Source organism: Phalangium opilio, unplaced genomic scaffold, assembly GCF_054372755.1.
Source record: "Phalangium opilio isolate 3A_F unplaced genomic scaffold, DU_Popi_V2 ptg000077l_1, whole genome shotgun sequence".
In the NCBI taxonomy this organism is placed as follows: Eukaryota; Metazoa; Arthropoda; class Arachnida; order Opiliones; family Phalangiidae; genus Phalangium; species Phalangium opilio.
This window is the reverse complement of record NW_028324185.1, coordinates 7957062-8029150: the sequence shown is the minus strand read 5'-3', so window position 1 is coordinate 8029150 and position 72089 is coordinate 7957062. Positions and strand designations below refer to the sequence as shown.

General features: G+C 36.6%; 2 protein-coding genes across 2 annotated transcripts; one reads left to right on the top strand and one right to left on the bottom strand.

Moving 5' to 3' along the window:
• Positions 1-48505: 48505 nt before the first annotated feature.
• LOC149657539 (uncharacterized) lies at positions 48506-49530 on the bottom strand. The gene is made up of 4 exons (XM_089844690.1): positions 49374-49530; positions 49114-49310; positions 48914-49069; positions 48506-48787 (listed from the first exon to the last, which is right to left on the bottom strand). Exons 1-4 carry the CDS (start codon positions 49528-49530, stop codon positions 48506-48508), a joined length of 792 nt encoding a protein of 263 aa, XP_089700816.1.
• Positions 49531-58659: 9129 nt separating this feature from the next.
• Positions 58660-60485, top strand: LOC149657538 (uncharacterized). The gene is made up of 4 exons (XM_089844689.1): positions 58660-59218; positions 59288-59726; positions 59784-60133; positions 60310-60485. Exons 1-4 carry the CDS (start codon positions 58660-58662, stop codon positions 60483-60485), a joined length of 1524 nt encoding a protein of 507 aa, XP_089700815.1.
• The last annotated feature ends 11604 nt before the right edge of the window (positions 60486-72089 follow it).

Genomic DNA, 72089 nt, shown 5'->3' with positions numbered 1-72089 from the left:
TCCTGGTCGTCCAGAAACGAAAATAAGGAGTAGTACCACAGCGAGGGTACATACACATCTTCTGTGCCCGTTCTAGACCTCTGTGAATCGAACACCCTTTTCTTTTCTTTCCGGTATGAACTTCGCAAAGAACTTAGTCTTTTGACAACAGTTTCTCGGTCAACATTTGCATCTACCTTTATTTATATTCAAGTATATTAGTGCTCAATGCTTCACACCAAATAAATAATGTGGCGCCAGACGCCCATTAAGCTGCTAACAAACCCTATTACCTCCTTTAACTTAGGCACCACTGTCCTATATGCACTATTTTTCTTATTTCGGTCCGAATAATCCTTGGATTTAATTTTCCAAAGGCATGGTAATGATTTGTACAGTTCTATGAACTTGGTTATGAATTGTTTCGAATAAGTACGTATATCCGACATCGGTAAGCAGTGTCGCTACCCTTGGCAAGAGTAAGTCCTCACTCCTCAGTCCTCAAGTTCCACACGGCAGACGACATTAAAAGCAGACGACTCTGGAGTATCACGTGGCGGATCATCCCTGATCGTCTGCTACAAATCCGTCATCTTGGAGCAATATTATAGGAGTTGTAGCTGTTGTCTAACCTTCGTTTCATAACCCATCCAGTATTACACCGGTAATATTATGCCATGCACCATCCTAGTGGCACATGGATAATTACTATGCTTATTTCCGGTACTGCTGTATCGAGGGGGTGCACCGTACAAACGTACACCATTAACCGTGCAGGCCGAGTTTGCACAAATAACTTGTTTGCTAGCGCGCCGTTTACTCAAGCCGCACTTAACGGTTTGCGCGAGCATCCGTCTTCCCGTTCATACGCTAGGCTTTTCCGATACAAACCGGTTTGCACAAGTAAGTGCGCGTTAAAGCACGAGCGTGTGACAGGGCCAAGAGAGTCTCGACACCGAAGTCCTTCGAAATTCATGCTTCTTCCCTATCTCTGTCAAGCTACCACTTTCCTAAACAATTTCCATTATAGGTTGAACGCGTCGACCCGAATCATTGCTCACTCGATAACGCGCTGCACGACACAAGCCTTATTGAGGTGGCTATGCCCAATCACAAGGATACAATCACAACACAGGCGCATTGTTTCATCATTTCTTTCTTTGTGTCTCTGTTTGTCGGAATGTCAGATACGGGCATTTTTGGCGTGAGTTTGAGTTCATCGATTAAAACCGTAAGTACATAAATAATATTTTCCTTCATTAAGGGAGGGTGTCGGATCTCATCATTAAGATAAACCCTGTAGAATTTGAAATTGAGTTAGGCCTAGATAAAAACATAGGAAAACTATGATGAGTTGCATGAATTTATTTTCATAGCAGGAGATACAGTATTTATTTCAAACGTTTTTGCAAAACTTCGAATTTAAAAACATAAATTTACATCATGCATGATGATTAGGCATACACTAATTGTATAAAAGGTTTAAAATCTAATAGAGGAAAATATAATAAATAATAACTCTGGAGCTGTAAGGCTGTTTTTTTTTATCCTAGCTCGACTCAATAAAGGAGCAAAAAATTATTCCTTATTTCACACCCTCCTAAACCTTGCCCTACCTTAGTTTTGGGGTTTTTAAGCAGAGTAATTTCCTATGGTATTTTAGGAATTTTAAATGATCAATTTCGTTTCGAAAAAATGTAACGTAGTTGATCAAAAACGTTTCGATTGTTTTTTACTTCTAACACGAAATGCGGTGTGAATGATGCTTCTTTCATTACCGTTTTATGTTTTCCACAACTTTTTGATCGCGGCTTAGCGTGGTTACGTATAAATAAGAAATAGATGGGGATAAAGGTTCACTACCTTTTAATATCATAAAACCTGGTGGGTGGTCCAATTAAAGAGAAATTAATTACATTGATAGCAATACAAACGGCACTGCCACGCGCCCCAAAGCCCTTTAGACACGTTTGAACGTGTTTACGTATAAATAAAAACAGCTCTGGAGAGAAAGGTTGGTGACAAGGCTAGAAAGAAATCATGTGTTATGGTATATGTAATTCTTTTTTGGTTAAAATGTCACTTAAAATGTGCGCTAATTAGAAAATATCTGAAACCGTCAAGCTATATTCGAGTATACTTTACTCGGAAATGTTAGGATCAGGATTTTATGATATTGTATAGTAATATTTGTTCATTTTAACTAATTACCAGCTACCAAGTTGTGTAAAAACTGCCGTATTTCTTCTTTTTTGATACTAAAATGTACTATTGTTCTAACCCAGTAACCTGATAACCAATACACAAAACAGGAGTACACCTGGAACCGCATCATAGGGTTAGTTGAACCTTTTTTCGATGTAAACCATATCTCACTTAAAACTAGTTCTTTAGTATAACATAAGCATACATGGAGAGACCTCAAAATCATACAACATTACGGGAAGGGTGGGTGTAGAAAGAGCCTACTGAACCCATAGAATTACCATTAAATCATACCATAAATGTACACACTATCCTAAAGATACACCTAATAATAACAATACAAAGCATACACCCTTACTATAGAACTTAGTCGCTGCTTAATTTTCAATAAACTACGTAAACCTAATCTAGTTCTTTAGTATGACATAAGCATACATGGAGAGACATCAAAATCATATACAGTATAACATTACAGGATGGTGTAGAAAGGGCCTACTGAACCTATAGAATTACCAATAAACCATATGCTAAATGTATACAATATCCTAAAGATACACCAAATAATAACATTATGGACACTGAATGTCGTCACCAACGATAAGTCACGCGATGTCATACCACTATACAAAAAAAATTCAATATTTCCGCCATCACGTGACACGTTACGTTATCAAGTCCTCCCAACCCCCCACACCACTCAGGCACGATACACACTTGACAAATCATAAAAATCAACCAGATCCCTCGCCACCAATGGGACATGACAATGGTTATGCATAACAATGTTTATAGCTATGTTTAAAATTATTTTAGGAATTAAGTTTCTTAAACCGACTTAACTATAATTGGCGTAAAGTACTGAAGATTTAAATAATTAATATCAATTATATTTATATTATTTCTTAAGATAAACTTCTTTCTTTGGAATGACACAAGTCAAAGTTTATATAGAACGAGTAATGAAGATTGCATCTGAATCGAAACACTACACGCATATCAAAGTTAATATAAAGCGAGGAGGATGAAAAGATCTCTTACAAAACGATAACATTTTCTTTTCGCAGAATATTAAATGGAAACACTTAAATATTTTTCGGCATTACGATTCTTTTAGTAGTTGTGTAGCTATAAAGCTCTGTATCATCTCAATATTTCAAGAACATCTTTTGATATTAACATTTAAAATTTGGTGTTTACTTTTTAATTCATCTTTACTACATTTATATATAGTTTACCGTAACTTTTAATTTCATTAAATAATAAGGATGTTAATACTTCATCTCTCCATAAGTGTTGAAACGATTGGGTCTATGAGATAAGATATCCGAGATTTTAACCAGAATTGACCTGTTTCGTGTCCTCTTATAGAAGGTCTTAACGGTTCAGAGTGAGCCGAAAGTTAAATACACATTTAAGTGATAGATATTAGGTCCACATTAGAATTATTGAGGATACGCAGGAAATTATTAAACGCTTTAAACTTTAAAAATGACCTTGGCAATATCTCGCCGATTAGAACTATGTATTTCCGGTTTGTCTCATTGGCTGGCGGACCTGTGTTAGGAAAGTAATTTCGTCTCGGCTCGGAGAGGTTTATTTTGATTTCCCAACTTGTTTACTGTATAGCATAATAATTCACCCCTATTTCTACATAGTTGGATCGTTGCGCGTGAAAGATCTGTGCTTTAAAATTGATAAATTCGTCTATTTATACAACAATTAAATGGTGAACACTTTTGCTTTGATTTGAAAACTGGGAACGCGGTACCCTAGGCTGTAACAACAGACACACACAGATACGGCCGAAACAGAACCCCTCCGTGACATTTAGTGATTAGTTATATTTGTAGAGCTAAATAAAAAGCGTTTTATTTATATACTAATTTTTAGAATACGATAAAAAACAATAATCAAGGAGATGGAAGAACAATCGTTACTGATTTTGATCGTTGGCACCCTTGACTATGATTCGACCCCACCTATTGTCAAACCCAGATTAATAACACGATATCATAGGTTTATAAAATATTGTTTCATTAGTATGACACAACTTATACTTGTAAATGCTAGAGACCCAGTGAGAGCTAGTTCGAGAACGACGCAAGGATTGAATACAATCGGCTTTGCAGTCTGCCTTCCTATTTAGTCTGTACTAAGCCTTTGACAGCGCCTCACCAGGCGTCGCTTTACCCTGAATCTATGACGTTTCAACTACGTCACTTCAAGACGAGCTCTCATTAACCACTGACAAAGTTATGGAAAATATATCATCTTACGATAATATTTATACCTGGAAATAATACTTAATGATATTTCTGTCCTAAAAAACAATGCGCATGTTGGGGTATTTGAAGATATCTTCGAAGGTGTTAATGTTGCGATCAATATACACCGTCAATTTTGTCGACAGGTTGGCATTGAAGACTTCTATCAAAATGAAACAGCCGACTTAGTAGGTGGCTAAATTAACCTTCTTGGCCGTTTCGTACGTGTTTCCCGATAGACTGGAGGATTAGGGAAACAATCAGGCACTTTGCGAGGAGTACATGAAACTATGTACAGTGATAAATAACAGAAAACAAGAAGCTATATCTAGTTTACTAGTGAGAAGGTATAAATTTGCCACATTTTTAGCTTTATCTCCAGTCCAAACAAAGGTCCGGAGTTATTCCCCGCCCTAGCATGTCATTTGTTCTTGAAATCTCACGTCAACGCGATGCAAATGACGAAAATTACGTATTTTCCGTCAAAGGAGAGGCGAACTAGCCCGACCTCCTATTTCGTCCCATCCGTTTATTTTGAAAGGGGGACTTTAGACTATGGCGCGCGAATATTAAGGCATTAAACCTTCTCACTAGTGAACTAGATATCGCTTCTTGCAGAAGAGAGTAGCCCCCTCAAATAAATATTATATATATATATAATATACCCTTATTTATCATTGTGTAAGGTTCCACTCTCTCTTCAAAAAGTGTATGATTTTGAATAAATTTGGTATTTGTTTTCTAGCCTACAAGTTGTCGGAGACTTCGACAAGGAAACGATGTACTCTCGGGCGGCCAGAGCTGTGCTAATTAGCTGACTACTAATTGAATTAGAATTAGCAATTAGGTAAATATTTATGAACTAATTAATTAGCCAATTAGCAATTAGACATAGAAACTAATTGAATTCTATTAGAAATTAGCCATTTATTTATCAAACTAATTAATTAGAATTACTAATTTCTAGTTAATTACTTGTCTAATTAGGAAAAAAAAGAAACCAAAAGTAAAAGTTTAAAAGTGCCCATGGATTTAGTGCTTTGGTAATGCAAAGTTTAATGTTTTAATGCCATTGAAAAACGGATACGGAAGCCGTGAATTATTCACTAAAAATGAGACAAGCCTCGAGCCTTCTGTCATGTTAAAATCCTATGAAAAACATTAACATGTACAAAAATGGGCCAGGCCTCGCTCGTGCCCTCTCCGCCGTAAAACGTTCTGAGATCCCATGTAGAGCCAAGTCTGCCTTTTGTTCTCATTCAATCGCCAATTGAACAATTTTGTTATAAATTAAGTCCTTTTTCTAATTAATAACCAATATTCTTTGACTCTATCATTATTATACATCTTTGTTCGTATCAAAAATATCGTGACTTTGCAAGCGCGTACATACGGTTATGCATAACTCACCTTTTAAACTTGTACATATCCCTCGACCATAAACGATTTAGTGAATATCCCTTCGATTATTTTAAAACCGGCAACGATTTAGTGAATATCCCCTCGACTTCCTTTTAATATTATTTACTTGCGATTGCACAGCATTTATCAAAATTACTCTATGTTTCACCAAAAAACCTTTGATTTAGCAAAATTTCACCAATTATTTTCTATTTAAATAAAAATTTATCACCTATTGAACCCGCCCCCCTCTTCGCAGAAAATAGTATAGCAATCTTTTACTATAACAAAGACTAAGTTAATTAAGTATTTCTAGGGAAACGTCAATCAATTCGAGCACGAGACCAAAGTATATGTTTACAATGCCGAATCATTTACATAGTTTCACACTAGAATTTCACTGCTATTTACACTGTTCTAGGGAAAACACATATTTTAACTAACACCTTTAGAAAAGACATACATCCCTATATACTAAAGCAGAATATAGGACCAGCGAAAAGTTCAAAGTACAACACAAAGTACTATTTAGCTAATGTCAGTGCATGAATCGTGGATTTCAAGCAATAGAAAGAAATATTGTACGCAACATTTTTCTAACATATAAAAATGCTTATTTGGGTTTCCTAAATTCCCCAAAGAATTGCATACAAAATTTGAAAAAGTACTGACTTCAGTTAATCCAACTCACTTTGTTTCTTTAGTTGCCTTAAAATGACGAAACGAGTCCTTTGAAAAACAGTTCACATGACTAAAAACGTTGCGATGATTTTCGCAATATTTATCAAAATGATTTGATGAAAAGCATATTTTCATTTATTTCAGAATCATTAATTTCAATACATAACTAGATGGTGTTGCAGACTTAAGGAATTTAATTCTCTATACCTCAAAACTAGCTTTACTCTTATAGTTGCAATTTATTTATTTATTTATTTAACAAGGCTCGAGGGATAGGGTCGTGAATCCGCCAGGGCTTGGGTACGACACCCCCCCCCTTCCATGGCACAATACGAGAGTATATACAGACGGGGAATATTACAAACAGAAACGTACAAATGAACTAACAAAAGAGAGAAATCTTACGAAATGGTTAAGTTTAAACATTCAATTACGTCATTAAAAATGTTCCTTAATAATACATTTGAATATCATGAAAAATACTGGTTTTTACACCAATAGTTACAAAATTTGACGCCTGCTTTGACTAAATTTAATATGATAACACTAGTATTAGGGTCGCTTGTTATTGAGATGTTCAGACTTTAGGGTGGTGCTTTCCTCGATTGTTGTCTGATGCTCATAGATTTTTTAGTTACATTGGAATTTGTCCTTTCTTTAATTTAACCACCCACCTGGTTTTATGAGGGTTAGGGGGAAGAGGTCGAACTTGATCCATAACAAAAGGATTTATCCCCATCCGTTTTTATTTTTACTATAAAGACGTGTCTTAATGGGTTTAGGGGCATGGCCGAACCATTTGTGTTGTTATGAATGGAATTTATTTTGTGATTTATTGCTTTGTTAGTTGGTGACTCTTCCTACCACGAAACATTTGATTCGAGGGGTTTGCCTTGAAGGCATTATCCTGACAAGTCTCTACATGTTTAAGATATTTTTGGTGCGCTAAACGAAACCAGGAAAATATATGAGTATTTTGCCAGAACTATAGACTAGGAGACTAATTTCGTTCTTTTTTTAAAGGAAATAACGCTCGTTTATCATCTTTAACGTAGCAAATAATGTAACAAAGCTATCCTAAATACTCCATTTTACCTTCAATCTGGCAGCTAAATCAAAAACTTTCAGTGCTTACAAGTAAACGCTGTATCAATCTAGGATTAATCAAAACATTTGTTAAAAAAACGAGTACATTTTTTAACCTTTTTATCGCAACCATACAATATATTGTGATTTTCCCCGCTCGATGAAGTCTCTTAAACCGATCTTAAATAGTTGGGGGTTCAACATTGTTAACAAGTTGGCGGGTGTATCTTATTATTTCTTGTCAGATATTTACGCCTATACAGAACTTTGACGAGATTAGGATTGATTTTGTAGAAAAATCATGCTCAAATCCTTGTTTGTTTCAGTCATTCTCACAAAATCTCTGATTTTTTAGTGAGGTTAACAGGTTTATTTAATTAGGGTTTACAAATAAACGTTAGAAGACGAAACGTTGTGTGCCGTTTTTATTACTGAATGATAAGAGAAATCCCTTGACTCTATCGACCCCATGATACGAGTTAACATTTTTAAAATTAAGTGCTTCAAAGCCTTAATCCCTCGTTAGACGGACAGTGACCTTTTTAGAATAACTAGCCTAATATTTGTACCAAACCATTATAATTTTATTTTGGAGCAATAGAATTCTTTGTCCATATAGGACCAAATTGCTCTGGGTTTAGCTTCCTTTATTTACAAACCTTTCACAATCAATTGTGTCCTTTTTTCAAGGTTCTACAGTCAATCGCTATATAAGTAAGTAGCGAAAATTATCATTGTACTGTGAAATTAACCCAAAATTAACCCAATCAATCTCAATTATTATACGCATTTACGCCTTTTGTTATGCGAGTTTTGTATACACATCGGTGCAGAAAGGATTTAATGTTCTAATCCGGCGAACGACGCCTAATGTTTACTATTCGACTTGTTTTGAGAATTTCATTCCGTTGATAAACCTTTTCATAACGAATACTAGCTCAGTTGGCACTGTCTCTTCTTCAAAAGTTTCGAAATTTGGCTTTAGTCGCGTAAGAAATTAAGACTTATGTTATATTTAAGTGTTTAGTTGCTACCGGGCTGATGAAATATTTTATTACCTATTCCGTAAACACGTTCAGGCAAGGGCTTTAGGAGGTGGTTGACCAGTGCTATTGCATTGTTATCATTGGAATTTATTTTGTGATTTATTTATTTTTTAATTGAGTAGGCGACAAATCGACATCTCTCCTACACAATCATACTGTGATTCATGACCGTAAGAAACTATCTGGTCATAGGTTAACTTAAGGTAGAACTTTTTTGAAAAGTGTACAATGGTTTTTATGACCTATTAGGGAAATTCGGAACCTTATTATTTAACAGACGTGAAGATAACAAAGGATATTGTCACAATTGAGAATCTCTAGAAACGCTTTACGCACCCTGTTTTTAATTGATTTATTACAAGTATTGGCCCTTATTTGCGGTGTTTGTAACAAAAATCTATTTATAGGCCACTCTTTTGTTGACAATTTTTTTGACATAAAGTAAATCCAACGTTATAAAATTGGTAAACTATTAACAGGCATGGGTCCGAAATGCATTGTGTGAAAACATCTGGTGACTGATGGGATCAGGTAATAAAGGCTATCGTTTAATTATTGAGGAATGTGGGCGTGTCTATTAAGAAATTTCGTTAGCTCAAGGTAGCATTTTTTGGAAAATATACAATGGTTTTTATGACCTGTTAGAAAAATTCGGAACGTTATTATTTATCAGACTTGAAGATAATAAAGGATATTTTCACAATTGAGAATCACTAGAAACTTTTTACACACCATGTTTTTTTATTTTATTACCCCAATAAAATTGTCTCTTATTTGCAGTGTTTATAACAAAATTCTTTATAGGCCGCTCTTTTGTTGATAATTTATTTGACATAAAGCAAATCCAAAGTTCTTTAGTTTGTAAACTATTAACTAGCGTGTGTCAGAAATGCATTGAGAGCAAAACATCTGGTGACTGGTAAGCAATGAATCAGGCTATTGTTAAAGTATTGAGAAATGAAGGCGTGTCTATTAAGAAATTTAGTATAAAAGCGGCTGAGGAAATGATCAAAATACACAGTCGATCTTCAAACACCGAAAGATAAACATGGATCCTGAAACTCTTAGTACAACTTTGAACGAACTGAATATAAATAGACCTTGGCCATTACGTTTAATATATGAGTTTTATTCCTACCTATGCGCCTATCTGCGAATAGATCCGTTGTACGGACCTCAGACTCTACCACAACTCGTATTACATGGTGGCTTAAACGCTATTCAAGCTTGCCTTGACTTACTCGAGTATATGAAAACAGTTGCTCGAACACCAGAGGACTGTAATACTTTAGAAGAATTGGAAAACCTAAGGGATCTAATGCCTAGTCCCTTAAGAACTCAATATGTTGATCGCCTGGCGAAACGACAAGAAGAAGTTGAACGGAGTATACACGAAGAAGCACTAATCACCGACTTCAACAACTCACAATATGACAAAGAGATAGCCGAGTGTTTAGACCGAACGGATCCAGGACCACCCGTAGAGGAGATACTATTGAACGATTCCTTACCTAGGGAGAACGGTTCTACAGAGGCGATTTCTGACGATGATATCGACGTACAATGGGGAGGAGGAGAAACGGACCAGCCCGCACCTATTGACAACGTACCCTTTTGCGAGATACTAGGACAAAGTGAGAAATTTTACAAACATTTTAACATGTATGGTCGAGAGGTAGTTCTTAGAGTTACTGCAGATCCCGTCGCTAGTATTTGTACCGTAACCAAATGCATCCTTAGCAAGTACAGACCTACAGACCATGTCCAAATTACTTTAAAGAGTGCGGCAAATATTTGTAGGTCCGAACTAGAATTATCCTTTAGACGATTAGATCAAGTCGACCCCAATATTCTTTTCGACCAGCTTAGTGTTACGTTATATGATGACGAAATGGAAGCATTTTTCCTAGGTCCTGTTAAAATGATTTTTAGCATTGTACGACTGCCGGAGGGCAATACCCTCGCTGCAGCCCGAGGCATTAAACCTTTCAATCTTTTCTGTAGAGATAGGCGAGGTATTGTACGTATAGTCAATTCTGATAACCTGTGTTTAGCCCGATCGCTTTGTGTGGCTATAAATCATAGAAATTATGCTAACCGAAGCTCTAAAGTTCCGTTACGAAGCTATATCTAGGGCAAGACCAGGAAATAAAGCGCAAAAAGAAGCTGCTTTAGAACTATGTTATAAGGCAGGAGTAAGGGCTAGTGAGTGTGGAACTGCCGAATCGTTTCAAAAGTTCAAAATTTATTTAAGTCAATATTCGATTTTCGTATATAAATTCGAAAATAGCGTCCCTGTTTTGATTTTCGGCGAAAATGATCCCGATGATACTAGGCCCCGCCTCTTTTTATTGAATGAAAATAACCATTATAATGTTATTACAAAATTAAGACCACTTTTCAATCACGACCTATTCTGCGAAAAATGCCTCGTACCCTATTGGCGAATACAGTCACATAAATGTAATGACTTTTGTTTTAGTTGCATGAGACCCACTATTTGCCAAGGCCCTCCTATAGCTTGTGGGTCTTGTTTACGGAAATTCTTAGGCGACGATTGCTATCAAAGTCACTTCGAAACTTCTAGCAATAAAAAGTCGCTATGTGAACGCCTTTTTCACTGTAAAGACTGTTTAAATATTATCGATTTTTCCCGAAGAACTGAGACGCATATGTGTGGGGAGATATTTTGTCAGATCTGTAAGAAATACCAACCGAGCAATCACTTATGTTATATCCAGGTTATCAAAGATAAACCCCTGAAAGTGTCCTCTGTTATGAAGCCTAGACCCAATCAGCCTAACCTTATGTATATTTTCTTTGACGTAGAATGTATACAAACGAAGTTGTGTCAGGAAAAGTCAGGTGCCTATGAACACCAGGCTATCCTGTTAGTTAGCATAACAGTCTGTGAGCATTGCGTAGATGAAACATCCCTAAATTTTAAATGCATTATGTGTAGTCAGTTTGGTAAGCGTAAACAACGCTTTTCAGGCGGAAATCCCATAGCTTTATTTTTAGATTATTTAATGCAATTACACGATGTCAGGAACGTCATCATACTGTCTCACTATGGCAGTAATTATGATAATCAATTAATAATTAGAGAAATCATTAATAGGGATGAAAAATTCGTTCCATCTTTGAAAATTAACGGAACTCGAATATTAGAAATGAAATTGTTTAACCTGCTATTTCTGGATTCTTATAATTTCATCCCTGTAGCCTTAGCAAAGTTTCCAGCTACTTTTGGTATACCTGATGCAGCCAAAGGGTATTTTCCACATTTTTTATTCAATGTAATAGAACATAATTTTGATGTTAATAATCAAAGCGAAACCAACTATGTTATAGAAAGTAATCTGCCCCCTATCGAAGCTTATGGTTGTCAATATTTTACAAGGAAGAATTTAGATACCTTCTTAAAATGGCATAGCTCAGAAGATAGTAAAGGTCGCGATTTCGACTTCTTGAAGGAACTCAATTATTATTGTGAGAACGACACAATTTTACTATTCCTAGGATGTTTAACTTTCCGTACACTACTGCTTAAAGTAACGGGCGTTGATCCATTTAATTGCGGCGCAATTACTCTTCCTGGCGTGTGCTCTCACGTGTTTCGCTGAAATTATCTTAAACCCGATACTATAGGCATCATACCGGCAAACTATTATAGACTTAGTGAAAATCAGTCAATAGGGGCTATAGAGTGGCTTGAGTGGACCGCACACAAACGAAATATATCTATCCAATCCTCCTTTCGAGGTAAAGAAACCAGAATCCAAAAACTTAAAGTAGACGGTTTTTGCGAAATCAACCAGGAAATATTCGAATACTGGGGGTGTTTCTATCATGGGTGCAAAATACACTTTCCTTTAAACAGAAACAAGGCTTTGCATGGAGACCCTGCTCAGACTTTGAACTCTTGATATTTAGTAGCATTCATTTGTTAGCTAAATTAGAATCCCTCAATTATAAAGTAAATATCAAATGGGAGTGCGAATGGCAGAATGAAAAAGCGAATAAACCAGAAATAATAGAGTTTTTAAAATGTCATGACATTAAGCCTAAAATAGTAAAAAGATTGGACCCTCGTGAGGCATTCTTCGGAGGAAGATGTTGCGCTATAAAATTATACCATAAAACAACAGGATCAGAGCGTATTCATTACGTCGATTTCACGAGTTTATACCCTTTCATTAACAAAACCACCAAGATACCTATAGGACATCCCGAAATCATACTAGACAACTTTCCTGATGTATTTTCGTTTGATGGACTTCTTAAATATGACGTCTTACCGGCGCCAAACCTAATTCATCCTGTCTTGCCTGCTCGTATTAATGGAAAATTAACATTTCCATTATGCTACACCTGTTGTAAAACCCAGTTTCAAGGTGATTGCGAACATACACCTGAAAAAAGAGAATTGCGAGGCACATGGGTAGTCGACGAGTTTCCATCTTGTGGCCATGAGTAAAAAGTATGATATCTCTGCAGCTCCGAGTTCATGATGATGAATGAATATGATGATAGAAATATTCGATTTATTTATCACCAATAGTTCCTACCCCTCTCTTTTACCCCCCTCCATTACTTAATATATGAAATAAAAGAAAACAGTATTAAAAAGGTGACACATTTATTTTTTAAAAATACAAAAGAGATTACAAAGAGTATTTCTCAACAAAAGGATTAAGTTATTCTTTACGGGCGCGTTTCAACATGTTTGTAAGATGACGTCATTCTTCAAACAATCTCGTCCAAACTCTGAAACCAGAGATTAAGGAATTCCAGCATTCCCAAGATCAATGAAATAAATAGTACAATAAGTAGTTTTTAGGGGGTTGTACTACAAGATCTGGCGTATTCTTGTCAACCTTTGTGTACTTGACTCCATAACAACTCACAACATACAATGGGGATGGGGAGAACGTAGCAACCTCCCTCACCTAATGGTAACGGACCCTTCAGCGTGTCATAGTGAGTTATTTTTACAATCATGCCGTTAACATCTTTGTTGATCTCCTTCCCCCTCCCACCCCCCCCTTGGGTGGAGTATATATCGTTAAGAAATGTATCCTAAATTCTTAATCGGTGCAAAAGTAAAAGTTTTTTCGGTGAAACATAGAGTAATTTTGATAAATTTCGCTGAAATTTAACTCAACGTTTTTAACAGTTTGAAATGTTTTTCAAATGACGCTTTTCGTTTCGGTAAAATGTATCCTAAACGACTGATTTCGTTTCGGTGGTTTATTCATTTTCCCATGTATGGGTTTTTAGGAATTGTAAATTAGCGTTTTCGTTTCGAAGAAATGTATCGTAGTTGATCAAAAACGTTTCGATTGTTTTTTACTTCTAACACGAAATGCGTTGTGAATGATTCTTCTTTCAATACCGTTTTACGTTTTCCACAAATTTTTGATTACGCTGCCGATAATTTTGATAAATATAGTACGATTAGGTCAATGCTTCGGTCTAATGATATATTGCCTTTTTACCTCTCCGAGTGACGTATGTCACGGAGAGGTATTACACCGGCCGTGTCTGTCTGTGTGTGTGTGTGTGTGTGTGTGTCTGTGTGTCTGTGTGTCTGTCTGTCAGACCCCACGTGACCGCGTTCGCAGTTTGCGTATCGGAGCAAACGTGTTCCCAATTTCCGGACTGCATTGACAGTTCACGGAAATTTGGGTTTGTCTCCTCTGGCTATTCTACTTGAGTTCCAACACCACCAGCTTTGGTTTTCGTCCACTCCACATGGACACTAGTCTGTACGTGCTTGCTTCCAAGCACCACCAACTTCTGTTCTTCGTCAATTCCACCTTGACACCAGCTTCTATGCACTACCATCTTCTGTTCTTCGTCAATTCCACATTGACACCAGCTTCTATGCACCACTATCTTCTGTTCTTCGTCAATTCCACATTGACACCAGCTTCTATGCACCACCATCTTCAGGTCTTTGTCCATTCCACATGGACGCCAGTCAGTCCATTCTGGCTTCTCTTCCTTCGTCATCGTTTGGTTTCAAGATATACGCGGCGAGCGGCTAGGGTTACGAGAAACGTCTAGCCTCCCAATGGCAGGGCTTCCACCATCGGTTCACGCGAATGCGTTTTTATCTATTATTTGGTTTTAAGATATACGCGGCGATCAGCTAGGGTTATGAGAAACGTCTAGCCTCCCAATGGCAGGGCTTCCACCAAAGGTTCACGCGAATGCGTTTTTATCTATTATTATAATGGAAACGGATCGTATATATACCCCAAAATTTGAAGAAAGCGGGCAAGAAGGGTACCCTTCACTTTAAACGTCAATATTAGCAAAGTTTCGAAAGATAATAGGATCAACTTTATTTAAAACGATTTAACTATTTTTAAAGTTATTTACTGGCGATTAAAATAATTAATATCATTTATATTTAATTAATTATTTAAGATAAACTTATTTCTTTGAAGTGACACAAGTGAGAGTTTATATAGAACGAGTAATGAAGATTACATCTGAATCGAAACACGCATATCAAAGTTAATATAAAGCGAGTAGGATGATAAGATCTCTTACAAAACGATAACTTTTCCTTTTTGCAGAATATTAAATGGAAATATTTTTAATATTTTTCGGCATTACGATTCTTTTAGTAGTTGTGTAGCTATAAAGCTCTGTTTCATCTCAATATTCCAAGAACATCTTTTGATATTAACATTTCAAATTTGGTGTTTACTTTTTAATTCAGCTTTACTACATTTATATATAGCGTAAATGCAACCTTTAATTTCACTACATAATATGGATTTCAATACTTCGTATCTCTGTAAGTGTTGAAGCGATTGAGTGAGTCGAAAGATAAATACACATCCCATATTTTAGTTGTACCATGCGTACCACAATTTTGCCAGGCGTTTATAGAAGGATGCTTGGGTACTTGGTACAGACTGTTACGTCTACCAAGTTTCCTAGCATCCAAGAATAAATAGGATTCATAGAAGCCAGTGTTAAGGGCATGTCATGGGTCAAGTCGTTAAATATATCGACGCAGTTAAATAGCTGATGGCATTATTTTATGCACTTTCTCATTGCGTTTCGAGAGGAAGTTCAACTTTGGCACGGACGACAGATGGCGCTCCTAGCCTTCTACCCCCAAAAATCGCTTTTGTCTGCTCGGTTTCCCCTTCCGCGTTTTTTCGTTATAAACTTATGATTTAACGAACTGAGAATTAAAATTTCATATTTCCTAAGACAGATAAGCTTCTACTCCTTTCATCTTACTCCCAGTTAGATTTAACCTTGTTAAAACATAATCAGATGAATTTGAGTTACAATGCCGTAAAATCCTCTGCATACAGTTACCTAGGAGTGATAGAGACATGATAAACTTAAGCGAAATTGTTTTACGTTTGAATAAAAATACCGCTTCCAGTAGTGGGTTTATAGTACTCCTTGTTTGTGTAAGATTAGTGTAGCTGTAGAGCGTAATCATAATAAACCCTTAAAAATATATATTTTCAATAAAAACACCGCTTCCACTAGTGGATTTCTACTCCTTGTGTTTGTGTAAGATTAGTGTAGGTGTAGAGAGTAATCATTATAAACGCTTAAAAATATATTTTCAAAAATGAAGAATATAGAACATTGCTTTAGAAAAATCCAAACGGCTAGGTATTGGTAAAAAAGACATGTGTAAGCTATTTGTAGATGAGATATTGTTTTACATGTTTTAAATGAGGCTAAAACGTCCACTATTGTGTCTAAAAAAGTGTTGGCAATGTATATTTTTTAAATATGACGGAATTGCGGTTGATATGATAGCGCCCTATTTGCGAAAAAAAACCTTTTTTAAACAGTTGAATCACTCTTTGATAGAATTTCAAGAGAAGAAGTTAAGCGTTAAATTTGCTCGATTAATTTTGTTCGGAAAATAATATATTTAAGCGCTACGTATCACTGAAGGAGATTGATTTTGCCAATCTTTGTGAGTATTTAACTGTTTAATAATTATTTTGATTAAGTGGGAGCCTAGCTTATGTGTGATTGGGTTGTGGCTTCCATGTTTTGGGGACATTTGCTTTTTGTGTGGCGAGGTATGATTCAGCTTTGATATGGACAAATGTTACAAATCATACTGGTAGACTAAGAATACGGTTGAGGTATAGCGAGAGAGTAGAGTTTCCACAGCAATTGAGAGATATTGAAAAGGCTTGAACAATTGACTATTTTAAAATTGAATTCCTGCACTTGCAAAGAATTAAAAAAAGCGATAGATGCATATATTTAGGTTGTTTAAAGGGTAGTGATAGTCATCTCCACTCGGAGAGGTAATATTTTGGCTTTCCCGACTTGTTTGTTGACGCAACGGAAACATCTTAAACTTGTTGAGACTTGTCCTAATAATGCCCTCGGGGCAACCACCTGTAATCAATTAAATGCTTGAACCCCCTTGTAGGATGAATCACCAGCCCCTATTAATAAAGCAATAAATCACTCTAAAAATAAATTCCATTGATAACCTTGCACTACAAATGGTTCTACAGAAAGCCATTAAGATACGTCTGAACGTGTTTACTTACAAATAAAAAAAAACAGATGGGGATAAAGGTTTACCCTCGCTCCCCTTGTAATGTCATAAAACCTGGTGGGTGTTCCAATTAAAGAAAGGACAAAATAAATTCCATTGATAACAATACAACTGGTTCGACCACGCCCCCAAAAGCCATTACAACACGTCTGAACGTGTTTACGTATAAGTAAAAACAGATTGGGATAAATTCTTTTGTTATGAACCATGTTCGACCCCCTCCTCCCCCTTAATGTCATATAACATACACCTGGGTGGCCAAAAGGGGATTTTGTAAACTATAGAGAGTCATTTCACTTCCGAACTCTGGAGAGAAAGGTTGGTGACAAGGCTAGTAAGAGATCACGTGTTTCCTCCGATGCACCTTACGTAATATGTAATTCTTGTTTTGGTAAAAATGTCCCTTAAAATGTGTGCTAAATAGAAAACATATGAGACAGTCTAGCCATATTCGTGTATACTTTACTCGGAAATGTTAAGATCGGTAAGTTTTTTAGCATAATAAGTTATATTCCGGTATATTTTATTCATCTGACCACATCTCTTTCGGTATGGCCGAAAATGTTCATGAAAACCTCAAAAAACTAGGGTATGCCCCCATGCCACGTACGGGTCATCTACATTGCCCTCATTGTGCTGGGACTTTAAAAGACGTGCCTGACTGCGGCCAATTAAATTATTTCTGCACATCACGTGACTGTGCGCACTTCAGACGTTGTGTTTTAGTTCAAACCAAAAACCTTATCCGTATGTCGACCCATAAAGAGCGAAGACATCTTCTTGACGAGCGAAACTTTTGTACTCTGTGCGGTGAGTTTAAATACCGTATTAAGGACTTGTGCCCGTGTTACAAATGGACAGATGATTCACCATAGATTTAAATCAGGTACGGCAGTGACTTTTGAGATGAAATAGAATTTTGGAAGCATCATAGTTAATACAAATCAACTTTTGCTTCATAAAAAAAGGGTATGTTTCACTTTGCATCATAACAATGTTTGTATTTAAGTCGATATTCATGTGTACTTTAGTAATAGTCAGCTATAACCTTTGCATGTATTTTATATAAATCACGTGTAATTTAGTATTATTCGTATGAAATTCAGTATTAGTTTCTAATAAGTCACTCGTGCAGGATAAAATTGGTGATTTTTTAGGTAGTATTATATAAATGCCAGTATTTTAATCAATATTCATGGGTATTTTAGTAGTAGTAGTCAGCTATAACCTTTGCATGTGTTTTATATAAATCACGTGTAATTTAGTATTGTTTGTATTAAGTTCAGCATTAGTATATAATAGGCACTTGTGCAGGGTAAAATTGGTGTTTTTTAAGGTAGTATTATATAAATGCCAGTATTTTATTCAATATTCATGTGTATTTTAGTAGTAGTTAGCTATAACGTTTGCATGTATTTTATATAAATCACGTATAATTTAGTATTATTCGTATGAAATTTAGTATTAGTTTCTAATAAGCCACTCGTGCATGATAAAATTGGTGATTTTTTAGGTAGTATTATATAAATGCCTGTATTTTAATCAATATTCATGGGTATTTTAGTAGTAGTAGTCAGCTATAACCTTTGCATGTATTTTATATCAATCACGTGTAATTAAGTATTGTTTGTATTAAGTTCAGCATTAGTATATAATAAGGCACTTGTGCAGGGTAAAATTGGTGTTTTTTAAGGTAGTATTATATAAATGCCAGTATTTTATTCAATATTAATGGGTATTTTAGTAGTAGTCAGCTATAACCTTTGCATGTATTTTATATAAATCCCATGTAGTTTAGTATTATTATTCGTATAGAAAATCGGTATTAGTCTCTAATAAGCCACTTGTGCAGGGTAAAATTGGTGTTTTTTAAGGTTGTATTATATAAATGCCAGTATTTTAATCAATACTCATGTGTATTTTAGTAGTATTCGTATGAAAAAACGGTGGTAATTTTTCTATGAAAAATCAGATTTTCGTGCTCATTAAATGTTCTAAACCTAATACAAACTCTGATTCTTCCGACTATACAACTAGAATAACCTAACATAAGCCAATGTTTCAGGATCTATCATAGAATAACTTAGCATAAGCCTATGGTTCAAGAACTAGTATAGTATAAACCTATCAGGATCTACAATAGAATAACTTAGCATAAGACTATATTTTTCAGCATTTACCAAGAATAAACCTAGCAAAAGTCCATGTTTCAAGCTCTAATATAGTATAAACCTACTAGGATCTACCATAGAATAACCTAGCATAAGAATATCTTTAATGATCTACCATAGAATAAACCAAGCATAAGCATATCTTTCAGCATTTACCAAAGAATAAACCTAGCAAAAGCCTATCTTTTCAGGATCTACCATAACATAAGCCTAGCATAAGCCTACTCCTACAGGTATCAGCCACGTGATGTCATCAAAAATTAGTGCTGACGCCATCAAGAAAACCACCACCAGGTTATTCTACCTATAAATAAAAAGCCGACGGGGATAAATTCCACTCGTTACGCTTTAGCCACGCCCCCTTTTAAGGTCCTAAATCACCTGGTATGTAGCCAAGAAAGGACAATAAAAAAGCATCAGTCAATATACCCTCAGGCTAATTATCAACCCGAACTCTCAAGAAAACCGCGCAAATGCACTCGTTAGACTATGGGGATGAATGTTATGCCGTTTTCGGGGTGAATACGAGCCAAGTCTACTTTTGACAGAAAAGGATAGATTCATTGTTACCATATCAGAAGACGTTTTGAAGGAATTTATGGAGGAGTGGACGGAGATCTATTCAGCGACTGGGGTAATTATCGTTACTTAAACTTGAAAATAAAAGTAACCGTTATGGAGGGGAGATAGTATTCAACGCGGGTAGCGTCTTCACTCTAACAAAGACCGAGGCATGGAAACTGAACGATAAATTTAGTTTTATGAAATTTCACTACAACCTTTTGAATGATCAAGTTATAAAATGCATGTACGAAGCTATTTTAAAACGCCTAGGATCTACCATAGAATAACCTAGCATTAGAGTATATTTTTGCAGCATTTACCAAAGAATCTAATACAGCATAAGCCTGCCAGGATCTACCATAGAATAAGTCTAAAATACCAAAAGCCTATCTATTTCAGCATTTACAAAAGAATAAACCTTGCATAAGCCTATCTTTCACGATCCAATATAGCATAAACCTACCAGGATCTGCCATAAAATAAGCCTACAATAGCATAAACCTATCTTTTTCGGCATTTACCATAGACTAAGCCTATCATAAACCTATCTTTCATGATCTAATATAGCATAAACCTACCAGGATCTGCCATAGAATAAGCCTGCAATAGCATAAACCTATCTAATATAGCATAAACCTACCAGGATCTACCATAAAATAAGCCTACAATAGCATAAACCTATCTTTTCAGGATCTAATATAGCATAAACCAACCAGGATCTACCATAGAAAAAACCTACCTTTTTGAGGATACACAATAGCATAAGCCTAAGAGGATCTACCATAAATTAAGCCTACAATAGCATAAGCCTATCTTTTCAGGATCTACCATAGCATAAGCCTATTTTTTTCAAGATCTACCATAGAAAAAGCCTAAAATTAGCCACATCATAAAATAAAATAAAAAACTCCACCCCCAGGTGGCGCAACAATCGACAACAAGTATCACCAAAGACGCTAAAATATAACCCCAAAACATCCACCAACAAGGACGCACCAATTCAAATTTCCCGCCAACAACATCACGTGACGTCGTCAATTCCCCCCTCTCCTCCCCCCGCAACACCATCACGTGACGTCATCAATTCCCCCCCAACCCCAGGGATAGCCTTATAACCCGGGTTTTACCCCCCCCCTTGGGGGGGAGGAAGGGGGGTAAAACCTGGGTTATAAGGCTATCCTTACTCTCTCGGTGACTCTAAAAACCCAAAAATTTTACCCCCCGCCCCCCTGAAAGGGGGGAAGGAAGGGGGGTAAAAATTTTGGGTTTATAGGGTCACCCCTACTCTCTGTGCAATCAAATGGAAAATGCTTTGCTAAGGTATGACAAACAGCGAAGTTAGATTTGCTTTTGGGCCTCCTTTCGATTTAAATTTTAAACGAAAAAGACTACAGTAAAATTTAAAAGGTTCTGAACGGAGCGATTCATTCAACCTGAATCGATGATCATTAATTAACTTAACACTTTGTAGTTGACATCTGAGCTAAGTATAATAGCTGGGTTCTGTTTCCAGCAAGGATCATAAACTGCACTGACCTGAAATTTTTAAGTGTCTACTGGGTAAAATGAATAAATTTGTATTAGCAAGTTTTAGGTTTTGGCGAGAGCACGGGCATTCAAGTCATGATATAGATAGATTTATTTCTTTTTGAATTTTTCGTTCAACCGAAAACCAATAGGATTTTATATTTTTAATACGGAATGTTTTATTTTTTATAATATGTATTTAATTCTGAATTTTTTGGCTGTAATTATTTATTGAAACGAAATTCTCGGATTTTGTAGCTTTAATATGTTTGATTATTTTTATTTATTTTCTTTGGATTTCTTGTAACGTCGAAATTACCATATATTAAAATTTTTAAATAATAATGTTGGTTTTATTCAAAAATTCACAATTCCAAGTTGTTCTTAACAACACATTTCTAAAAGTTTAATTTAATTTCTTTGATTTCTAAGTCTTTTTACTCGATCTTCCCTTGAACACGTCACAATTGAAACGTCACCACCCCTTACTACTTTGTAGGCGCGTGGTAGTTCACCGGTTAAGGATTACGCGTAATAATTTTAGTACAGTCAAATGTACCACAGTGTACACCGATTACTCTGAGTGACTGGCCATCTTCATACACCATACACTAGTCTTTAGTATATACCGCATACACTCCAACTGTACTTATTAGCTTCTAACAGTACCATCGTCCAAACTAAATTGACACCAATACGTACTTATTGGCTTCAAAAAACACCATCCTATGCCTCATAGACGCCAATCTGCAACATTGTACTCCATTATCATCGTTAGGGTTAAAATATACGCGGCGATAGGCTATAGGGTTACGAGAAACATTTCGCCTCGAAATGGCAGGGCTTCCACCAAAGGTTCAAGCAATTGCGCATTTTCTTGTCTTTTCCCGTGAATCAATTGCCTTAACCCTTGGTTTCCAAAAATAGTTAAAAAGGCATAGGGTTGAATTCAATCGTCAACAATAGCTATGTTTAAAACAATTTTAGGAATAAAGTTTCTTAAAACGATTTAACTAGAATTAAGGTAAATTAATCACCATTAAAATAATGGATATTGATTATATTTATTTAATTATTTAAGGAAACACCTCTTAATTGCGTCTCGATTCCGAGAGGCTTATTTTAGTTTCACAACTTGTTTTTCAATAAAATATAAATCTTTTTGTACGGACAATGTTTGACGGATAGCACCGTTTAAATTCGACTCAAAATTTACCTAATAATGTAATTTTGTAATTAAAAACAAAAATATATTGAAATATATAGAGGAATGCGGATATCGGTGGTACGTATAAAAGTTGACAGTTGACATCAAATTTTATTAATTGAAATTCTTCGAGAAAACGGAGGAGATCCTAGGTCTGATAACAGATACAACTACTAATTGTTAATAATTATTAAAGACATGTTTAATCCAAGCGCACCAGGGTTGTTTGATTTAAATCAGTTTGATTTAAATCATGATTTAAGTCAAGAGATTTTTTTAAAAAAATCATTTGATTAAAATCAAGAATATATTTTTATTTTTAAAAAATGTTTTCTAAGATTCCAAGAAGTAGTTTAAGAAACTCGAGAAGAAACTTAACTAGAAAAAACCTAAAATTAAAAATAATCATGGTTTTGGTATATTTCAATGTAAGTTTTTCCCAGAACTCCAGTTTGTCTTGCTGGAAAGGCTAGGAAATGAAATAGCAGTCAAGCTAGTCTTTTTATACAAGCATATGATTTGTAATAATATCCAATAGCTGTTTATATGCCATGATTATTTTGCTTTTGGTTAATTTTGACTCAAAAGTTTTCATGTTGGTAATTTACTACCTATTAGTTCAATAAAAATCAAAAAAATCAAATAAATCAATTAAAATCAAAAAAATCCGATTTAAATAAAAAAAATCTATTTTTTTGATTTTTTTGAAAAAATCAAAAAAATCAACAACCCTGAAGCGCACCCAAAGCCATAATTGATAATGTAACGTAATAAATATTTTGAAATTTCACGAAAAGAAAACTGACATTGTTAAGCAAGGGGCAAGTATTTCAAATAAAACAAATGTCAACTTACTTGACGTAAAGGCGCTGAGTATTATTTTGCGACATCAATTATGTCTATATTTATATTTAATAGCCCATCGATACGATGTGAGTAAAAATAGTAGCTGTCTGACAAATATTGGGCTCAGTTCACGTTACATTATATAAATTAGTTAGTGAAGGGCGCCGTCGGTTAGCTTTGGCACCAATTCGTGACCCATTGAAATATAGACCACTGGGGTTCTATGGACACGAAACGTGAGCTCATTAACTTACCTATTAAACCAATTCACCCAGAGTTCCAACTAAAATTTTTAAAGGATATTTTCACTTGTCTCAGACTTTCTCTAACTGACGTTATTTTCACATTGGGTTAGGAAATTCGATAAGTCATTTTGTTGACTAAAGGAATAATATCAGATGAAATCAAATGTGACTTGCCGAAGCATTATTTGAAAACGGTTTATTCAAGTGTAGGGAACTTTGGGTCGAATCAAATGCCATAATATTGCTATACCTGTTTCTCAAGAATGATTTAACCAGCATAGGTATTTTTTAAATAATGTAATACATTTTTTATAATCTATGACGAATTTCAAGAGTTCAATTTCTTGCCTGAGATAATTGAGGTCAAAAGCCAACCCATAATATTTTCATTGCAAAACTAGGGTATATTGTTATATGATTTTAACACCGTTCAGTGACAACGTTTGTATTTTAAATATAAAGAAATGGAAACGAAAAAAGCATTTTCTTACCCCCAACAATACACTAGTGGAAACTCGTGAATTAATACACAAACAGGCTAACCGAATTCAAAAATCTACGATTACCAACAACCAATAATATTGTTACACCTTGAATGTTTCAAAAAGCTGCACTGTTTAGCTGAGTGAGTTTTTTTGTAAAATATATAAAGCGTCAGTTTACCTTTAATTAAAGACAGTTTATAGGTCAGAAAAGCCATTATGGAGAAGGGGATATTTTTATTATCATAAGTTTATAAGATATGTTCCATAAGTGAGTCACTCGTTAATGAGAGCTTTTCAGGAAGTGACGTAGGTGAAACGTCATAGATTCTTGTAAAGCGACGCGTAGTGAGGCCTTGTCAAAGGCATAGTACAGACTAAAGAGGAGGATGGACTGCAAAACCGAGTGTAGTCAATTCTCACGTCGTTCTTGAACTAGCTCTCATTAAGCCTCTAATATTACGAAGTATGGGTAGTGACAAACTTATGGAACATATCTTATAAACTTATGTTATTATTTATAAATTCAACTTTGGTAGAGGCAAACGGGTATGAGGTAGTAATGACTTGTCACGCCATTGTCCGAAAATGAAAATAAATAATAAGTTTATAATACAAGTTCACTTATATTTTATAGATTATACACTCTCATTTTATTATGGAATGAAAGAATATATTGTAGCTTTGCTGGTATCACGGACGTAATACAATTGTAAGAGGAATGGATAGCCTAGAAAAAACATATTATATATTTGTTGTAAAGACAATTTTTTGTTGCATAAAGAGGTAGTGTTAGATCAAGTGAAAATCTATAGAATAACTCTGATAATCTTTATTTATAAATATATGTATATTTAAGAAACTTCTTTTTATGAACACTTTCTATTAGTGTAATCTGAACGTCGTGGAGATATTTCTTTTTTTTTTGACTGTCATTGAACTCTCTGAAATATAAATAGAAATTACTGGTAGTACGTAACTCCTCAATTGCATGAGATGTCAAGTTTACAGAAATCGTGTCTAATTCCATCTCTCACCTCAATTTCCTCGTTTCCCGTTTTAATGGCCTTCTCAGCATTTCCAGATTGTTTCTGAATATCCTTGTAGATGCAGTTAAAATGATTGTATACCAAAATCCCCCCAGCCAGAATCCCCCCGGCCAAAATCCCCCCATTTAACCCAATGCGACAAAATCCCCCCAATGTAGGACAAAATCCCCCCAAATCTATATAACAAGACAGAATCCCCCCAAATATTTATAACAAGACAAAATCCCCCCCAAATATTTATAACAAGACAAAATCCTCCCAAATCATTATAACAAGACAAAATCCCCCCAAATCATTATAACAAGACAAAATCCCCCAACGAAAATCCTCTGAGAAATATATAACAGAAGTTTCAAATGTAAGTAGTTTGTTTTATTTCACATTTCACATTTCACATTTTTTGGCGACACAACTTAGAAAATTTTCCAAACTTACAAGCCCTTTATCATATTTCACGCACATATTTTTTAGAATTTTTTGCATTTCGAAATATTTTTTACAATTTTTGGCTTTAATTTCAACGCCATTTTGTTCGTCATGTAACAGACCCAAGGCAATAGCAACGTCCAAGCGTAAACCCTCAATAAAAGACCAAATATTAATTTTATTCCCCTTAAGTAGGAAAGAAAATTTTCTGTTCCATCCCTCAGAAATATTATTCGTTCTTGATCCGTCATTGAGGGTTACATCATGAACGTTCCAGGTCTCGGGTTCAAATTGCGGACTTGTCCGTTTTAATTTTAGGCCACTAGCCGTAACTTTCTTTTTAAATGGGCCTCTTACATAGACAGCATCGAAATAGTCAAGCAGCTCCATACCTGACTCATCGGATATATAATACAAATGCAATATTCCTTCATATACACGATCTGTTGGCAAGAATGCCAAAGCAACTACTGAATTAACAAAGTTACGAAAGTTTCTGTCATGCCTATATTTAACAATAAACCCAAGCTCCTGAACCTTACGTAAAACACTCTGAGATAAATGAAAGAAACAATATCGTACTTTCACATGATAACCAAATACCTCTTTAAAGGCAGAAAATACAGCTTTCTCAATATCAATTACAACGGTTTGGGGAGCAAGAATTATATTACGATCCCGGCAAATTTTATCTAAGGCAACGAACAATTCACAATATGTTTTAGCATTTTTTTCTCTAATAAGGCATACACCGCGGCTATTGATCTACCTCCCAATCTTACATGAATAACATAAATTTGCAAAAAACCATCCGGGACTTTTTTAAATGTACCATCCATAAACCATTCCGAACAATCACTTAAGTACTTTAAACATTCAGGGACCGCAATAATTAAAATTCTAGAAGAGTCGTTACCCAAACTTGAATGATTGTCATATTGCAAGAATTCTCTCGCCCCTTCGCTTCCAGTAATCATGGTCCAGTCCCCTTCGATTCGTAGATCAGCAAGGCTTTTTGGAACGGCTGGGCGCAGTGATAATCTGGATCTTATGATGGTCTTTCTGATAGCTTCTGGAGTGGGAATGTACGACTTCACATCAGACGAAACCGTGGCAAGCACAGCACCATAAACTGCCAACGTCGAATCACTTGATGAAACACTTTGTTCCTTGAGTGAAGTACGAAACTTGGTAACTTCGGACGCGAGCACATTGGACAAGTGATTATGAGCGGACAATTTAATTACATCCTGGACATCCTCGTCAGTTGTCAAACTTCCACGGCATCCTCATTTCCTTCTGACGCACTCCCATTTTATCAACGCGTTACTAAGGGTCTTTTGTTTAACATACAAAAAACGTTCCCGTAGCATTTTAATACCGCCTTTATTCGACACGAGCTTCTCCATTTCTATGCATTATGTGGAGAAACATCCGACTTATATACCTCCCAACGAGCCAAAGTTCACAACATTAAAAAATAAAATAGCCCAAAAAAATTTTAGACCAACATCAAAGAGAATATAACAAGATCAGTAGAAACTTAAAAGCAGATATTGTTCTCAAATCACGGAGGCAGTTCCATCTTGCAACATTTAATAAGCCTAAAAGACCTAACCTAACCTAACCTAACCTAACCTAACCTAACCTAACCTAAACCTAACCTAACCTAACCTAAACCTAAACCTAACCTAACCGTTAAACATAATTTGGAGGATTTTGTCCATTAAATATGATTTGGGGGGATTTTGTCCATTAAATATGATTTGGAGGGATTTTGTCCATTAAATATGATTTGGGGGGATTTTGTCCATTAAATATGATTTGGGGGGATTTTGTCCATTAAATATGATTTGGGGGGATTTTGTCCATTAAATATGATTTGGGGGGATTTTGTCCATTAAATATGATTTGGAGGGATTTTGTCCATTAAATATGATTTGGGGGGATTTTGTCCATTAAATATGATTTGGGGGGATTTTGTCCATTAAATATGATTTGGGGGGATTTTGTCCATTAAATATGATTTGGGGGGATTTTGTCCATTAAATATGATTTGGGGGGATTTTGTCCATTAAATATGATTTGGGGGGATTTTGTCCATCAAGTAGGAGTTTTGGGGGATTTTGTCCGGGGGATTTTGTCTGGGGGGATTTTGGGTCACACCCAGTTAAAATATTTATTACTGCTCCATCTTCCCCGTTGGAAAAAATTCAATACATTTTGGTTTACTTAAAGCAATAGCGACGTTGTTTAAAAATTATCTCAAAACTAAAAAAACCTTACTTTTTTGAGAGTTCCAAAAATTTGCTTGGTCAATATTTAAATATTCGAAAACTTGAAATTGTGGGGGGGGGCAGAAGCAAATTTGCAAAAAATATTTTTGCGGGGTTTTTCTCCTTGATACGTCACTAACGGCATCTCGCGGAAAAGTCAACCGCGAGCGCCCGAGACTCCCGAGTCTACTAAAGGTGGAATTCATAAACGTCGGATGCAACGCAATTTAGTATAGAAGAAGGCAGGGCGTCGTGCAGGACGTTTGTGCGTGACGCCCTGCCTTCGCCTGTGCTAAATTGCGTTGCGTCCGACGTTTATGAATTCAATCATAATGCCGCGCGGATTTGAAAGTTGTAAAAAATTTGTTTCTAACAAAAAATATCATGTAGATATTTGATAGTGTTGGGTTTAAAAACTGTTTACTTTTCAGTGTCAACATAGATAATATAATTTCGCGGTATCCATCCCATTAAAACACCGGACAAGCTCATCGTTTCAATTAGGGTTGTAAATTTTCCGGAAAAATAAAACGCGGAAAATTTTCCGCTAATCGGAAAAATATAAAACTATTAATTATGTGAGCTTTGAGTCAATTTATCTAACTTTTAAAGATTTAAAACACTCTCCAGTTATTTTGCCATTTTTAGTAGATTTTTTAAAGTACCACCAAAAATTAGTGGTTGATTTTCCCATAATTAGTGACTTTAAACAGGGTTAACAAACTTAATAACATTAACAACATAACGCCTCGTTTCCCTTACAATGACGCAGACGATCACTATCATTTATGCCTGATAATTTAGTTTCACTTGGGTCTCTTAACGGTTAGGTCTCGACTCTCTAACGCCTTATACCGTCATAAGAGCAAACAGTAACCCTATGCATGCAAGTGATAGCAAATGAGTGAGCTTTTCCTATCACTTAGATCAGAAGTAACATATGCTTAGATCAATAGCGAGTGATACATTATCATTCTCAGGTTTATCTCAGATCAATAATAGGTGATATCATTTGTGTCATTTATTCGGCCCTATCTTGGTATGATAGTGCTTCCTTTAATTCGTATTATAATAAAGATTTTGAATAAAAATGAAAGATAAGATCAGAAGTCTTTTTCATAAAGTTTGTTAGCTGAGAAATAAATATATTTTTTTCGTTTTAATTATCATTTAAGCGTAATAACAGATGACCAAATTCGTAGTATGCCTTATTTTACATTTCCCATAATGATAGATAAGCCAGTATCTCGTAATTGAATGAATCGATCATTGCGTCCTCGGATTCTTAAATCAATCGTGGATATCGAAGCAATGTTCAATTGTCGTTAAGTGCAGCCACTTGACACCGTCCATATTTTTCAAAAACCGCCCACATGCGGGGTTTCGTTTGAATGGGACATTTGAATTTTGGGTACAGCCGAATGGGGGAGAACCATCGCGTGTCACTTATATTAGAAGTATTTCAGATAAATTAGTGATATAATATCAACTATTTAAGGTGTATCTCAGGTCTATCGCAAGCCAAAATTTGTCACTTTTATCAGGTGTATCCCAGGTCTGTTGCAAGAGATAATTTGTCACGTACGTAGGTTCAATAACGGGCGATTATTTGTCATTCATGTCGGGTGTCTTTCGGGTCCATGGCAAGTGATTATTTGTCACTCATCTCGGGTGGCTTTTGGGCCAATAACGGGTGATTATTTGTGATCTCAGGTCAATAACGGGTGATTATTTGTCATCTCGGGTCAATAACGGGTGATTATTTGTCATCTCGGGTCAATAACGGGTGATTATTTGTCATCTCGGGTCAATAACGGGTGATTATTTGTCATCTCGGGTCAGTAACGGGTGATTATTTGTCATCTCGGGTCAATAACGGGTGATAATGTGTCACTCATGTCGGGTGTCTTTCGGGTCAATAACGAGTGATTATTTTTCACTCATGTCGGGTGTCTTTTGGGTCAATAACGGGTGGTTATTTGTCATCTCGAGTAAATAACGGGTGATAATGTGTCACTCATGTCGGGCGTTTTTCGGGTCAATAACGAGTGATTATTTTTCACTCATGTCGGGTGGCTTTTGGGTCAATAAGGGGTGATTATTTTTCACTCATGTCGGGTGGCTTTTGGGTCAATAAGGGGTGATTATTTTTCACTCATGTCGGGTGGCTTTCGGGTCAATAAGGGGTGATTATTTGTCATCTCGAGTAAATAACGGGTGATAATGTATCACTCATGTCGGGTGTCTTTTGGGTTAATAGCGGGTGATTATTTGTCACTCATGGAATGGGGTAATTAATGACTTAAAATGGGGTAAATAGGGGTTTGCAATGGTTTAAGTTATTTTACAAATTAGCTCCATTTTCGTATTATTTTAAAACCATTTAATGGGATAATTGAAGGTGATATTTTAATCCATTTAGGTCTAATTTGAGCTCCTTTTATCGAATGAAGTTTTTTGAACCCGTTTTTGCACCATTTATTTTCGCTAATGGTGTTACTAAAATATCGCACGATTTTCATACCATTTCAACACCTTGTCAAGGTGTAGAAATAGTACAGAATGAATTTTACACCACTAAAACAATATTTAGGTAACTTAATTTAGAGTGCATAACTCCATTTTCACATTTATTTTACCACCTGTTATATGGGCCATGCGAAAGTGTTATTTTATATCAATTGCGCACCTTTTCGAGGATGAGATTTTTTCAGCCCTTTTTTACACTTATTTAAGCGAAGGGTGTTTAAGGCATAACTCCATTTTCACATCATTTCAACATCTTATTTATGGGCCTGCGAAGGTGTTATTTTATATCAATTGCGCACCTTTTCGAGGATGAGGTTTTTTCAGCCCTTTTCTACACCTTCTATTTAAGCGAATGGTGTTCCAAACATAACTCTATTTTAGCATTATTTCAACACCTTTATATGGGCCTTGCGAAGGTGTTATTTTATATCGTTTCGGTATCATTTGTGCGCCTTTTTATGAATGAGGCTTTTTCAACCCATTTTTACACCGTTTATTTAAGCGAATGGTGTTTAAATATTTCGCACTAATTCTATGCCATTTGAGCACCATTTATTGGGGTATTCAATAGGGCTATTTATATGATTAAGGTAACATTTGCAAACCTTTTAAAGAATTATGTTTTATAAACCCATTTCTACACCATTGGTTTAAGCTAATGGTGTTTTTAAAATATCGCACTATTTTCGTACTATTTCAGCACCTTGTCAAGGTGTACAAATAGTGCTCATTGTTTTAACACCATTATGGCATTATTTAGACACCACAATTTTTTACAGTGTAGTTTTAAGAGACGTTATTTTTATTTAAACATTAATAAAAACTGGCCCTGCAGACAAAGACGCAAAAAATAAGAGATAAGTTTATAAATTAATTGCGAAAAGTAATACATATTCAAATTTTCACTTTTGAAGACATTATTATTAAACAATAAAACATTAAATATTAACATTAACTAAGATATCTTAGTTTTTTCACCAAAAACACTTATGCACCCATTTGCCAATTGCCAACGCGGTGACAGCAACACACACGGTATAATACCTAACCGTGACGTCATCGTCACTTGGAGAGGTAACAATGTTACTTAAAACAAGTTGGGAAAACCAAAATATAACCTCTCCGAGTCGAGTGTTATACTACCCCGTCTACGCTGGACTACCACCCCTTCCGCCACCTCCAAAGTAAGCTTCATATCTCCGTGATTTATCACGTCGTAAAACCCGACTAATAGTATCCTTGCCGACGACCCACATTTTCATTGAAACCCGTGATTAAAAAAACCTTTGTTTTTATTTGAAATTTATTTTTCATTTTGTTTAAAACCATATTTTTGAAATTATGGTTTACGTAAAACATTTTAAAATAACATTGGGCTAAGACGGCTATTAACAATCCCTTAACATTTTCATATTACAAACCATCAAATGTTAATAAACATATAATATTTTGTTTGGAAATTAGATATAACGCATTACATAATTTGAACCATAAAAACCCAAATCACATGTGGGAAAAACAGGTTCTGGGAAAACCCATATGGGAAAAAACCATTAACACAATTAATCAATATTACATCTATGCCACCCGTTCAAACGATAAATGTTTCCCAGATAGTGTCCATACGAGAAGTTCATGGAAATGGAAATTAGATTTCAATTTAAATCTCCATTAGTGGCTTAACCTGTTCAATGAAAAGCAAAACCAGTTATACCTATGTTAGTCGTTCCAAATTTATGAGCCTTCTCTAAGGTGGTTACACTTTTACCAACCTTCTTTTGGTCATACCAAATTTAACGAACTCATCTACACTGATGACCATCCTAAGACTCTCTAGGGCTGTCTTTTACGTCGTAGCAGTCACATATTCAAGATCACACACTTTAAATGTCTGGAACAAAATCTATTAAATAGTTTCCCGAGTAAAGGTTGGACATGGTGATAGAAAAGTGAACTGAATTGGTACTTTTGATATAACACAATTGAATATCTTATAGAAATGAAACGCTTACCGTATTTCCACCAAACTGAACAGTTCTGAATCAACTATCTGTCAAGTAGAGCCACAATCTCTTGTAGTTCATTGGAAAGTCATGTTGTAATTTACCTACAGGCTAAAACACTATTGCTCTTAGTGTTTTTGCAAGCCATGTATATAGTTGGATACAGGCACACCCAAGTTAAAGGTGTTTTTGCAAGCCATGTATATAGTTGGATACAGGCGCACCCAAGTTAAAGATATTTTTTTACAAGCCATGTATATAGTTGGATACAGGCACACCAAAGTTTATGAGGTTTTTTTTTCTTTTTGCAAGCCATGTATATAGTTGGATACAGGCACACCCAAGTTAAAAATGTCGTTTAACAAGCCATTTATATAGTTGGATACAGGCACACCCAAGTTAAAGGGGTTATTCCAAACAATTTAGCAAGTTGGCTAAAGGACAACCCAAGTTAATGTTCTTTTTGTTGTTGTTTTTGCAAGCGCATATAGTTGCGTACAGGTTAAATACTAAAGTTGTCTGGGTTTTTGCCAGAAAAGTACACAAATCCACCCTCTCCACCCACTTGTATACATTAAATGGTTCTATTGGTTAATTGCTTGACAAATACTTTAAAAACAAGTTTGCTTGTTAAAGCTAGGCTTTTCTTACAAAACAGATTGCTTTGTGATAAGAATAATATGATTCCCTATAAGTTGCTTCATATCGCTCTCGAAATGCTTTGTTTCCAAATGCCAAATCTAATTGGCAATGATAATCTGTTGAATATTTTTCCTCCAGACCAGGTAGCAAACACATATCAAATGATTCAAAAAACCTTGTCAGTGCCGTTTTGCACTTTAAAAAATTTATATTAAAATCTCCGACCGCGACTGTGGGAACCTTACTGTCATATCTTTCATCAAACAAGGGGTTAAAATCTTCAAAAACAGAACGGAGGCTTGCTCCGGGAGATTTGTATAACAGTACCAGTGATATAAGTTCATTTTCTATGTAAGCATTGAGCCAGCAACGTTCTATGTGGGAATTTCTAAAAGGAATATCGCTGCGTAAAACTCTGCATTGTATAAATTGAACCGAATTTTCAGGCGAATCTTTTAAATATATAGATGATCCGAACGCCACTCTACGAGCAGTTCTGGGTAGAAGAGTACCACCTATTTCCGTAAAGGACGGTACAGAAAAATTATCAGTTTCTTTTTTCCATGTTTCAACAAAGCATAATAATTGGCTATTTAAAATTACTTTATCTGCAAGAACGTCTTGTAAGTGTGCGTTCAAGGACTGCACATTGTGTACATAAATGCTTAAAGCGTTTTGTAAGAACGGGAAACTAACAGATTTACATTCACGCAACCTTTGGAGTTCTAAGTCAACAATATTATTCTTGGGCGCATTTGGAACTTGAAATTTACCATCAATATATAAACCGGAAGCGGTCTTTGCTCTACTACATGCCACATATAAATGCGCTCTTTCTAATTTCCTTGTAGCCTTACAATGCACGACTATCGATGAGTACGTATCACCCTGGCTTTTATGTATCGTAATCGCCTCAGAAATAACCAAAGGAAATTGTTTCCTCGAAACTGAAATTTTGTTTTGTCTCCATTTTCTATTAAATGCTTTAATGACCTTTTCAACAGGCGTCCAAGAAACATTTAAACTATTATTCACATATAAGCCATGACACTTTTGTCTCAACCTTTTCCCAACTTTGGGATCGTCAAACTCAATCCAAACCCTGAACGGGATTTTCTCCCCGAGCCTATTAGTACCATACTCTATCTTTCTTAACCAACCGGTCGCACCGTTAGTTAATCCGTCAGAAGTGTCAACATTATTGGTCATCATATACCTTGCACCACACGCAAGAGTCAATTCTTTGGGTAGACCATACGTATCAGACGTTGCTAAGGTTCCAATTTGGGACAGAATGTTTTTTTAACTTCACTAGTAAGGTCACCATTTACAACATCCACTGAAACTGAAACAGCCTTTTCCGTATTCATGTTTAAAAGCTTAACTTGATTGAATTGGTTTACTTCCGCATTAGTGGCGAAAAGGTGTATCGCCTCTTTTGGGGGTACACGCTCAGTGTTTACTTCCAAACTACTAAAAAAGTCAATATCGTTCTGAGTCATATTTCCCACAGCCATTCTATTCAAAGCTTCTGCAAATATTTTGTCATCTTTTTGTCTCATTATTTCCTCAAGTTCAGCAAATTCAAATTGCTCCCATATTGGGTTACCAATTAACGATGCGTACGGATTATCTGTCTCACTTTGGGGTTGGAACGCAAAATAATCACGGACTGGCCTTAATTGGTTAAAGTCTCCAACTAATAGGACAGACACACCACCAAAATAATCAGGGCATCCCATAATCTCTTGCAATCTAGAGTTTACTCGATTAAAAACTTTCGACCCAACCATGGAAATTTCGTCAATTATTACTAATTTTACTTGCCCATATAGTAGCCTACATTTATGAAGAGTTTCACTTTCCAATCTCGATATATTTCCAGCAAATTGGCTAACGGGTAAACTAAACGTACTGTGCAAAGTTGCCCCACATATTTTAAAAGCAGCCTTGCCCGTAGGTGCGCAACGGATAACTTTCGCTTCCGATGGATTACTTCCAGGTTGTTTGTTGTAAAACCTTGACACAGATTCAAATATAGCACTAATCAAAAGGCTTTTTCCAACACCAACGCCCCCTGTAACAAAGAGGCGCAACGGGGTTTCTTTGCTTTTTACATGATACAGAACATGGTAATATATCTCTCTTTGTTTTGAATTCAGTTTTCTAAGAAGTGCATTGTACTCTGAATCATTAACTAACGTTATTGAAGGGGCAACAGTATTTCCAGCATTACCATCCACAATATCTCTATTGATATTTCCTACAGAATCTTGAACCGTATTAATTAAAAAATCCGAATCATCCATAGCTAGAGACCTATCAATTTCATTTCTATGTTCTAATTCAGGTTGGATATTAGTAATATCCACTTCAATTTCCCCATTTTCAAAATCTGCTACGGCCTGATCAACGGCCTCTTCGTCAATTTCGTTATGAAATTCTTTCCTAACTTGATTAATAGTTTCGAGACAAAGCTCATATTCCGATTTAAAGTTCTTCGTCAAAATATCATTAATTTCATCGCGCCAGGGCTTAAACAACATTATTTGTTCACGATAAAAGTTGTCGGGATCCTTTTCCAAATTGAATCTCCTGTACCGTATAATTTTAGAATGGCCACGTTTCCTGATAAACCCTGAGCCATCTTTAAGTTTCAGCCACTTATCACAAGATTCAATTTCATTACTCTCTCCCTCATCAACGTGATTGAGGGTGGCTTTAGTCACTCTACGGGATTTGGAAAATTCGTACCAGGCATCAAATTGAGCTAAGGTTATTGCCTCTAGTTCCTCTGGCCTTTGAACATAATGTTCTAGAATCCCAGAGGCAAAAATATCCGTACTGTCATCTGGTAATTCCTCAAGCTCAGCTCAACTCTACTCTTTATAATGTGTACACGATTTTCAGGGGCATTAGTGTTTATAAAAATGCAGGCGCGACTACACCGGGAGACAGGAATTTGTAAACCACTGTAAGCCGCTTCCTGCGCGCTTACCTCGTGGGCATTCAAGAACTAATTAGCTATTAGTTTTAACTTCTGTTTTACTGTGCATTTATCATTTTTCGCTTGTTTAGAAGCTTCGCGTAGAAGCAATGACATTCCACGTTGATACTTCCGTATATATGACACAATATACATAACTAGCGCGTAAGCATCGAGAACAAATTGGATGTCCATATTCGCTTGCCAAAGACGCAAAGCGCAGGAATTGTACGGATTAACTCTAGTATTTTTGGGGTGTCTTTTCAATAAAACTGTTTTCCTTTTTAGATCATAAGTAACGGCATTAATGTATTCCTCTTCCGTCATACGTAACTTAGCCAACAACTTCTCAAAACTATCTACCCATAATTCTTTTTCTTTCGATTGAAAAAGCTCACGCAATTTCTTGGAATTGTTCTTACACTTAAGTTCTTCGTCAAGACTACCCGGTTCTCTTAAACTCGGATCATAAATAATAGTTCTTGGCATGGGAGGAAATGGAATTCCAAAACGACAAACTGAACTATTATTAACCTTCTTTCTACAAGTCGTTGTGTGTTTGTGAACTTGTAAACGTGTTAATAAGTCTAAATGTTCGTCATTGTGCTCACCAGCACAAGAAATAACTTTATCAACAAACTCCTAAACTTCCTTGACATTTGAAAAATCATCCTTAAGTTTTGGAGCATCTTTTATCCAAATTAAGCCATGTTGATGGGGCGAGCCCCTTTGCTGTATTTCAACTCTAAAATAATAATCTTCTGTAACACCAAGAGGACCTAATTCTAAGGGAGCGGTAGCTCCTTTAGATAAGGCCTGATGACGGCTTTAATGTATAAGGAAGGTTTCTGGATTGCTTTTAACTTTTTTCGTATTAAGTTTATTGTTTCGAAATTTTTCTACTAACCTAAAATCCGGGCCCTTAATATGTGGTAAAAATTTCAAGATGATCCACCTAATAGTTTATTTTATAAAGCATAAAGTTGCTAAGGGTCGTTTTCATTTCCATAAAATTAATCACAGATTTTGGCGAAAAACTAGAGAATCTCCATAGAAATAACATGGGAAATTTTCCAAACTTACCCATTTTGTAACTACCCTTACAAAAATAACTATACGTTTGATAGATTTGAAAACGGTCTTAAATGAAAGCCCCATTTTTAAAGTGGGCGCCAATTTTTGTTTCATTAAGAAAAACAAAGTTTGAGTATTGTTTTTAATAGTTTTAAGTACCTGCTCCGAATTACGTGGTTTACCTTTAAACTGTGGAACTTAAGACTTTTTTGCTTGGGTTAAGTAATAAAGAAAGTCATTCTAGGACTTACGTCGTTTTACTGCGGATAATCAAATTGGTAGGGCAATTAGCTAGCTTAATTGTCATTATAACTTTTGCGCGTCCAACTAATTTAGTTGCGAAGTACAGATTAAACTTAACTAAACAAAATAAGCAATTAAAGATAATTAAACAAAATAAGCAATTAAAGATAATTAAACAAAATAAGCAATTAAAGATAATTAAACAAAATAAGCAATTAAAGATAATTACCAATTATAGGTAATTAAATTTTTACACCAGTCTAAACTATAACATCTGTTTGTGTACAAGTCTACGCAATCTGTTTAAGCGCAGACCTACAGAATATTTTTGTGCAAAGGAGTATAAAATCTATTTGTGCAGAGGCCTATATGCAATCATTTCGTGCACAGGCCTCTGGAATATTGTTTTACACAGGCCTCTGGAATATTGTTTTACACAGGCCTATGGAATATTGTTTTACACAGGTCTACGGAATGTTTTTGTGCAAATCTGCATGGAAACCTTTTGAGTATAGGAGTATGGAATCTTCTGTGCACAGGTCTATGGAATTTTTTGTTCTTGGGTCTATGGTATATTTATGTGCACAAGTTTGAAGAATCTTTATGTGCACAAGTTTGAAGAATTTTTATGTGCACACAAGTCTGAAGAATTTTTATGTGCACACAAGTCTGAAGAATCTTTATGTGCACACAAGTCTGAAGAATCTTTATGTGCACACAAGTCTGAAGAATCTTTATGTGCACACAAGTCTGAAGAATCTTTATGTGCACACAAGTCTGAAGAATCTTTATGGGCCCAAGTGAAAAATCTTTATTTGCACAGGTCTACGACTTCTGTTTGTGCCCAGGTCTACGACTTCTGTTTGTGCCCAGGTCTACGACTTCTGTTTGTGCATAGATCTTTGGAATCTGATTTGCTCATTTCTATAACATCTCTTTTGGCGCAAGGCAATAACATTTGTATTATTACGTATTCAAAGATGGTCGATTACGCGTTCAAAGATGGTCGATTACGCGTTCAAAGATGGTCTATTACGCGTTGAAAGATGGTCGATTACGCGTTCAAAGATGGTCGATTACGCGTTCAAAGATGGTCTATTACGCATTCAAAGATGGTCGATTACGCGTTCAAAGATGGTCGATTACGCGTTCAAAGATGGTCGATTACGCGTTCAAAGATGGTCTATTTCGAGTTCAAAGATGGTCTATTACGTGTTCAAAGATGGTCTATTACGCGTTCAAAGATGGTCTATTTCGAGTTCAAAGATGGTCTATTACGCGTTCAAAGATGGTCGATTACGCGTTCAAAGATGGTCGATTACGCGTTCAGAGATGGTCGATTACGCGTTCAAAGATGGTCTATTACGCATTCAAAGATGGCCGATTACTCGTTCAAAGATGGTCGATTATGCGTTCAAAAATGCTCGATTACGCGTTCAAAGATGATCGATTACGCGTTCAAAGATGGTCTATTACGCGTTCAAAGATGGTCTATTACGCGTTCAAAGATGGTCGATTACGCGTTCAAAGATGGTCGATTCCGCGTTCAAAGATGGTCTATTACGCGTTGAAAGATGGTCGATTACGCGTTCAAAGATGGTCGATTACGCGTTCAAAGATGGTCGATTCCGCGTTCAAAGATGGTCTATTACGCGTTCAAAGATGGTCTATTACGCGTTCAAAGATGGTCGATTACGCGTTCAAAGATGGTCGATTCCGCGTTCAAAGATGGTCGATTCCGCGTTCAAAGATGGTCTATTACGCGTTGAAAGATGGTCGATTACGCGTTCAAAGATGGTCGATTACGCGTTCAAAGATGGTCTATTTCGAGTTCAAAGATGGTCTATTACGCGTTCAAAGATGGTCGATTACGCGTTCAAAGATGGTCGATTACGCGTTCAAAGATGGTCGATTACGCGTTCAAAGATAGTCGTATTTTCTTCCAAATTTGAACGATTAACTGTTCAGTGTTGGTTTGTTTTATTGCTCAGTTCTGGTCACATTGCTACCTACTTTGGACACGCGTAACTAATGCGCAAATTTGCACATACTAGAAATTGTGCAAACCTAGTCAAAAATCTGTGCTGTATCAGTGTCATCACTTTGCACATCAATTTGTGCAAGATTAAACATTATTTTCTAAGAGTGTACAACTATAATAACCTAGCTTAAGCCTATGTCTTTTCAGGATCTATCATAGAATAAGCTTACAATAGCAGAGGCTATCTTTCAAGATCTAATATAGCATAAACTTGCCAGTATCTACCTTAGAATAAGCCTGCAATAGCATAAACCTATCTTTCAAGATCTAATATAGCATAAATCTACCAGGATCTACCATAGAATAAGCCTACAATAGCATAAACCTATCTTTTCCAGGATCTACAATAGCATTAGCCTATCTTGACAGGTATCAGCCACGTGACGTCATCAAAATACCCAACACCAGGAGGCATAACAATCGACAACATGCACCACCAAGGACTCTAAAATTCTCGCCCAGAAATCCACCACCAGATGGCGCAACAATTCAAATTTCCCGCTAACAAGGTCACGTGACGTCCTAAATCCCCCCCAACCCGACGGATGGCCTTATAAACAAAAATTTAAGGAGGTAAAATTTTTGAGTATATAAGACCATTCTTACTCTCTGACGTCGTACTCCAACCAAATCTATATCTCTTCCTCTCTAGCTTCTTCGTTTGAACTTGTTATGTATTCTTGAAGCCTCAGATTGAAAACGATCAGTAATAACACTTAATAGTGTTTATTTACAGTAATTTAGTCATAGTTAAAATCGAAGGTCGAGGAAATTTTACAGTTTAGGGCATAAAAATAAAATAACTTACGTATGGCATACTTTTTATCACTTTGCGCTATTTAACCGAAGTTTAAAACGGAAATGAGCGTCCAAACGCTGAACGATTAAATGTCTAGTTGCTTAATCGATAATAGAAGCCACACTCAAGAAAGGGGTGATTAACGGCGTTGCCATGGAGACTGAAACATTAAATGACTACGTACTCGCTAGGTCGATAACAGCTATGGTGAAGTGTTTGAAGCGTTGCCATGGTTTTTAAAAGTAATTTGGCAGTTGGGACAAACTTAGAAATTTAATCACTCGAAACAGCGCTCTAAAACTCTCGAGAGATAAAAACACTCATTTTCGTTTCATTGTGTTCAGGGTTCTTAGCATATTTTGAGCGAAAGTATATATTAATGTCAAGAAAGGAGATGAAATTTCGAAAGGGAAATCGTAAAAAAATTACAATCAGGTGCTTTAGTTACTTAATCCTCGTAGAGAAAATTCATCATTATTTCACCAATTATAACTTAAAAGCAGACCGTGGGTCAATTTCATCCCCTAGAAAGTGATTTTGCTTACGAAATCCTGTTTTGGCTTGCCGAAAGTACGAGGCGTTTGTGGGAGGGATTTATAATTGCACTTGTAAATCCCGCCTACTAAGATTTAAATCACCAAGAGTTCAGGAATAAAGTGGGGAACCACTGGACCCGCGCTATGCTTTAATGAACCATGTCGTTGCAATATGTTGCTATATAAATGATAAACATGTAAGCGTTCATTAGTACAACTTTGCGCTATTAAACGACTGTATCCTAGAAAGTAAATGATTGTTATATGTAAATAAAGTTGAAAACACAATTTAGAGGCTCGACGAATGAATGACTACTCGGTTTCTCGAAAACATGGGTGCGGGCTAAAGAGGATCAATAATGGCGATGATACTCGATGAAACGTTTCCGTAGATACGAAGGTAGTTTAGCCTTCTCGTGAAAATGCAGATAGACGTTAGAGTTTTGCTCAGTTCCTTTCACTAGGAGGTTGAAATTTTCTAGCAAATAAACATTGAAGAAGTCCATACAATAACCATATAACGGAATTCAATGTTGTAAGCTGTTTAAAGATAAATACGAGTTATTTTGATGAAAAAGACAGAAATAGCGAAAGAACAGTTAGTTTATCGAGATTTACGAGTCAACGCATAAAAGACTAGAAAAACCATATCATTAATTGGCCCAAATTAATTTATACTATTTTCATGCCACAATGATGTTACAGCGGGCCCTTTATGGGAGAAAAGATAGGAAGATTATTTGGCCGTAAATGTTTACCCAAGTATCTAATTATGTGTTATCCAGCTTCGACTGTCAAAGCCGATAAAGCCGTCCCAAAAAACCGAGTATACTACTTTAACCTACTCCATCGGTGTACGCACGGTTTCATCGAATTGCGATTGATAATTTGGGCCCATTCGTCATAACAATGGTTTGAAACCAGTATATTATTGTTATGACAGGTTTTTATAGTTAATGGATGGGATTCCTATCAACGCCCGAGCCCTATCAGCAGCTAAAGCCCCAGTACACGAGGTAGTTTTACGACTCGTGTCCCATAGCTCCAACCCATTAAAATAAAATTTATTGTTTTCGAAGATGGATCACATTGAAGGGTCAAGGGCGAATTATCAAAGTCCCATTATTGTTTAGGTATATATATTGAAATAGGTGTCAAAATATAAGGGCCAATATTTTAGAAAAGGTGACCTCTTACAAAAATGTTCTCATGAATTCCAAAGGCCATTCTTTGGAACCCCATGCAGCCCTTGGGATCATTTTCTAAAGGAACAATTCCCAGAGACTTTCTTTGGAATTTTCTAAAGAAGTCTTGAGACAAATGTCCAAAGAATGTCTTGAGATTATCTTCCAAAGAAATTCTTTAGGAATTGTAGAGATAAATTTCCAAAGAAGGTATAAGGTTTATTTTCCAAAGAAACTCTTTAGAAATTCTAGAGATTAATTTGCAAAGAAGGTATAACGAATATTTTCCAAAGAAATTCCTTAGGAATTCTAGAGGTAAATTTCCAAAGAATGTATAAGGTTTATTTTCCAAAGAATATCTTTTGAAATTCTAGAGATTAATTTCCAAAGAAGGTGCAACGAATATTTTCCAAAGAAATTCTTCAAGAATTCTAGAGGTAAATTTCCAAAGAATGTATAAGGTTTATTTTCCAAAGAAACTCTTAGGAATTCTAGGAATTAATTTCCAAAGAAGGTATAACGAAAATTTTCCAAAGAAATTCTTTAGGAATTCTAGATATTAATTTCCAAAGAAGTTATAACGAATATTTTCCAAAGAAACTCTTTAGGAATTCTAGAAATTAATTTCCAAAGAAGGTATAACGAATATTTTCCAAAGAAATTCTTTAGGAATTCTAGAAATAAATTTCCAAACCCTTAAAAAATCTTCTGAAGAGTTCTAGAGGAATTTCTTTGGAAGCCTACGGAGCCATTGGGATCATTTTCTAATGAAACGATTTCCAAAGACTTCCTTGGAATTTCCTAAAGAATTCTTGAGATCAATTTGCAAAGAACGTCTATGGAATATTTTTCAACGAAATTCTTAAGGAATGCTTAGGATAAATTTCCAAAGAAGGTCTAGGTTTAATTTCCCAAAGAAATTCGATAGGAATTATTGAGATAAATTTCCAAAGAACGTCTTTGAAATATTTTCCAACGAAATTCTTAAGGAAATCTTGAGATAAATTTCCAAAGAAGGTGTGGGGTTTATTTTCCAATGAAATACGTTAAGAATTCTAGAGATGAATTTCAAAGGGCCAGATATATTTGCAATTATGCTTTACATATAATTATCTCAAAAATTTTTTACCCAAATTATTTTGCTAAAATTTTCCTGCATAGACATTGACTTGATGGCTAAAAAATTAAAAACGTTTCACGAAGGCTTGTCCCGTAGCTAAGGCTCAGCAAGTGCAATTTCCTATTTTTGTTTTTTGACTTTAATAATCCGTGAGTAGTTTATGCAAAGTATAAATTAAATTAAAAGTAAAATACGCGTAATTAAAATCGTTATGTTTAGATTTACAGGGAGTATAAGCTGGCAGTCGAAACTTTCGCTTTTGAAAAGTAAAACTAACCTAAATTATTTTGTGACATGTTTTATCTTTTTTTCGATCGTAATTAAAGTCCCAAATAAATATTTTTATATAAAATATTGTAGATAAAATTAGGTTATACGCGTTTCTGGTACTCAAAAACCTCTCAGTGAAAACACATTATTAAACTTAACATCAACATCTGTATCTACTGCTTGGCCATTGAAGCTTCCAAAACCCACTTAGTACCCGTACATTTGCACAAGGTTAAAACTTTCTGCTGTTTTCGGATGTTTTTAAGTCGATTAAATGTGTGACTTTATTAGGAGTTTCGCACTGCATGCGAGAACTACCCTACTAGTACTATAAGGGGTGTTGTTCAGCATGTAAGAACCGCACTCCCTGGATTGGGATATGGTGCTGCATGTGAGAACTATCCTCGTTTCTAGAGGGCTAAATTAATTTACCACATAATCTTCCCTATATTTCCCAAGAAAATTCCAAAGATATTTCCCCAGAAAATTCCAAAGTTATTTCCCAAGAGAATTTCAAAGATATTTTCCAAGAAAATTCCAAAGTTATTTCCCAGGAAAATTCCAAAGTTATTTTCCAAGAAAATTCCAAAGTTATTTCCCAAGAAAATTCCAAAGTTATTTCCCAAGAAAATTCCAAAGTTATTTCCCAAGAAAATTCCAAAGTTATTTCCCAAGAAAATTCCAAAGTTATTTCCCAAGAAAATTCCAAAGTTATTTCCCAAGAAAATTCCAAGTTATTTCCCTAGAAAATTCCAAAGTTATTTCCCAAGGAAATTCCAAAGATAATTCCAAATCATTCTCAAAAGAAAAAGAGGCCACTATTCTCCAAAGAAAAAGAGGCCACTATTCTCCAAAGAAAAAGAGGCCACTATTCCCCAATTTTCCAAAGAACCCCTTAAGGATTTCTAAAGAAATCTCCCAAGGAATTTTCTAAAGAGTTCTAAAGAAGATTTTTGAAAGGGAGACCGTTATGCTAACTAACAGGATAGCCTGGTGTTCATAGGCACCTAACTTTTCTTGACATACGTTGGTTTATATACATTCAACGTCAAAGAAAATGTACATAAGGTTAGGCTGATTAGGTCTAGGCTTTTTAACAGATGGCAGTTTCAGATGTTTGTCTGTGATAATTTGAATAAAACATAAGTGGTTGCTGGGCAGATATTTACTGCAGATCTGACAATATATCTCTCCACATGTATGCGTTTCGGTTCTTCGAGAAAAATCAATAATTTTTAAACAGTCTTTACAATGAAAAAGGCGCTCACTACAACAACTCGCAATATGACAAAGATCACAGACTTCAACAACTCGCAATATGACGATGAGATAACCGGATTTTCAAACGGAACGGACCGAGGACCACCCGCAGAGGAGACACTATTAAACGATACCCTACCTAGGGAACACGGATCTGTAGAGGCCCTTTCTGGCGATGATATCGACGTACAATGGGGAGGGGGAGAAACGGACCAGCCCACACCTATTGACAACGTACCTTCTTGCGAGATAACAGGACAAAGTGAGAGATTTTGCAAACATTTTAACATGTATGGTCGAGAGGTAGTTCTTAGAGTTACTGAAGATTCCGTCGCTAGTGTGTGTACCGTAACCAAATGCATCCTTAGTAAGTACAGGCCTACATATTACGTCCAAAACCTTAAAGAGTGCGGCAAATATTTGTAGGTCCGAACTAGAATTATCTTTAAGACGATTAGATCAAGTCGACCCCAATATTCTTTTCGACCAGCTTAGTGTTATGTGTTATGTATTTAGTTTTTTAATAGCCATTAGCTAACATTGTTAAAAAAACATCTAACCTATTATTGATAACGATTTGTATATATATTGCTGTTGATTCATAATTTTTTAGTCTTAATAAACTATCTCGTTTAGTTAACATTATTGTGACTCCCGTGTTTTTATTAGTCCGCAAGACATTACATGGTGTCAGAAGACCTGAAAGTCGCGCCCTTTTCGGGGGAATAGGATTCGTGTTTTGTTTAGTGGGTAGGCTCGATATTTCAGTCGCGATTATGGCTAATAATATACCGACGATCAGACCGTTTTGTGCTGGATCCAACCCGGCCGAAGCATGGAAAATTTGGCGTCAAGACTTCATGGATTACCTTGCCGCGTTGAAATATGACGCCGAGGAGGAGGCCAAGAAGACAGCCTTATTCCGTCACGTGTGTGGCGACGATTTGAAGAAGCAGTATCGATTGCTTAACCTGAAGCCGGTTTCACCCGCTAAAGAAGTTACACTGAAACAAATTCTCGATGCCTTTGACAAGCAGTACGATGCCTATCATAATGAGATATCGGCGTCATTCATTGCGTTGGGAATTTCACAGAAGCAGGGAGAACCATTTGAAGAGTTCTATTCTCGACTCCGGCTGGCCATTGAGGAGTGCAAGTATGGACAAGCTATGGACAGGATGCTACGTGACAAGTTGGTCCATGGTCTTCAGGATAGAGCCTTGCAAGAACGTCTCTTGCGGGAAGCAGGCCGATCAAAGAAGATGCTGGATGACATAGTAGCTGAATGTAAAGCCGCTGAATTGTCACGGGCCCAGGCAAATGCCATGAATGAATCTCGTGCTGAAGTACATGTTGTTTCCCGAGAGCGAGCAAAGCAAAGCGACGGAAAAAGAAGTCTAAGGTTAAAGATACCGAGACTAAGGAATGTGGGTATTGCGGTCGCCAGCATGCGCCGAGGGAGTCTCCGGCGTTTGGAAAGACGTGTCTGAGGTGTGGTAACAAGAACAACTTCGCCGTAAAATGTCAAAAAGATGCGAAGGAGCAGATAGGAAGACCTCAGCGTCCTTCCTCAAGTAGTCGTCGGATTGATACCATTACTCAGCTTTCTGATGATGTTGTGTACATCGGTACTGTGGAAGTCGGCAATGACGAATCTGGGTTGCGCAGGAAATCGGATCAAGTCGTGAATAGCACACACGACGTTTGGTATGAGGATATATCAGTTAATGGATCTATCATAGCCTTTAAGTTGGATACCGGGGCCCAAGTTAATGTCATTACCATGGATAATGTGGAAAAGATGCCGAGACGTCCACGAGTACAGAAGACCAGTCAAAGAGTCTTGGATTTTAGTGGCAATGAAATTCCCTTATTGGGGGAATGTTTCTTATCATGCTTGACCAAAAACGGAGGAAAGGAAGGCACTTTTCGGTTCGTCGTAACAAGTTTGAACGTCAAACCTGTCCTCAGTGCTCACACTTGCGTCAAGCTTGGCTTAATTACAAGAACATCGGGTAACTTGGCCTCTGTCTGCCAAGCAGCAACAAATTCACCTAAGAAGATACTTGAAGAGTTCGAGGACGTCTTCAAAGGCATGGGCCGGTTGGACAGAGTAGTCAAGATACACCTAAAGGAGGATGCCATTCCTCATGTGGCAGCACCAAGAAAGATTCCGATAGCCCAACATGATAAAGTTAAGCAAGAACTACGGCGTATGGAAGAATTAAACGTAATAACGAAGGTTGACACGCCAACAGATTGGGTTAGCAACATGGTAGTGATCGAAAGCATAGATCCAAGGCATCTTAATGTTGCTATTAGACGGCCACATTATCCAATTCCTACTGCGGATAAGCTCCTGGCAGGCCTTCAGGGATGCGGTGTTTTTACGTTACTGGACGCTAAAGATGGCTTTTGGCAGCTGCCTCTGGACGAAGAGTCGTCAAATCTTACGACGTTTGCAACGCCATGAGGTAGATATCGGTTCCTGGTATTGCCCTTTGGTGTGAACAATGCACCGGAAGAGTTCCAAAGGTCTATGGATGCTATATTCGAAAAGGAGCCTTCAGTCAGTCAATATTTTGACGACATTGTTCTGGGTTCCAAGAACGTGGAAGAACATTGCGTTCTGCTTCGACGCACGCTGGGTCTAGCAAGGGAAGCAAATTTGAAGTTTAATCCTGGAAAGGTCCAATTGGCTTTATCGAAGATCAAGTATATTGGGCATATTATCTCTAAGGAGGGCTTGGAACCTGATCCTGGGATGATAGACGCAGTTATGAAGTATGCCGAACCTAAGAACAAAGATGACGTACGTCGCTTTCTGGGGATGATAACGTATCTTGCCAAGTTTACGCCGCATCTCTCGACATTAACGCACTCTTTACGTCAGCTAATGAAGCAATCTACACAATGGCATTGGGACGTAAACGTTCAACGTGACTTCGAAAACATCAAGAATACGCTGGCACGCGCACAGTGTCTTCGGTTCTTCGATCGAAACCGTCCAGTTACATTGTCCGTCGATGCTAGTAAGAATGGTTTGGGGGCCGTGTTGTTGCAAAGCGGTGGTCCTGTCGGCTATGCATCAGCCTCGTTAACTGAAACGCAGCAGAGGTATGCTTAGATTGAAAAGAGCTTCTCGCGGTTGTCTTCGGGCTTGAGCATTTCCATTATTACACGTACGGAGTTCCGGTTGAAGTCCAGACTGACCATAAACCTCAGTTGGGACTAAGTCATAAACCATACGATGCAATTTCCTTGAGGCTGCAGCGGATGTTATTAAAGCTGAACCGATACAACTTTACCTTGACGTACGTTCCGGGAAAGCTGTTAGTGGCCGATGCGCTCTCCAGAGCTCAGCTTGCGGATGCCTACTTCATGGAAGAAACCAATCCAGCACGAGTTGAAGTTTGTCTCATTGTCACAGCTTCGAAGTCTAAATGGGATGATCTGAAGAAAATGACGATTGACGATCCAGAAATTCAAGATGTCCTGTTTCATATCACGAATGGCTGGCCTAACGTCAAGTCTAAATGTCGACTACAAGCAAGACCTTATTTTCATTGTCGGGCTGAACTCTATATGTCTTCCGACGGGATTCTTTGCCGTGGTCAGCGATTGGTGGTACCTAAGGATGCAAGGCTTGATATTCTGGACATATTGCACGCTGGTCATAGAGGGATGGTTGCTGGAAAAGCTACTGCTCGAGAATATTTTTATTGGCCTAAGAAGAAATTCAAAATGGGGAAATTTTACGGTAATTCTACAGGAAGAAACGGTTATTTTTAACAGTGTAGTGTCCCGTCTGGTCTGCGACGTTTCCGCAAGATCTTTTCTTTTTTAAACACGCTGGTACTTAGGTCTTTCCCAATTTTCTGTAGTTGTTCCTTGTAAAAAATTCCAGTAATGGGGTCGGAATTCAAGTCATGGATCTTATATACCGGCGGACTTCGAGGTAATCTCTCCGCTATTTTTAAGAGTTCTCCCGTCCATGTGGGTAAATATCCTTTCTTAAAGATATTCTTATGGTTGCTTATACGAACCACATCGCCAACATCAAAGGGATACTTTAAAGGGGGTGAAAAGTTTACTCCCCCATAGAGGTTTTACCAGACGCGTTTCGGGGTTTCCGTGGTAACGTCAATCGGTTTTCATTTTATGGACCGATGATAATTGTTGTTGTAGGCCCATACGAAATCTTTTAGCACGTCAATGTACTTTAAGGTGTTATTTTCCGTAAAGTAACGATACATACGACTCTTTAGAGTCCTGTTGAACCTCTCGACTACCGTAGCTTTTTGCTCGGAATAAGGGGCGAACAACTCAATCCCTCTTCTTTTTAATTCTCGCTGAATGACCTTGCAAATAAACTCAATCCATGATCACTTTGCACCCTCTTAGATGACCGACCAGACTCTAGAACCGCCTTAAATGCAGAAAGAATGGTTGGCCCTTTCTTGTCCTTGGTCGCTACCACAAAAGCGTACTTAATGAAAACGTCTATGCAAAAGAGAAGGTATCGGAAACCATTATTATGACGACTTACGCTTTTCAAATCCGCCAAATCAATCTGCCACTGTTCGTCGGTCCCTTACACAATTGTTCTATTTTCTTTTTTATGTATTTGTCTTGATAAGACGTGATTATATCTACTGAGTTTTTCGGTATTGTTTAGTTTTGGATCGTCGATAATGGTCTTTAGTTTATCGTCCTTCTCCAACTCTAGCGTGGTATCAATTTTGAAATCGTTTTGAGCCTTATTTAGTCTCTGGTACGCGTCTTGCCAAATTAGCAGCATTTTTTTCGCCATTTTCTACTTTATGGCTCGGCTTATGGCAGCACCAACGACAGAACTTATGATGGATAGAAGGGGGGTCAGAAGTAGGGGAGAAAGCCACCGTTTTGCGTGAGTATCTACTTTCTTTTAGAATGTGGAATATTATCGGCAACTCTCCGTATAGATCTACGATGTTTCTTCAAGCTCTTCTTCTCACTCACTGAGAGTGGTACGTTATTCCGAGGAACATTTATACAACATTCTGCAATGGCCTTTATCGCTTCCTTGATGGCAAGCTTAATGGCGGCGTTCCTCTGGCACGCATTGCAACTAATGAGGTATTTCAAAAAGTCTAAATGCTTTCGCACTTTCTGTGACGGAACCATGCCGCCAAACGAAACACCTTGACCAGGGTACAATTATTGTTGTTCCGGTGAAAAGTGCAAGCTCTGGGATGAGAGCGCACGACAGTCGTCAGTCGGGGGCAACCTTGATCTTCGGCGTTCAAGACCTCAGTTTTTAAGAGACGCGATAACACCGCCGCTTTCTCGATTCCCTTAGTTACAAAGGTGCTGGCTCGTTCACGGATCTCCAGAAGTATTTTGGGTAATTCCTCAAAATCGTGATCACCCTCCTCAAATGGCTGGTCGCAAATGTTCCGAGTTAGCCAAGAACATTGCCTTTTATCGCTACGCGATAGATCAGCAAAGGGGCAAGGGGATTTGAAGATCCAAACCTCCTAGTCCTTAGTCTCCTCAAAGTATGCGGCCATTTCCTTAATTATCCATTCACCTCTAACTCGAAAGAAGTTAACCTCGATGAAGGCAGTCATTTTGGGACGAAAACTGCAGCTTGTTCTCCAGGCAAAATTCCAGTACGTAATCTACGATCGTCCGAAGTACTAGCTTTGAGGTCTACAAAAAGATAACCGAAACTTCCAGAGGTGGCCTGTTTAAACGCGTCTACCACGTATTTGCTATTGGTTGGGTATATCTGTTTCGCAAGATGAATAATGGCCGACTGGTCGCGTGGTGTTTTGATATAACCAAGTAATGAGCGTCAAGGTTTAAAGTACGTATTTCTTTTCCGGGATAATACAAGTTCTGCATTAATATAAAAACCGAGGTATTTCTATGATGAGAACCTCGTATAAAGAGGTTCGTCACATCCTTATTATTGGCAATTTCACATAATATATCATCCAGTAGAACAAAATTCCTCACACTGGCGTCTAAAATGCTAACATCTAATAAACCCTCATGAAATTCTACCATCGGCGAATGTGAGGATATAGTATTAAAAAGATTCGCCTGATATTCCGTGTAACACCAAATTATCCTTTCGGGTGACGGTAAAATACATATTTCACGATGTTTAATTAATTTAGCTGCAAAAACACTCTTCCCACAACCAGTGACCCCGGCTACGAGCCCAGTAAATGGGTGTTGCAAAGTTAACTCCATCTCTTTAAATGATTTTAATAACAATAATCATGCTCTATATATAATTAATTCCGAATAATGGAAACAAAATTTAAAACTCCAGAGAGTGTACTTACATTATAACGTAGAGTTTCCTGCGGGACTATAGTTGCTGAATTCCGCTGCTGTGGTACTTTAGTTGCTGGAGAGAGCTTGGTTTGCCGTAAAATGATCTTATCACCACGTGCACGAGTTCTTATACATGATAAACCGGAGACCTTTGATATGACCGATAAGATTTCTAGTCTCAATTAAGTCGTTGATAAGCCCGATAAGATTTCTAGTTTCGATGAAGACATCGATAAGTTTGGAAATAACCTGAGTGATATCGGTTATCGGTTCTGGTTTACCCCCGCCATGTGGAAATATATTGATAAACAAGCAACATATAATCTTTTTAGGAGATTTTAATTTACCAGATGTCAACTGGTGCACTGGTGTAACATCTTTATGCAGACATGATATTAAAGCGAAGGCAAATTGCATTATAGAAATGGCCTTCTCATGTAGCCTCAGGCAATTAACACCATCAGTAATCACCACGGAAATGTTCTCGATATCTGGTTTAGCAATAATTCTAACACCCAATTGAAAACCGCAAGTGATTTTCCTCTAGTACCAATCGACCCGTATCATCCACCAATTTTAGCCACTTACCAGAACACTTCAACAGAACACAACGTATAAAAAGAAATAAACATTATGATTTTATGAAGGGGGACTATCATAAACCCTACAATCTAATTAAGAACAGTAATTGGGATCAACTAAATCAAACTAATAACATAGACAATGCAGTTGAAATCCTCAATTCAAATATATCACAAGCCATGGAGTCTTCAATACCACTAAAAAGTAGAAGTCTCCCCACGAGAGGCAAGAAAAATGCCCCTTGGTTCTCCTCGGAATTAAAAATAGCCTTACGGCGTAAAAGATATTATCACCGTAAGTTCAAGAGAAAACTCACCTTTGAGGCGTTGAACAATTATATACTATACCGGGTAAAGGTAAAAGAATTTCTCAATAGAGATCGCAGCGAACACAACGGACAAATCTGTGCCTCTGTCAAAAAAGACACGAAACAGTTTTGGTCTTACGTGAAAAAAGGACACACTCACAAGAAGAAGAGATATACTTAGATAAGGATGGCAAAATTATAACGAACCAGACAGAGATCGCACGAGAGTTCGCAAAATGTTTTTCCTCAATTGCCAAAGATAACTCAAATTTCGAACAAAGTATTGAGGATAAGCCCAGCTGTACTATTCTTTCTAATATCTGCGTATCTACGACGGATGTTACGACGGCCATAAAAAATTAAAACCAAAAACCACGAAGGGCTATGACGGAATTCCGAACTTTATCATAAAAGGCTGTAAAGAGGTCTTAAGCCCTTACATTGCGCTCATTTTTAATTTATCGATAAACCTGGGTGTGTTTCCAGATGTTTGGAAGGTGGCACTAGTTTCACCTATATTTAATAAAGGTTATAAAGGTGATCCGAGTAATTACCGTCCGGTATCAATATTATGCGCATTGGCAATGATTTTTGACTTTATTACACAAGGTTATCTTTATAAATTAAACGACCTGTCTCGAATTATAATATGCCTTTTCCAAAAAACTACTGATTACAATTTTCTACTTCTGAAATGAAATAACTTTTCTCGAATTATTTTCCTATCCTGGGACCCTATTCTGTAATTTTTTTTATTCATACCGTAAACCTAACGGTTCCCGTAAAGTTTCCAGTTTTCCGTTTTTCCCATAACGGGCAACTGGTCCAATGCTATTCTGTAACTTTTCCGTTAAGAAAATACTTTTTTCCCGTAAACGATTTGAAATTCCCGGTAAAATTTCATCATAGCGTTTTCTTTACTTCATAAACTCACCTTATAAGTTATAAGTTCAGCTAGCTAATTGGACCAAGTCATCTTGCGACGAATGTAGGACATAATCCCCCCTGGACATAATCCCCCGGACAAAATCCTCCCATTAGAGAAGAAAAGGACATAATCCCCTCAGGTAGGAGACAAAATCCCCCGGACAATTTCCCCCGAATAGATGATGAAGACAAATTCCCCCCAGCCCCATGACAAATTCCCCCCAGCCCCAGAACAAATTCCCCCCAATAAATGTAAAAAATAACATTTTGGAAAAGGCATACCTTTGTTGGTCGCTAATATATTTTGGAAAAGGTGGCAGCTAATTAATAGGAGAATATTTTGGAAAAGGTGGCAGCTAATTAATAGGAGAATATTTTGGAAAAGGTGGCAGCTAATTAATAGGAGAATATTTTGGAAAAGGTGCCAGCTAATTAATAGGAGAATATTTTGGAAAAGGTGTCAGCTAATTAATAGGAGAATATTTTGGAAAAGGTGCCAGCTAATTAATAGGAGAATATTTTGGAAAAGGTGGCAGCTAATTAATAGGAGAATATTTTGGAAAAGGTGCCAGCTAATTAATAGGAGAATATTTTGGAAAAGGTGCCAGCTAATTAATAGGAGAATATTTTGGAAAATGTGCCAGCTAATTAATAGGAGAATATTTTGGAAAAGGTGCCAGCTAATTAATAGGAGAATATTTTGGAAAAGGTGCCAGCTAAATTAATAGGAGAATATTTTGGAAAAGGTGCCAGCTAATTAATTGGAGAATATTTTGGAAAAGGTGCCAGCTAATTATAAGGAGAATATTTTGGAAAAGGTGCCAGCTAATTAATAGGAGAATATTTTGAAAAAGGTGCCAGCTAATTAATAGGAAAATATTTTGGAAAAGGTGCCAGCTAATTAATAGGAGAATATTTTGGAAAAGGTGCCAGCTAATTAATAGGAGAATATTTTGGAAAAGGTGCCAGCTAATTAATTGGAGAATATTTTGGAAAAGGTGCCAGCTAATTATAAGGAGAATATTTTGGAAAAGGTGCCAGCTAATTAATAGGAGAATATTTTGAAAAAGGTGCCAGCTAATTAATAGGAGAATATTTTGGAAAAGGTGCCAGCTAATTAATTAACTACGCCACCAGATCGATGAGGCTTCCAGTGTTTTTGATAATATTGATATTGTATTTTTTTTGTCGGGGGATTATGACCGGGGAATTTGTCTAGAGCGTGGGGGATTTTGTCTAGAGGGTGGGGGGATTTTGTCTAGAGGGTGGGGGGATTTTGTCTAGAGGGTGGGGGATTTTGTACTCTTAACTAGGATGGGGGGAAAATGACCGGGGGATTTTGTCTTGAGAGAGGGGGGATTTTGTACGTTTTTAAAAATGGGGGGATTATGACCGGGGGTCTTTTGTCTTGGGGGTATTTAGTCCGTATACCTCTTGCGACTTATTGTCACTTATCTAACGCCTTTACAATGCATAGAGGGGTAGTGGCTAGCCCCTCTGCCACAGCTAACCTACAGCGCCCTATACTAACTATTACCGTTAACCTCTGCAAGTTTTGATGGAAAGGAGAAACCGGGTTAGACCGCGGAGGAAAACTCCTTTAACAAGCGGGGAGAGAACTCGCAAACTCTACGCAGAAGGATTTCTTCCCAGGTTTTTCACCCGTTGCCACAGTCCGGGATCGAACCCGGGATCCTCTTGCTGCGAGGCGAAAGCGCTAACCGCTACGCCACCCCACCCTTTTCCCCAAGGACTCGCGCATTCGCAAGAGCAGACGAAATTTAGGCTTAAATAAGTTATTAATGAGTAGTGTCAGAGTCTCAGAGTCTTAGAGACAGTTGACGTGTATTTAGGCGTATTTAGGCGTATTGTTTCGAAATGAATTTTAATGCTGAGAAGAAAAAAAATGGTGGGAAAGTTTCACTTAAACAGCAAATGATCTTTGTAGAATTTTTAGAGTCACATAAGAACTTCAAAGATGGGAAGCTAACAGGAGATTTTACTAGGGAAGAATTTGATAGGTTGTGGGATGAATTAAAACTGAAACTTAATAGTTTTGGCAATGGCCCTCAAAAAGATGGTGAGAAATGGAAATCGGTAAGCTAAACTAAAAAATCTTCGCTAGAGCCCAACAATTTCTTCTCGGCTGTAACCAGTATTTTACTGATTTTAAACCCTTTCCGATTGGAAAGTAGCTACCAACTAGAAAACCCTAAAACAGGCGGGGACCCCAACCTAAGCCATTGACCGAGTTGGAAAACAGGCTTCTGGATATTATTGGGAAAGTAGCAGTTGCTGGTGATGAATCAGTTCAAGAAGCTGGTTTTAGCACTGATGATCAGGTGAATAGCTATGTTTTTATGAATTAAAAATTGTTCAGCTTGTGAAACATGGGAAATATTTAATTCCACGTTAATTCTTCCAAAGAATTGTCGTATCTCCTCCCACAGAAGATGAGATTTACTTAAAATCCAATATATTTTCAAATGTGCAATACCTTGATAATAGAACTGGTTTTAAGAGTGAACCTAACCAATAAAAACTATCAGGGTTCTGTTTTATACTGGTTTTAGAATTTTCTGTAATGGCTTGATAAAATCTTTCAGTGTGTTCCAATTGTTGAGAAGCCTCTATCCATATCAAAAGGCCAAGAACAACAATCAATGCCAACTTCAAATCAAGATTTAAATCTCGTAGAATTTGCAGATAACTTTGGCAACCAATATGATCTCTGTCAGTCATCATCTCGAGGACCAGGCACTAATAAACCCAAAAATGTCACAGAACCTTCAAGTTCCAAGAATGGGGTAGATAAGGATGAAGATCTTGTTGAAAGTGAGAGTGGTGAAAAGATATTGGAAGAAGCATAAAAGTAAGTGAAATTTGGTCAGCCATGGTGCTTTGAAGTTAGACGCAACACCATTTATTTTATGGAACTGAACGAAAGACGTAAAAGAATAAAATGTGCCACGCGATTCGCGCCTTACGAGGCTGCGGCTAAGGAACTTAGAAATATTCAATCCTCAACCGACAATATTTTGAAAGGAATTCAAAGTTCATTTGAAAAAATAGCCGAAGCCGAAGAACGAAAAGCCATAGCCGAGGAAAAGAAGGGTCAAGCCGCTCAAGCATCTGTTGATTACAAAATGAAGAAATTGGAAGTCACTAAACAGGGCATCAACGTACAACAACAATTTGCTTCTGCCATTACAAGCATGGTTCAAATTATTAACAGTCGAAATGAAACCTAACTTGAAACAGGCTCTTTGCCAAGTGTATATTTTCTTATGTAAATACATTAAATGCCATTTTTGCCTTACTACGGTTGTTCTAATTTAACAAGTTGAAGGATATGTATTAATTTTTCTTGTGCATTTATTCAAACCGGCGAATTAACCGTCGCTGAACTTCGGATCGCAATCTTAGCCAGTTACCATCTTGGTTCTCAGGCTGGGCATCATTGGGAAGTGGAATTCTATCGGCTATTGGCAAATTATTAAGATTTTGAAATTGCTCGTCCGGCACGCCATTCATTCGGCAAATGTTGTGTAGTATGCAGCATGCGCATATAGTTTTTGATGCTACAGTTGGCGTGTAATGCAACACTCTGTCCTTTAGAAGACACTGAAATCTTTGTTTTAAGACACCATTCAGGCATTCTATAATGTGACGTGCTGACGCGTGCGCCATGTTATATCGACTTTCTGGCGAACCGCATTGAGGTCTAAAGACGGGAACCATTAGCCATGGTGTTAGACCGTAACCAGAATCACCTTCATATAAAGTAATCTTGACGTTAGGATTAGGAACATAACTGTTTTTTAATATAAGGTTTAGTTTTGCCAATATATACCAATGAGCCAAGAATTTCTCATTTCTCCAGAGCGGAAACTGTTTTCCAGATAGCGCGAAACTTTAGAAGTTCGGTATATATGAGAATCGTGGGCCGACTCTGGGAACTTTGCATTCACATTAAGAATAAATAGGTCATCGTCGCAAACCTAAAAAAGTAATTGTTAGACGCGCTCTAGACCCTAATAAGGCACGCGTGTTTTACCAATTGTGTGTTAATGGAATGGTAACCTTTTCGGCATACATAGAGGTACTCTCGAAACACGTCGTCGGTGGTTTTGGGAGGAACTATAGCAACCTGGATACAATCGATTGCCCCGATTACACCAGGAAATCCGGTTTTTTTTCCAAAAACCTATGTATTAATAACGTTTCGATTTCCAAATACTATGGAAGACCATTAACAAACCCCTTAAGCACTAATACCTTAATTTTATAGCTTCTTGTTCTACAGACGTTTTCGAAAACCTAATATATTTGGCCATGTATTTGCTGACAATGGCTTCAGTGACGTCATGGACGCATCTACTAACAGTTGGCTGGCTCACTCGTAAAAACAAGTCTTGCCCGATTCCTAGTTGATAGGAGCCAATATCGTAAAATCTTAGGGCAATCAGTACCTGTTCATTTAGGTTACATTAACTTTTATAAAGAAATATATATGTTATATTAGTACTGTTCTACTTTAGTATCCACTGGTATAGCAGTCCTCCTAATACCCGAAAGAGTGTCATTAAGTTCTTCGCATAATTGTATGACAAGGTGTTGGGGCAACCGAAACAATGCACGGAACTTTATATCTCCTAATTCAAAAGCCTGAGATTTATCGCGTATAACGCGTTGACGTGCTAAACATCGTCTTCCTTCTTCTTCAGCAACGCGAAGAATTTCTTGTCGTGTTAATCGGTAGGCCAAAATACTAATGCTTCAAGCGCCATCTATTAGTTTAAAAGTGTCTTTGAATTTCAAATTGAAATAGGCTTAACAATTTAAACCGTTAAGTCCCAAACGGGTGCCTTCGAGCTCAAGAAAAGTTAACGTTTACCGTTACCGTTAAGTTTTCGTCCAAAGGTTACAGAATAGACTTTTTTACCAAACGGTTTTTGCCGACCGCAATCTTTACGGTTCCCGAAAACTGTACAGCCAAAAACGCTTACAGAATAGGGTCCCTGGTATGAGAATTGTAAACTGATACAGCCTGAAGAATAGTACAATATTCAACTGTACTTTAAAAAATAAATTCATAAACACGATCTGTTAGTAGGTCACATTACTGATTAAATGATCACAGAAAAGGTAGTTTTTGAACCCAACGAATACAACTGTATTTTTAAGAAATGCGCAAAACACAAACACCGCTATTTCCCAAAATCGCAGCCGCCATTTCTAAAAGAGCAGCATTGAAAAACACCGCTGTTTTTTAAAATTTCGAGAACTGCTCTACCGGGAACTGCTCATACGAGGTACACCCCTGAATACGACCTTATGAGATCTTAGTTACTTTATATAGTTTTATACCGCAACCATTTAGATCTTTATACCAACATAGTATAGAAGAAAGATCTTTATACCAACATAGTATAGAAGAAAGACGTTTAGAATTAAATGAAAATTTAACACTCGAGGAAGACTTTATGATTTCGCAGTATGATAGGGATATATTGAAATATCTCGAAGAAAATAGCAACAAATTAGAAGGAGACGCGATAGAAGAGGAACCAGATGAAAACAACGAGATTGAACCAAGCGATGACGAATCAATTTGGGAAGTTAAACTTTTGTCCAATTCTAAGAGGACGATATTGTCTATAACCGAGTACGAATAATAATATTACGTAAACTTTTAATAGATAGAGTCGGTGTAGATCCTTTTCGATGCGAGGCTGTGACAATGCCAGGGGTTTGTAGTCAAGTCTATCACAAAACCTTTTTAAAAAAGATACGATGGGTGTAATACCCAAGACTTTATACCGCCTTAAAGAAAATCAGTCTCTCGTGGCGATTGAATGGTTAGTATGGTTAGGCCATAAAAGAAACATTCCTATTCAATCGGCGTATACGGGGAAAGAAGCGAGAGTCCTTAATATGAAAGTAGACGGGATGTACGAGAATGAAGTGTTTGAACTTTTCGGATGTTGGTTCCACGGGTGTAAAGTTTGCTTCCCTTTAAATAGACATAAACCCATATCGGGTGATCCGGGCCAAACTTTAAATGCTAGATGGGTCGTTACAATGAAAATAATTAATAGACTGGAATCGATAAATAATATAAAATGGACCACGATTTGGGAATGCCAGTGGAATTTAGAAAAGAAAAATAATCCCGAAATTAAAGAGTTTCTCTCGAACGAGAACTTATTAACTAAAATTAAAGTGCCCTTGAATCCTAAACATAGTTTTTTCGGAGGTCGAGTAAATACTTTGAAAACATTCCACGAAACAACGGGTACCGAACAGATTCATTATTTAGATTTCTCATCTTTATATCCCTATGTAAAAAAATGTAAAAAGAATGTTTTAGGTCACCCAAAAATATGACTCGAGAATATACCCGACATTTTTGAATTTGAAGGGTTACTTAAATGCGAAGTTTTGCCCCCGTCTAGCCTATACCACCCGGTTATTCCGGCTAAAATTAACAATAAATTAGTTTTTACATTGTGTTCCACGTGTTGCAAAACTAAAAATCAAGAGGAATGTAACCACGAGCCTCTCGAAAGACAATTAAACGGTACTTGGGTTGTTGACGAACTTAGACACGCGGTTAATAGAGGCTACGCAATTTTAAAAAATATCGAAGCTTGGGTCTATGAAATAACCGAATACGATAAAGTCACCGGAAAGGGGGGATTATTTCAAGAATATATCGATACCTTTTTAAGATATAAAGCTGAGGCTAGCGGTTTTCCATCAAATTGCAACACCGAACAAGAGAAGCGAGAATACGTTAAAAATTACAAATTAATGGAAGGTATCGATTTGAATCTATACAATATTAAGAAAAACGAGGGGTTAAGATCATAGGCAAAATTTATGCTTAATTCTTTATGGGGCAAATTCGCGCAAAGAACTGTTTTAACCAAAACGGAAGTTTTGAAAAATGGTCGAGAGTTATTCGAATTATTATTGAATCCCGAAATCGAAGTTAGAATTTTTATGACTATAAACGAAAAGACGATTCTAGTAAAATATATACCTACCGAAGGAAACGAAATTGAACACAAACACACGAATGTAGAAGTCGCCTCGTACACTACCGCAATGGCGAGGCTACATTTACTCGAGTCTTTAGAACAAGTTGATCAATCCTGTTATTATTGCGACACTGACTCATTACTGTATTTATCCCCTAACGGAGACCCTTTATTACCTACGGGAGGTTATTTGGGACAACTTAAAAACGAATTAGAATGTTTTGGCAAGAACGCGTATTGTCAATTATTCGTGAGCGGTGGCCCTAAAAATTATAGCATGACAATATTTGATCCTGACTCGGGGAAAAATATAATATTACTAAATTGAAAGGATTTAGGTTAGACACTAATTTGGAAAAAATTATAAATATAAAAAACCTAAAAGCCTTATTGGGCGTAGAAATTGAAGAAAATGAAACTACTGATTTTAAAATACGTATTCCAAAACAAATTAGAAGATTACCAAATCAAATTGTCGTATCTCGCGATGAAACTAAAGTATACAGAATAATATTAGATAAAGTAAGAATTGTAACTAATAATTTCGAAACTGTACCATACGGTTATAAACTTTAAAGGAATGTATGTCTAAAATGTGAAATAGAAACGCAATTTACAAATTAAAACAATTTTTTAATTTATGTTTTTGAACTATTTTTTTTTACAAAAAAAAATCATTTTCAAAACAACAAAAAAGTTATTTTGATTCATCGTGTTATTTTTTAAAAAAAATTAAAATAAAATTACCAAATTTTTAAAAAAATTGTAAATTCTTCAAGAGCATATTAAAAAATTATTTTGAATTGCAAAGATTTTTTTCAATCGATATTTTTTAATAGCATGTGTCATAATGCAAAATATTCCTTCAAATAAGCTTTCGTCTATTTGGCTGTGGCGAATGGTTTGTTCGATGTTTATTTGAATTATTTGCATCTTCGCTCGGAATGTGCGAAGCTGGACTAATTCCAACAGCATGCTGATTAAAAAAATTAATTATAAAATAAACAGTAATAAATATACAAACAATGATACTAGTTTTAAGGTATATGAAAAAAAACTTACGCGAAACCCTTGCAATTATTAACGTATTGACTAATTAAAAAAGGGTTAAATTTTTTTCTAGTAATGTTAGTAGAGAAAACACTGCTCACTTTTCGCCATTATTTTTAACAGTGTTGTGTTCTACCAGTCTATTCAGTAGTGACAACAACACTTCAACGTATTCCTCGTCGTTGATGAAAGGGCGCAAACTTTGAACGTGTTGTTCTACCATTCCTTTGACTCTATAAAAAAAATAAAAAATTGTGAAATGAAGACACGAGTGAGGTTGTGTTAGCGATTTTAGTAAGAAATAAAATCAGAAAAAAATTACATGTCAGAGTGACAATTGAGGGTTTCAAAAGAGGGTCCTGGCATTCTACACCAAGGTGTTAAGGTGTAACACGGTTCTTCAGTTTCGGAGTCGTTGTTCGATAAGGGAGGAGAAGGAATTGTAATTTGGAAATTTTCAAAAGGGGCCAAATTTTGAAGTTCAGGAAAGGGGGAAGGAGAAAAGGGCGTATCAACGCCGTGCAAAAAACTGTAAGAGAGAAACAAATCAATAAATATAACTAGGCCCCTAATAAAGAAATATTATTATCATACTACTTATCAATCGGGGGTCCCGCGGAACATCGTCCGCTTTGATCCATTTTTTTAGAGTGACTTCTTCTTAAAACCGTTAAAAATCACTAGTCCTAACTCGAGTTAAGTTAAGTCTCGAATGATGGTCCCGAAATAGGCCTTAATTCTCTTTATATTTAGAGAATAGGGATAGTAAAAGAGGGTTTCCAAAATAATATGGTCATTTTGACCACTGATGAAGTTTATTTAGGTGGTAGAATAAAGGATCAGTAGAAGTTAACATTGACATGAATGAATGTGCTCTAAAGGATTCCGAGTAACAACCCCATCTCTTTACTTTTGGGGATTTTAAGTTAGATTATGTTGGACGAAGTAACCACTCCTCCCAAAAGAGAAAGTTATCAAGTTTTTTTCCAAAGAGTATAGGAGAAAAAGTGTATTTTTAGGGAAGACTTTTTGTTGAAAATAGAAGAAACAACCCCCCTCATTATATGTAGGTCAAGAAACGTTTGTCAGCTTAATAATAACGTTGGTGGTAAAGGTTAGAGCAGAAGAAGAAGAAGAATTTAGTAAATGGTCAAGAAGCAGATGTCTTTTTTCTTACAAAATACTAACAAAAAATTATTTGGAGGGGGGTGAGGGGGCAGCCTCCATCCGCGCACGTTTTAGTATTTTCCGCGCGCGAACGCGTTAATTATTTATTTAATAACATTTCTTATTTTTGATTCATACGTATTTATATAAAGTTCGAAGTAAGACGAATGATAATACCTTTCGAACATCCAGCATCGATATTGTTAGCCGGTAAGTCCGGTAGCGGTAAACAGTATTCTGTTATAGAATTATTGAAGAATTCGAATTTATTTTTAAACCTAAAATTGATCAAATTGATTATTATTATTCGGAATGGCAACCTTTTTATGACCATATGAAAAGTAGTAATATTAATTTTATTCGTGGATTACCGGATGATATTACGTTTTGGAGGGAAAATTCAGAAACCGCTTTTAGAGGGCCAACCGTTGGTGTGTGAGTGTCTTAAATCCTGGTATTTTAGAGCCATCTTCAAAATACTCCAAAGTTTCTCTCGCTTGTACAAATCAATCAACGTGATACCACGCTGGTAGTGGACCAAATCGTGTAGCTTTTTCACTCTGTTTGTCAAGTTTTGAAATGCGAACTTGACCTTTTACGATTGTTTCTCCACAACCTTTACAAGAGAACCGATTACTTTTGGCATATTCAGTTGAGAAGTCTTAAATTTCAATGGAGCAGCTTTTTCTCTTTGTTCCTTTAGATGGGGTTTAGCTTGAAGCAGCAGGTGCTGCTTGAGACCCACTCGAAATTTTTCTTCTCATTTTCTCTTGATCTTCCCAACGTAAAGCCTCAAAGTGTGAGATGTCAGCCTCAGTTGACACTTTAAACTTTGAAAAAAAGCACCGAAATTGGTACCAATTTGGAACCTATTTCCACAATATGAAATTAATGTTACTCGCGTAATCAGATGCTCAATTTTGATATTTACCTTTCCATCAAACATTCGTGACCGAACAATTGCCGCCATTCTTAGCTCATCTTTAGCTATGCTGCTTTTACAGCTTTTGCATGATGACCTGCCACTTTTGGCATATTCGGTACGCCACCGTGGACCTGGAACCATCTCTAAATCATACAAAGAGGTTTGAATAATTTAGCACAGCTTGATTATTTGGTTTACTTTTCTGGTTAATGATGTATTAAAAAACCAAAATGTTATGTACGGGTCTTAGTTGCAGCCGAAGTAAGATGAGACTAGAAGTAAAGAGCTCTAGCATTGGTAGATCCTGGCACTAGTGAACAACTTTGAGGATTTTATGCCGCTTCCATCGCGCCTACACTAGAGGGGAAAAAATTGGTTGAGTTCCAAATATTTTCCTACCCACTTCCCCTCAACCTAAAGCCGCGGAACACGGACGCTGGTGCTTGAATCTAGCTCGGCCGTCTACCACCGCGAGCGTCTCACGTTTTGGAGGGAAAATTCAGAAACCGCTACCAGAGGGCCAACCGTTCCTGTGTTATCAAGAATATTCACTTTCGCCAAGTCAAGAATTTGGTTAGCTCAGTACTTCAAGTCTCATCTCACTTCTGGTATTAGCGATATTTATTCTCTCCTCTTTGCTGCCACCGCCAAAGAAGTACGTTAGAAAATTTACCAATAAATGTTCACTTTTTGACTAACAACCCAGATCAGAGATACGATAATTTCTACAAAGGCCTTTAACAAATATCAATTAATTTCATCAATTAAAGACCTAAATTGAAGGGTTATTACGTTTATCTAGTCGAGTTTGGTTGCGTAAATGACATACCTTTCGAAACTTTAGATATAAAATTTCATACGCCCTTTCGAAACTAAAAGACGGTTCATTTTTATGACCATATTTAAGAAACGCTATTTGAGATGAAACGGAATAGTCAATCAGGACAACCAAGTTAAACTACGGTGATTCAATAATAACGAATGTTTTAAGCGCAAAACAAAATGGAGTAAAAGTTTCCCAGTATCTCATAGCAATCAGCAAGTAAGAATATCTTATCTCACAAACCTTTACACAAGTTTGAAAAGTTTCAAGAAATTTTATAGAAAACTGGGATAAATGAAATGAATTCAGAAATATTCTCATGAAAATTTCAATAATGTACTAATGAAGTCGAAAGTAATCAGAAATCACCAGCTTAAGTGATTGCATATTCATTGAGATATATGAAGAACCTCAAGTCTCAACGGGGTATCGAATACCTATAGCCGTACGTAGCCGAATGAAAAAAGAATCCCTCATAATGTCATGTTTTCGCGCTTTTGGAAGAAATTTTAGAGAAAATTGGGTCTCAACAGGGTTTCGAATACTTAAGTAGCCCAATAGTAACTTTCAGGTAATAATAAAACCCAAAACTCTGCTGAACGATTGTGTATCATCTTGCTATGCCTAATGCAATAGACCTTTACATTAATTACTTGCAGAGAAACCAAGACATAAGCCTCTTAGGTCATTTCCCCCGTGCCGAGAGGTAAGACCAGATGGAGCCTAATTAATCATTACACGCGGTGTGAGGATGGCCAGCTCAAACAGCCTCTTGCGGTTCTTCTTGGTGCGAGGGAAATAACCCAAGAACGCGGCCCCGCCATTGTGGTGTTTGCTTCTCTTACGGCATTACTGGAATGGTTTACAGGCTTCTTGGTGCGAGGGAAATAACCCAATAAGGCGGCCCCGCCATTGTGGTGTTTGCTTCTCTTAAGGCATTACTGGAATAGTCTACAGTAACTTCCTTTGTATAAGGTGTTCATGGATGATTCCAGATTCCGCGGTGATACTTGTAAGGGTGTACCTCGTATGAGCAGTTCCCGGTAGAGCAGTTCTCGAAATAGCAGCCGCGATTCCAAAAAAACAGCAGCGCTCTTCAAAACTGCTGTTTTAGAAATAGCGGCTGCTGTTTTAGAAAGAGCGGCCGCTGTTTTAGAAATAGCGGCTGCTATTTTGGGAAATAGCAGTGTTTGTCTTCAGATTCGAGTATTTCTTAACAATGCAGTTATATTCGTTGTTTTCTAAAACTACCTTTTTTGTGATCATTTAGTCAGTAATGTGACCTACTAACGGATCGTGTTTTTAAAGTACACTTAAATATTACACTATTCTTCAGGCTGTATCAGTTTACAATTCTAATACCAGAATAGAAAATATTTCAAGAAAGCTTATTTTATTTCGGATGTGGATAATTGTAAACAGTAATTTTTTGGAAAAGGCATATTATTATTTGGGAAGTGAAAGAAGATAAACAACAATATTTTGGAAAAGGCGTAACATTGTTACACCATTTCCAAAATATTACTAACCTTAGTCTAACCAATCAAAACAAAACCTAAAAAACCCAACCCAACCCAATCAAAACAAAACCTAAAAAACCCAACCCAACCCAACCCAACCTAACCTAACCTAACAAAACCTAACAAAACCTAACCTAACCTAACCTAACCTAACAAAACCTAACCTAACCAAACCTAACCTAACCTAACCTAACCAAACCTAACCAAACCAAACCTAACACTATTGGGGGTTCAAATAATCAACTTGAAGCTAACCATATCTGACCTAGTTCTATTTAAGTTCATATAACACAGCGTACACCATAACAAACAACAGTCGTTTTTCGCATTCCTGTTCTTCTGCTCTTTAGAGAACTGCTGTAATGGTACGCCGCGTTTACGAGAACCGCTGTAATGGTACGCCGCGTTTACGAGAACCGCTGTATCGGTAACTGTTGTAACGGGTAAACTGCCATTTCGGGAAACCGCTATTTAGGGAACTGCTGATATGATGACCGCTATTATGGAATCCGCTCATACGGGAACCGCTCATCTGAGGGCTTCCCTACTTGTAAAGGTTTAAAATAAGATTCTGAGTTGACCTGGCGTTGAATTTTCGCATTGCTCTGAAATGAATAATCCATGACATGAAATGCTGACGTTCCTAGGAACGGATAATTTTCCGGAAAAAAATTTTAGCTTTGTTTTTTGAAGACATTTAGGATGTCATTATAAAAGTAGCGGCTTTCGGGTATGTTAACGATGTACCAGAACAACTGCTGCCGGATATATTGCGACAAACGGGATTCCCCTTTCATTTTGAAAAAATTCAAACCACTATATTTGCGCTGCATGCAGAATGGCGAATAAATGACGATCTAAGAGACAATATTTACGCATATAATGTAGAGCGACGTAGGATGGAAAACCTGAATCATGAACCGTAAGTAAAAATTATTTAGCTTGAGATAATTACATAAAATAACACAAAGCTCAAAGAATCTTTTCTTCAGGATTTTATTTTCTTAAACGATTTGTTTGAAGAGGACTCAATTTTTACTCTTTTTTATTTGGTGATTAGAATAATATTAAAAATAAAGTCAAAAACTTGACCAATATGGCTCAACAATTTCAAAAGTTGCTTATTTAATAGTTTCAAATATAAAAAATATGCAATATTTCAAATGAAAAAAGACGCGAAATTAGTACACGAGTTAATTTTAGTATTTGCAATATTTCAAATGAAAAAGATACGGAATTAGTACATGAATCAGTTCTAGTATTTGCAATATTTCAAATGAAAAAAGATACGAAATTAGTTCATGAGTTCGTTTTAGTATTTGGAATATTTCAAATGAAAAAGATACGGAATTAGTACATGAATTAGTTTAGTGTTTTGAAGGAATTATTTATTTGAAGAAGTCCTGCAACTTATTGAGCAGGTCTTTCTTGTCACAGCTGCTTTCATTTGCTTCGCTTCTGTGTTGCCGCCTTTTACTTCGAACAGGCCTGTAGCGGGGTCGTCGATTGGTTAGGTTGAAATTTGGGCAATTTCGAATCAAATGGTTTGTTGACTGGCAACGATAGCAATTTCTTCGTGGACGTGACTGTGGTTGAGGTTCTGGTTCACATGATGATCTGGGTTGATGCTGAGGCTGAGATGGGGGTTGTTGTTGTTGAGGCTGAGGCTGAGATGGGAGTTGTTGAGGCTGAGGCTGAGATGGGGGTTGTTGTTGAGGCTGAGGCAGAGATGGGGGTTGTTGTTGTTGAGGCTGAGGGACAGATGGGGGTTGTTGTTGGTGAGGCTCTTTCTCTAGTAACTGCTTTTCCAAGTCTTGAGATATTCCATCAACTGATAACATTTCATCAACTGATGAAACATATAATATACAAATATACATAATATACAAATAAATCATACAAATTAATTTATTTAAATCATATTTTCAAAAATTCTATTCTTAAATACTTATGAAATTTGGAAATAATGTAAACAGTAATAAGGAATGTTTTTTTTAAATATTAAAAAGTGCTATGTCATACCTGTACTTAGCAAAGACATTTTCTCCGCGTTTAACGTTTGTCAATGGAATAAGGAATAACAGCGCGAAAGAGCTCCTAGTCTCGCGTACGATCGTCATAACTGATATGCCTAGTCATGCGTTCTTTGCAAGAACGACTCGAAAGAGAGGGAATTGAAAGTAAGGTAGGCAAAACTGGGGGGATATAGCCCCTCGACGCGCCAGTACCCCCAAAATAAACAAGTTGTTCATCGTGACTCCTAACTCCGTTTCAATCTTGCTTTCCCCCGATAAATTTCCCCCTCTATCTCAAGAAGCATCTTTAGGTCCGCGGATTGATTTAAGAAAACTTCCGAAACTCCGTGGTAGCGTTGCAGTTTAGGAAGCGGAAGGTCTGAGGTTCAAATCTCCACGGAGGAAGAAGATTTAAAAAAAAATATTCTTCACTGAATTAAGCATAAAACGCCACCTGTTAACTGGAACGTCAACTCACACGTCTCTGAAAACCCGGCTTAAGAGCCAATGGAGTGAGTAAATGAAGAAATATTATCTCTTGATCGAGGAATAATTTCATTTTAAATAATTAAGCGTGACCACTTCCTATATTTACTTCTTTCTATATTTTTATGGCCTACCTATATTATCCTACAATTTCATAAAAATGTTTTCTTATCGGTCCAGGCTTAAATGATTGAATAACCAGGCTTAAATGATTGAATAACCAGGCTTAAATGATTGAATAATAAGAAATGTGATTCGATTTTTATTTTAATATCGACCTTGTTAAAAGCATTTCTTCATATTTCCTACATAATTTTGTTTCAATTTCTTAATTTTCTTTTCACCAATTTCTTTCTGATTTTTTTTTTCCTTAGTCTAACTTTTTCCAATTACTTCCTATAATTGAAGGATTCGATAAGTTTCCTATAAATCTTAGATGATAATTTATAATTTTGAGTGGTCACACAAATTTTTTTAAATGTATATGTTATTTCCCTCTGAGTGATCTCGATCGTCTAAGCACGCTCAAAAGGCCGAGAAAATCTAGTCAATTTGAATAAATTCAGTTTAAAGAATTTTTTCAATTGGAAATGTTCCCTCCCTCTGAGTGACACTCTCAAAAGCCTAAGTACACAATCTACGCGGCGTAATGCATGAAAAATGCCCCAACCCCAGAGAAAGTATACTGTGGATGTTTCTGAGTCATATTACGATTTCCCAGCTTGAAGCACTAAAGACTGCTTTATTCTTTCACTCTTTATTTTGGGCACAAAAAAAGGGAAGCAATGTATTGGGCACTAAAAAAATGGAAGCAATGTAAACTTATATCATATACTTATGATACTGAAGGTAAAATATACTCATGATACCAAATATAAACTTATACCATATACTTATGATACCGAATGTAAACTTGTACCATATACTTATGATACCGAATGTAAACTTGTACCATATACTTACGATACCGAATGTAAACTTGTACCATATACTTACGATACCGAATGTAAACTTGTACCATATACTTATGATACTGAATGTAAAATCTACTTACTATACCGAATGAAAACTTATACCATATACTTATGATACCGAATGTAAACTTATACCATATACATATGATACTGAATGTAAAATCTACTTACATCCTAGACACATTACTAGAGGTAGCCACACCAACTTCCCAAGAGCACGCGAAAATGGTCCCAAAAAAAAATGGTTAACAAGATGGCCCCGGCCATATTACGCTTTGGTGATTGGCATGTAATTAAAATGAATTTCTATCCAACGGGTGGGACATTTACTGTAAATGGCTTCCTAATGCAAAATTGATACTTGTAACTAAAATTATTCAATGATTGTACTCATATACAAATATACAACCACCGCCTAGAATTAGCCCCACAGCAATATTTTTAATTCAGAGTTGATACAATAGATATAAAATATACTGCTAAAAGGGAGAAATATACGTCTGTAAATTTCACTTTGAAACGAATGAAGTTTGAACGACTTTCTTTAAAGTCCATCGGTGGACTGGGGGCCTTGCGTCCTTTTATGAAAATTCCAATTACAGTGTCGGTGCTTTACTATAAGTAAAGTAACTTAGTGTTGATCTTGTAGTTTCATCTGGAACACTTTTTATGGAGGGCTCCAAGTCGAATATGGGTCTCTTTATCTAGGATCTTAAGCTTAATGTGGGTCTCTTTTTCTATGATCACAAGCCTAATGTGGGTCTCTTTTTCTAGGATCTCAAGCCTTATGTGGGTCTCTATTTCTAGGATCCCAAGCCTACAGCTTCTTATGGTGCTGGGCGCTATAGCGGGTAAACGCATAAACACAAAAAAGGCGGGGCGTTTGCACGACAAAAAAGGGAAAAAAGAGGGGCGAAAAGGGAGAAAAGAGGGAAAAATTATTTCCGTTTATAAGCTTATACCTTTTGTCTGCCAAAAGAAGGCAAGCACAAAAAAAAAATGTAAATAATCACGATTATGAAATACAATGAATGTATTTTAAACTTGTTTTGCTTTGGCCATATTAATGCTAAGTTAAGACCATAATAAAACTAGTTTAACATGCATTCTGTCTGTTTCATTATCGTGACTATTCACATTTTTGGTACCAAAATTGACTCCAAGCGCCGCACTTTACAAAGACTACTCTCCTCATCCTGTAATTAACTGCAAAAATTCAGAGAAAAATTATCCCTGGAACAAAGTAGCTACTAGAAAACTGTTTATCTTTATTTTATGAAGATTTGAACTATCATTATAGCAACACCAATGTTCTAAAACAAAGCTTTATAAATTTCGCCAACGTGTCGCTGTTGGAAGTAAAATATCCAGTGGTTACAGCGCATGTCAATGGGCGGGGCTTCACACTTCCCCACCAGGGTGAGAAATAAGGAAATTTTTTAATCTGGTCATTTGACCAGTAGAGCCCAAGGGTTTTAATTAAAAAAATGGTCAATGACCACTAAATATTTCTACATACTGTATGAGCTGTACTGAAATGGATTAATTTCTATAACCCACTACTGGGAATTTATTTTTTACTACAGAAGGGTAATTTAAAAAGTGGTTATGGTGACCACTGGACCCCCAGGCATTTAATAAATAAACTGGTCAAAGCAATTTTTAAGCTGGTCATTTTCCCAGTGCCACCGCCTTATTTCTCACCCTGTTCCCCACTAAAACTTAGCATTTCATTCACCGCTCTATGAGAAATCTTTCTCTTCATCGGTTAGTGAATTTAAACTAATCGCAATGTTTGCATCTAAATAGAGCTGCGTGAAATCCACTCTGTCCAGCATAATATTGAAGAACAACATCACGCTGTCTCTCTTACCACATTGAAATCTATTTTTATCATTCTTGATAGGGCTTTCAGTTAACAGTTTTTCCTCGCTTCCTTCTTCCTGTTGTCTTTTTCTGACGTGACTTAAGATATTTTCACTGAGTTCTATGTGCTTTTCACTGAGTTCTATGTGCTTTTCACTGAGTTCTATGTGCTTTTGTAAGGCTGATTCGTAATATGTACTTCCCATTAGTGATTTGAGGATTTGGTCTTGTTTTTTTTTAATTCAAAATGCACTAGTTTTTACGTGGGAGCTTTATGCAACACAGTTTATCAATGAGAATATATATTTTCGAAGCTGTAAGGAACCAAAAAAAAACGCCCTTGTGCATTTCTTGAACTGAGTTTTTTAGTTTGCCCCAAGTTTGTTTCCAATGCTTGGAAAACCCTCCTCCTCCTCCTGCTGGGCAAGAACAAACTATCACGAATTAATTGCTGTCACTCAGGCCCAATTTAACCTTGTGCGGCTCTTCCGGATAATCCTGAATTTTGAAGAACTAGCGCTTCAATAGAACTTAGTTAAAAATTCTTTTGATTTTCCAGAAACGCCAAGGCCATTAATATGATTTTTTCTTAGTTTTTGTTCTTCTTGTATTAAGCAATTTTTCCCATTTTCAATATAGTGCATAATTTTGACAAGAGAGAGAGCAACAGGTACTAAAAAAAGCGAAAACAGTATTACCAATTTTAATAATCTTCATGTTATGACCAAGGCTTAAGTATTTACAGTCTAATTTGGTTAATATCAGGGTGATCAGTGACCCCCTCCCTAGTGTTCGAAATAATAAAATGGTCCCCGCCATTGTTCTCCTAGTTATTTTAAGGAACGTCAATTATAATACTAGGAAACTGAATTTGGAATTGTCCCCGCCTAGGTTTAGTGATGCCATATATAAAAAACATAGCCCACTCGTTTCGCGCTCACGGACGCGCGTGATCGCGTGGGCTATGTTTTAAGGAACTTGCATTATAATACTAGGATACTGAATTTGTATTTTGGACTAGAAACTTTTAGCCGCGTTGTTCAGTTTAATCATGGTAGGAAGCGTTCCCAGTTAATTAAAAAAATATATGACAAATTTTAATCAACTTTACAATTAAAATCTGTAATTTGACTAGAAAATTCTATTAAGTTAACGTCCTTATTTTAACCAAACGTATTTTCAAAGTTAAATTAATAGTGATTTGCCACACGTTGTTAAATTTATGGTTGATCGAGTTTACAATTCAACTCTGCAATGAGATTAGAAAATTGAAAGCGCTACCTACCTAAAAAATTTTAGCAATGTAATTTAAGTCAATGAAACATATTCATATAAAGTTAAATAATTATAAGTC

Bases quoted from the DNA above. Each gene is read 5' to 3' on its own strand.
- LOC149657539 (XM_089844690.1), bottom strand. From the start codon at position 49,530: ATGGCGAAAAAAATGCTGCTAATTTGGCAAGACGCGTACCAGAGACTA. The intron at 49,311-49,373 runs GTAGATATAATC...CAATTGTGTAAG, and splicing joins AAACAATACCGAAAAACTCA to GGACCGACGAACAGTGGCAG. The intron at 48,788-48,913 runs GTATGGGCCTAC...CCCCCTTTAAAG, and splicing joins TTGACGTGCTAAAAGATTTC to TATCCCTTTGATGTTGGCGA.
- LOC149657538 (XM_089844689.1), top strand. From the start codon at position 58,660: ATGGGTGTAATACCCAAGACTTTATACCGCCTTAAAGAAAATCAGTCT. The intron at 59,219-59,287 runs GTAAAAAGAATG...TTGAATTTGAAG, and splicing joins ATATCCCTATGTAAAAAAAT to GGTTACTTAAATGCGAAGTT. The intron at 60,134-60,309 runs GCAAGAACGCGT...TATTGGGCGTAG, and splicing joins AAACGAATTAGAATGTTTTG to AAATTGAAGAAAATGAAACT.